The sequence below is a fragment of the Canis lupus genome, chromosome 2, assembly GCF_048164855.1.
Source record: "Canis lupus baileyi chromosome 2, mCanLup2.hap1, whole genome shotgun sequence".
NCBI lineage: Eukaryota > Metazoa > Chordata > Mammalia > Carnivora > Canidae > Canis > Canis lupus.
The window spans coordinates 41,724,765-41,793,184 of record NC_132839.1 but is presented as its reverse complement, the minus strand read 5'-3'; the positions used below and the strand labels follow the sequence as shown (position 1 = coordinate 41,793,184).

Here is a 68,420-nt window from a genome sequence, read left to right as displayed (position 1 = left end):
TCCCTTCATCCAAGAGGTCATCAAACTCTATCCCAGAATTAATTTACAAACAAGAAATATGCTGTACCAACCATGGATATTTGATGCAGAGATCTTAAAGAACTCATATTCACACTAATAGGTCCTTGGAAACTTTAACCCTTATCTCCAGGCAGAGAAAAGCATGGGCTCTGTGGGGGTATAGGAGGAAGAATCTCTGAGGAACATGTATGAGATGTCTGGGACCAGATTGAGGATATCTGGGGGTGCCTCTCCACATGTGTCCCAAATGGGGGTAGCTCTGCTGGGGAATGAAGAATGAGACATAAACTCCCGGTTTATGGGAGCCACTGGGTATCATTCTTTGGCCTGAAAAAAGATGCCGCAATTGCTTGCATTCCACTTATCAGACAGTTTCAAGAGTGATGTGTAGTTTTGTTTATAAGGAAAAACGCCAAGCCCTGAGAAAATTCCCAGAACAATGATTGTAACTCATGACAAGACGGCATGTGAAGTTTTTCTGGCGCCTTGGCGTAGGTTGTTGATGTAGAACCTTGTGGGATTTTCTTTTTCATCCTCTGAGGAAGTTATGCTTTTTCACCAACAATACTGACTTTTTAAAAAAATTAAATGTCATGGCTCTTTGGGGAGATTTCAAAGGGATCTAACCTGAGATCAGTGTTCTAAAGAACTTCCTTTGCTCCATTTCAGCTGGGCTGGAAATCAAGGCTGCCTTTGCAGTGCATTCACACTGACACTGGATTTTAGCTCGGGGGGGTGGGGGGATATGATCCCAGTTCAATAAAACTTAAAAATTTCCCAAGTTCTTCTAACACCCACAACAATATAACAGCAGAGCAAATTTTATTATGTATTTATCAAGGAACACCACCCAGAAACACATTCCAAACTTTCATCAGTTCTGAAAGTGTTTGGCCATTAGCTTTATAAATATTGACTTTGCTTTGTTCTCTTTGTACTTTCCTCTGATTAATTAAATGCATGTTTATCTTCTAATACCATGTTTCATGTCTCTTAAAGTTTCTTTTGTATTTCGCATTTTTTATGTGTCTCGGTGCTCCAATCTGAATGATTTCTACAAACTTAATTTCCAGTTCCCAAATTCTCTCTTTAGCTTTTTTCTAACCTTTTATTAAAAGGTCTGAGTTTAGAGGAGGATTCTGGGAAGATGGCAGGTAGAAAACACCAAAAATCTGTCTCCCTACAACCATTGTACTGGCAGGATATATTTGATGTAACTATTTTGGAACTCGGGAGTCTACTGAAGGCTTATGACTTCTAGGGGAAGACTTGAGCAGTAAAAATGTGGTTAATATTGGTCAATTTCAGCTCTTAGCACAGTAGCAGCTACCCATCTCCCATTTCTAGCCATGTGGCAGACAGCTGTTCATGTGTTCCTGGAGCAGCTTGCACACAGCTTACAGGAACCAGGGTGGGCAACAAAGACTCTCTCCTCCCGTTCTCCAAATACTAGGAATCTGCTCTCCATATGTGATCACTGATGGCTACTTCTGATCACAGATATGAAGTCAAAGAGGCAGGCAGCCATTGTTGTTATACCTCTCCACTTTATTGAAGGCTCCTCCCCATTTGGCTAAAGTGACATTCAGGAACTTAAAGGCCTCTGTCCTTTTACCCCTCTGCCCATTTTTTGCTTTTTCCCCTTTTGGGGGCCAGACATTTAAAGACTAGGATATTCAAAAAACAACTGCATATATGAGGAAAATGAGAAAATGACCATACATGCCCAGGGAGAGGCTCAGAAAAGACCTGAGATCTTAAGTTTATAACTCAATCTGATAACAGAGAAACAGCTTACAGCAATAAAACAAAAATACAAAAACAATAAACAAAAACCGTAATAAAAAAAAAAACAGCAAACCCTGTGAAAGGAGGAAAATCTGCTTTTCAAAGCTTAATTAAGACAATGGGAAATCATCAAAGGTTTATGAGAAAAGAGTGTGTGGGGAAATACAGGGAGCTGGAGTGAAGAAGCTGGGGAACAGGAGATCCCAGATTCAAATGAGAGAAGACTGTTAAGGCAGCTAAGAATACCTGTAAGGTCATCCTCTACCTATCCTATCAATGAAATGAGAAAGTAATTTATACATTTCACTTATGTCTTATTAGATTCAAATGTCTAGTGTTCAACAAAAAGTTTTAAGACACACAGAGACACAAGAAAGTATGGCCCATTCAAAGGAAAAACAAAATTTAACAGAATCTGTCCCTGAAAAAGGCTTACCGGCAGATATATTAGACAAAGACTTTATTTCTCTTAAGATTATTTTTCTATCTTTTTTTAAAAAGATTTTATTGTTCAGTAATCTCTACACTTAACATGGGGCTTAAACTTACAACCCTCTGAGATCAAGAGTCAAACACTCTACTGACTGGCCAACCAGACACTCCTAGACAAAAACTTTAAAATACATATGCCTTAATGATGTTCAGAGAGCTAAAGAAAGATGTGAGAAAAAATCAAGAAGATAAATGTGTGAACAAAATGGAAATATTAATAAAGATATAGAAATGTTCAAGAAATAGAAAACTAAAAAAAGAAATTCTGGAGCTGAAAAGTACAATAACTGAAATGAAAAATTCACTAGAGAGATTCACAGGCAGATTTAAATAGGCAGAAGAAAGAATCTGCAAACTTAACCATGGAATAATGGAAACTATTGAATTTGAGGAACCTGAAGAAAAGAGATTGAAGAAAAATGAACAGAGCTTAAGGGTCTGTGGAACACTATAAAATGGACTAAGATAAGCCTTGTAGAAGTCCCAAAGGGGAAGAAAGAGAATATTTTTAAAACTAATGCCTGAAAACTTCCCAAATTTAATCAAATCATGGATATAAACATCCAAGAAGCTTACCAAACCCCAAGTAAGATGAACTCAAAGAGAAACACACTGAGACATATTATAATCAATCTTTCAAAAGTCAAAGACAAACAGAATCTTAAAAGCAGCAGGAAAGATGTGAATTGTCATATATGAGGGATCCTCAATAAGATTGTCAGCAAATTTCTCATCAGAAATACTGAAGCACAGAACAGAGTAAGCTAATACATTCAACATGCTAAAAGAAAAAAAAAGTCAGCCAAAAATATTATATCCAGCAAAATTGTCCTCCAAAAGTGAAGGAGAAATTAAGACATTCCTAGATAAACAAAAGCCAAGGGCATTTGTGAGCATTAGATCTGCACTGCAAGATATGCTCAAGGAATTCCTGCAAGGTGAAATGGAAGGGCACTGGATAGTAACTTGAACAGTATGGAGAAATAAAGATCTCAATAAAGGACAATGCACCTGGAATTACAAAAGCAAATATTATTGTAACACTGGCTTGTAACTGAACTTTTTGTTTTCTATGTGATTGAAGAGTCTAATATATTTAAAGAAAAAAATATTGGTGTAAAAATGAGTACTACTGTAACCTTTGTTTGTAATTTCAAATCTTATTTTCTACATAATTTAAAAGGCTAATGCATTTAAGATTATTAGTTTATGTTTGGGGACATGCATGTATAAAGATGTAGTTTTGTGACATCAACAATCAGAAAAAGTGGGGACACAGCTGTAAAGGAACAGAATTTTTTTGTGTTATTGAAATTAAGGGGATCCCTGGGTGGCGCAGCGGTTTGGCGCCTGCCTTTGGCCCAGGGCGCGATCCTGGAGACCCGGGATCGAATCCCACATCGGGCTCCCAGTGCATGGAGCCTGCTTCTCCCTCTGCCTGTGTCTCTGCCTCATTCTCTCTGTCTCTGTGACTATCACAAATAAAAATTAAAAAAAAAAAAAGAAAAAAGCTGATATAAATTCAAATTGGAGTGTTATAACTTTAGAAGGTTAAATGCACTCTCCATGGTAACCACAAAGAAAATAGCTATAGAATATACACAAAAGGAAATGAGAATGTAATTTATACATTTCACTACTAAAAAACAAACAAACAAACAAACAAACAAACAGCTAAACACAATAAAAGAGTAATGCATGAAATGGAGACAAAAATCTATACGGCATACAGGAAACAAATAGCACATGATGGAAGTAAATTCCTCCTTATCTGAAATTACTCTAAATGTAGATTGATTAAACTCTTCGGTCAAAAGACAGAAATTGCAAAATGGATAAAAACACATGATCGAAGTTTATTCTATTTATAAGAGACTCACTTGAGATCCAAAGATACAAGCAGATTTAAAGTGAAAGGAAAAGGTATTCCATATTCCATATAAATATTAACTTAAAAAAAGAGGAAGCATGGCTACACTAATAGATAAAGTAGAATTTAAATTAAAAAAAAATTTATAAGACACAAAGAAGGACACTATATATTAGTAAAAGCTCAATATGAAAGTAGATATAACAACTATAAACATCTATGCACCTAATGTAAAAGCTCAATATGAAAGTAGATATAACAACTATAAACATCTATGCACCTAATGATGGACCATCAAAATAAGTAAAACAAGAATTGACAGAATAAAGGAAGAAGTAGATATTTCTACAGTAGTAGTTGGAGACATCAATGCTGCATTCACAATAACATATAGAAAACCTGGGCTGAAGATAAGTAAAGAAATAGAGAATTTAAACAACACATTAACCAAATTTATCTGATAGATATATATAGAACACTCTACCCAATAACAGCAGTATATATATTCTTCTCAAGTGCACAGAGGACATTTTCAGGATAGACCATATGTTAGGTCACAAATTAAGTCTCAATAAATTCTTTAAAAGACTGTAATTTTAAGTATGCAATGTATCTTCTCTGAATCACAATGAGATGAAACAACTATTAAAGATGTGAAATTAACCACAAAATGAAAACTGGAGAATTCACAAAGGTTTAGAAATTTAACAGCACACTGTTAAGCAACTAACGGATTGAAGATAAATTAAAAGGAAAATACAACATAATAAAATGGATGGGAGCATGTAAAAGTTGCTAAGGGATAAATCTATAGCTATAAACACATGAAACACAAGAACGATCTCAAATTAACAACTTAACTTTACAATTTAAGGAACTGGAAAAAGAAGAAAAATAAAGATAAAGCTAGTGGAAAGAAAGAAATAATAAAAATTAGAGAAGAAATAAATGAAATGGAGAATGGAACAATAGAGAAAAATTGATGAAACCAAAAGTTGGTTCTTAAAAAGAGATCAACAAAACTAACTGACAAAGCTTTGGCTATATGGACTAATTTAAAAAGAGACAAGGCTCAAATTACTAAAATCAGAAATGAACATGGCCATGTTCACTCAAATTACTTGTAATTCTATAGAAATTAAGAAAATACCATGAATAACTTTATGCTAACAAATTGGATAACCTAAATGCAATGGACATATTCCTAGAAACATCAAACATCCAAGACTAAAGCAGGAAGAACTAGGAAATCTGAATAGATCTAGCTAGTAAGGATATTGGATCAGTAATAAAAAAATCTCCCAACAAAGAAAAGCCATGGATCTGGTAACTTCATTTGTGGATTCTACCAAACATTCAAAGAAAAACTAATACCAATCCTTCTCAAACCTTTACAATAAATTTTGAGAGGAAGGAATACTTCCAAACCAATTCTGTGAGGCCAGCATTATTTGGTACCAAAGCCAGACAAAGATACTGCAAGAAAACTACAGACCAACATCCTTATGAACAATGATGCAAAAATCCACAACAAAATACTAGTAAACAGAATTCAGCAGTATATTAAAAGAATTATACCATGACCAAGTGGGTCATGATTCTGGAATGCAAGGATGGTTAGACATACAAAAATTGATCAATGTAATATGTCATCTCAATAGAATGAAGGAAAAAACCCATATAATTATCTCAATTGATGTAGTAAAAGCATTTGATAGAATTCAACATGCTTTCATCTTAAAACCACTCAGCAAAACTAGGAATAGAAGGACACTACTTTCACATTATAAAAGCCATATATGAAAAATCCACAGCATACATAATACTCAATGGTGAAAGACTGAAAACTTTCATTCTAAGATCAAGAATAAAGCAAGGATTCTTGCTGTCACTACTTCATTTCAGCATTGTACTGGAAGTTCTAGCCAGAACTATTAGGCAAAAAAGAAGGAAAAAAGGCATCCAAATTGGAATAGTAAAAGTAAAATTATCTCTGTTTGCAAGTGATATGATTTTACATGTAGAAAACACTAAAGATTCCAGCCACATAAAAATTGTTAGAAATAATAATTGAATTCAATGAAGTAGCAGGACACAAAATCAATACACAAAAGTCAGTTACATTTCCATACATGAACAATGAGTAATCTGAAAGAGAAATCATAAAAATAATTCCATTTACAATTGTATCAAAAAGAAGAAAATACTCAGGAATTTACCAAGGAGTTGAAAAACTTGTACAGTAAAAACTACAAAACATTGCTGAAAGAAATCAAAGATACATAAATAAATGGAAACATCATGAATGACAAGAATAATATTGCTAAAATGTCAATACTATAATCTACAGATTCAATGTTATCCCTACCAAATTCCCAATGATTTTTTGCAAAAACACAAACACCCATCCTAAAATTCATGTGGATTCTCAAGGGACCCTGAATAGCCAAAACAAGTTTTGAAAAGTAGAACAAAACCAAAGGATTCACATTTCCTAATTTCAAAAATTACTGCAAATCTCCAGTAATCGAAACAGTGTGGAATTGGCATAAAGACAGACATAGACCAATAGAATAAAATATAGAGCCCAGAAATAAATCCTTGCACATATCGTTAAATAATTTTTGACAAGATTGTCAAGATTATTCAATGGTAAAATGACAGTCTTTTTAACAAATTGTGGTGGGAAAACTGGATATGTACATGCAAAAATAATGAAGATCCTAGATCCTTACCTAATACCATATACAAATATTAACTCAAAATGGATGAAGGACCTAAGTGTAAGGTTGAAAGCAATAAAACTCTTAGAAGAAAATATAGGACAAAAGGTTCAGGCCATTGAATCTGTCAGTGATTTCTTGGATATGATAACAAAGACGTAGGCAACAAAAGAAAAATTGGACAGATTGGACTTAATGAAAATTTTAATGCATTTGTGCATCAAATGACACTCTCAATAGTGGCAAAGGGCAACCCACTGGCTGGGAGAAAATGTTTGCAAACCATATATCTAAGTGACAAGTGATTAATATCCATATATAAAATTCTTACAACTCAAAACAAAAAATAACTTGATTCAAAACTGGGCAAGAGTTAAATAGACAATTCATCAAAGATACACTAATGTATACAATATAGTGATTCAACCCTTCCATGCAACACCCTGCACTCATCACAATAAGTGCCCTCCTTTTTAAGGAAAAAAAAAAAAAGATTTTATTTATTTATTCATGAGAGACACAGAGAGGCAGAGGGAAAAGCAGGCTCCATGCAGGGAGCCTGAATGCAGGACTTGATCCTGGTACCCAGGATCATGTCCTGAGCCGAAGGCAGGTGCTTAACCACTGAGCCACCCAGGTGTCCCAATAAGTGCCCTCCTTAATCCCCGACACCTATTTAATCTATGCCTTCCCCATCTCCTCTTTGGTAACCATCAGTTTGTTCTCTATAGTTAAGAGTCTGTTTTTTGGTTTGCCTCTCTCTCTCTTTTCTTCCTCTTTGCTCATTTTTTTAAAGGTTTTATTTATTCATTCATGAGAGACAAAGAGAGAGAGACGCAGAGACACAGGCAGAGGGAGAATCAGGCTCCATGCAGGAAGCCTGAGGTGGGACTCAATCCCAGGTCTCCAGGATCACGCCCTGGGCTGAAGGTGGCACTAAACTGCCGAGCCACCGGGCTGCCCATGTTTTGTTTCTTAAATATCACAAATGAGTGAAATGATATAGTATTTGTCTTTCTCTGGCTGACTTATTTTGCTTAGCATAATGCTCTATAGATCCAACCATGTCTTTGCAAATGGCAAGTTTTCATTCTTTTTTATGGTCTGGTAATATTCCATTGTGTGTGTGTGTGTGTGTGTATTTATCACATCTTCTTTATCCATTTATTACTAATATTATACTTTATGTTAGCTAACTGGAATTTAAATGAAAACTTAAATAAGAAATTTAAAAATAAGTGATGGGAACAAAGGAGTATGCCTGTTTTAATGAGCACCCAGTGTTGTATGAAAGTGCTGAATCACTGTATTGTACACCTGAAGTTAATACTATGATGTATGCCAACCAACTGGAATTTAAATAAAAACTTAAAAAATACATAAATGGCCAACAAGCACATGAAAAGATATTCAATATCACCAATCATTAGGGAAATGCAAATTGAAACTATAATGAGCTATCACCCATTAGGATGGCTACTAGTAAAAGAACAGAAAACAACAAGTGTTGGTGTTTACAGCAGGTAGAGTTCCTGTGGCAAACAGTATAGCAGCTCCTCAAAAACCAAAAATAGGGGCAACCTGGGTGGCTCAGCGGTTTAGCACTGCCTTCAGCCCAGGTCGTGATCCTGGAGACCGGAATCGAGTCCCACGTCGGGCTCCCTGCATGGAGCCTGCTTCTCCCTCTGCCTGTGTCTCTGTATCTCTCTGTGTCTCTCATGAATGAATAAATAAAATCTTAAAAAAAAACAACCCTAAAAATAGAATTACCATATGATTTAGCAATTCCACTACTAGGTATATAACTAAAAGAGTTGAAAGTGGGGTTTCAAGAAGCTATTCATATATCCATGTTCATAGCAGCATTGTTCACAATTGCTAAAGTGTTGACGCAATTCAGGTGTCCATAGACAGATAGTAAGCAAAATGTGGTATATAAATACAATAAAATACTATCTGGCCTCAGAAAAGAAGGACATTTTTGTAATGTGACAACATGGATGATCTTGAGGATAGTATCTTAAGTGAAATATGTCACTGACAAAAAAAGACAAATACTATATGATTCCACTTGTATGAGGTACTTAGTTAAATTGATGAAGACAGAGGCAGAATGGTAGTTACTAAGGGATAGGGGAATAGGAGAATGGGGAGTTGTTTCTATATCGCAAAACTAAATACAGAGCTTTGGTTTTGTGATATAGAAAGAAATATTGAGATGGATGGTGGTAGTGGTTACACAAGAATGTGCATCTATTTAATATCCCTAAACTATAGACTTAAAAATAGTTAAGATGGTAAATTTTATGCTATGTGTAGATACCAAAATAATTTTCTAAAAAAGAAATGAAATGCTGATACACACTATAACACAAATGAAACTTGAAATCATTATGTTAAGTTAAAAAAGCCATACACAAAATGGAAAATACTGTATGATATCATCTGTATGACCTCATATAGTTGAATGGAAGATGTAGAGTTGCCAAAATCATAGATACAGAGAGTAGCATGATGGCTGCCAGAGGCTGGGGGAGGAGAGATGGGGAGTAAGTACTTAGAATGTTTAGAACTTTAGTTTGGGAAGATGAAAACGTTCTGGAGATGGCTGGTGGTGACAGCTACACAGCAATATGAATGTTCTTAATGCCACTGAATTATATACTTAAAATTCGTTAAAATGGTAAATATTATGTTATGTTTTACCACATTAAAAAATAGAAGTAAAAAAAATCTGTTTTGAATTTTGATTATTCCTTTAAAATTATTCCTAGAGGTTCTAGTTGGTTCTATTTCAAATCTTCAATGTCATTTTTATACTTTCCTATTCTCTGTAGATATTTTTCAAGCTTTAAATATCTTTTAACATCCTAAGTGTCGTTATTTTGTAACCTGTGTCTTATAAATTAATATCTGCTCCTTTTGCCAGGTATGTTTCTGCTACCCATTGTTTCTACTAGATCTCACTTGTGGTGCTTTTTTTCTTATAGTCTTGGCTATTTTTTATTGTATGCTTATCATGGTTCTTGAAAAAATATTTGTGGGATAAAGTGGGGAAGATTATCCTATTATACTGCCCCCTCACCACCAAGAGAATAATTAAAATTCAAGTTTGCCTGGATTAACAAATGCCTTCAGAGCGAAAGCAACTCCAGTACTGCTCTTAACTTCTCTAGGGTATCCTCTTTCCCTTAGATATTTGTCCTGTTTATTCTTACCATGAAGATCAAAACTTATGAAATTATTACTAATTGATCTCTTTTGACCGTCAAAAAGCAAATATAACAAATCTAATATTTAGCCAGGTTTTGGATGTTTAAAAAATGCTTCTTCTATTATATCCAGCATTTTTAATTTTTCTCAATGAGAGGGTAGGCTCAAATAATGTAGTGCCAAATTTCCAGAAATGGAGTCTATCTTTCGATTCTTCCTGCTGATGGTTGTGGGAAGACTTCCCTCTCCAAACTCAGCTCATCCACTTGTACTTTCTGGGAACATCCTCCTACATATTATCTCCTTCTCTCAGGTGACACAATTTTTCTCTTTTTCAGGTTACTCCTTGTCTTCTGCTTCTTTCTTTTTCTTTCTTTCTTTCTTTCTTTCTTTCTTTCTTTCTTTCTTTCTTTCTTTCTTTCTTTCTTTCTTTCTCTTTCTTTCTTTTCTTCTTTCTTTCTTTCTCTATGTTTCATGTTTCTCTCTTCACTGGAAAACTTCTCCAGCGTGAGAATGAACTCTTTATCAGAATCTATCTTCTATTTGGCTTTGGGGGTAAAGCAGGAAGGAGAAGACAATGAAAAACCTGAAATAAATGAAGCACAGGAAACACAGTTGTGAGGCAAAGGGCTGTTGTGAAAAGCTAATGTGAACGAAGTCCAGAATTATGGCTGTGTTGTTGGCTATCAGAGCAGCTGGTCCCCTTCAAAGCAAGAAGGCAGAGGGCCACAAAAAAGAGATCTCCAAAAAAGAAACAAAATCAGTAGACCATTGGATATGTTCAAATGTATTGAGAGAATGTGTCTAGAGCAATGCTTGTGAGTAACTAAGCAAAACAAAATAGTAACAATACACATGCACACACATGCAAAACAAAGAAACATAAAAAAAAACAAAAGCCATTAGTAACTTCAGAGAAAAGAAAAGTTGTATAGTAAAGGAAAGATAGTCATAACCATTATGTTAGATAATATTTACTATTATATATATTATAAATAATATTTACTATAGATAATATGACTATATGAATATGAAAAAAATGGCTTATTGTGGCAAAACTGTACTAGGATGATGGGAAATATACTTTGGGTGAGGGGTTGTGTAGGATATCCAAATTCTTATTTTCCTTTATATGAAGTTAAAAGATAGTATCTAAACCAAAAAATAAAAATAAAAAGATACTAATATAAGCATGACATTTGGAAGTATAAATATTATGAAAATGTTAGAAGAAACAACTATAAGAAATAAAAGCAATTGCATCTGAGGATTTGAAATCAAAAGTGAATGTGGCAAGGAACTGCTGTTTTTAATTATAAGTCTTCTAGTATATTATTTTACTTTTTAAATTATGTGCTTTTATTACTGTGATAAAAATAAAAATTGATTTAAAAATATAAACATCAGAAATAAAGATAAAATTATCTTAATATGCAGTTGTAATGGATTGGATATTTTGAAAACCCAAAAGACTAATTGCGAAATTAGTATTGATAAGAATATCTAATGCACTTCCTGGATACAAAATAAATCTATAAAAATTGATAGCCTTTCTCTGTATTAACAAATTTAGTTAGAAATTAAAATGGAAAGATCCTACTCATGTTAGTGACAAAAATTCAACAATATTCATAGGAAGAAATCTAGCAAAAATGAAATAATGCCTATCGAAGAAAAGTTTATAACTTTGTTAAATGAATTAAAACAACATTGCAACATTGGAAAGACACACCATCTTTCTAGATATAAACACAAAATTGTGTAGGAACAAAAATAAAATGCAGTTCTAAATGAAATTTCAATGGAATTATTGGAATGAAAAAAATACATTTTATAGGTAACATGGACAAGAATAAAGTCTAAGAATACTCCAGAATGTTTTATTTTAAAAAAAATGGTATGGGACGAGTGTTTTGCCTCACCAGATTATTACAATTTACTTTAAAACTGCTTTAAAAGTTGGCATAAAAATGACATAAATCAGAAACAAATGAAATGAAATAAAGTCCAGAAATATTAACATTTTCCTTATTGTCTTTGGCTTCTTTCACTTATTAAAGACATGTATTACTTCATAATTTAAAAAAAATCTAATAAAGGCAATTTAAAAACAATCTAATGAAATCTTTCTATTTATATACACTTTCCATATCTTTTTAGAAAAACAATGGTATTTTTGTCAGATGACTTTTTATTTTTCTGCATGTGTTTTTCTTCTTTTTAAGATTCCAAGGATCATTGTCAAGTATTCAATAACCCAGAAGTATATTGAGAAAAATATGTCAGTCCCTCTTCAAGACCCATTTGTAGTCTCCAGAGGAAGTTTAGAGTATATCTTCTCCATTGATTCTTAAGATCCCTTTGCGTGGTTTCAGATTACACATTTTTATGGTCCCACATTATCGTGCAAAATGAGGAATCTTGTATATGTGTTTAGGTATTTGCCTTTTAAAAACTGAAATGGAATAAGTTTGGATTTATTGTTCTTTAGTTTTTAAAATATAATCTTCTAAAAATGTCAAATCTAACAGAACCATAGATCATTAGAAGTTTTTCGTTGCAGAGCTGGTCTGCCTATCTCAACCCCAATTTCATTTCTCTTGCCAGAATAATAGATTGGTGAGGATCATTCTAGTTCTTTATTTTATAATATGCCTATATGTTTTGCTTTTGCTCAAATGGCTCATAATGAATGTATTGTTTTGAGGCTCTATTGTTTACATTTAAGAATAGATCTTTGGTCTCTTTCTCCTTCTGCACATGTAGAACCACATCATTATTGTAAAGGGCTGCATGACATTTCACAGTAGAAATACACTATTATTTATTTTTACAGTCTTATCCCACCAGACATTTGAATTTCTCCAATTTTAGCTATTGCCAGCAATGCTGCAGGGAATATTCCTGAACATGTGGGCTTGTACAAGGATTTGGATCAACTACGTTTTTAACTGTGAGATTGTTGAGTCAGAGGGTGATCAACTGATAGGCACCACTTAATGTCCTGCCCAACATGGTGCCTGTGCCACACTTCCACCAACAGTATGTGATGAGTCTCTTTTTTCCACATTCTAACCTACACGGGATATGATTAATCTTTTAAATTTTTTAAAGGTTTTATTTATTTATTTATTTATTTATTTATTTATTTATTTATTCATTCATTCATTCATTCATTCATTCATTCATGAGAGACTCACACAGAGAGGCAGAGAGATAGGCAGAGAATCAGGCTCTCCATGGGGGAGCCTGATGAGGGACTTGATCCCAGGACCTCGGGATCACCATCTGACCCAAAGTCAGATGCTCAACCACTGAGCCATCCAGGTGCTCCTCCATCTTTTTAAGTTTTTGCCAATCTGATAGATTCTAAAATGTCATCTCATTGTTTGAATTTGCCTTTTCATGTATAGTACTTCATAGTTTACCAACCATTTGTATTTCTTCTGTGAATCGTTTTTATTTTTTTGTGAATTGTTTTTAAATACTATTTGCCTATTTATCTTAGGCTGTTCTTTTTTCTTTGATCAATTTTTAGAAATTTGTTACAATTTGTAACTTGAACATAGTCTTGTGTACATATTATGAATATTTTCTCTCTAAGTCTTCCTGGTCATTAAATATTGCAGGTGATGTTATGAATATATAGAAGTTTAAAAAATTATAGATAGTTAAATCTGTTAAGTGTTTTTCTTATAGGCATTGGATTTGGTGTTCTGCTTAGAAAGGCTTTTTGCATATCAAACATGAAGTTATGTCCCTACATTTTTAAATACTATTATAATTTTATTTTTCTGCATTTGATTCTTTAATGCAGTTGCATTTTATTTCTGTATATAGTGCTGTTTTAGGAATCTAAGTATATTACTTTTTAATAGTAGTTAGTCATCCTACCTACATTTATTGAACATTCCAGTCTCTGTGGATGATGATCCTCTAGCATGTAATAAATTCCCAAATAATCATGAGACTGTTCCAAGACTTATCCTTTTCCATTCATCTATTTGTCTATTCTGGTACCAACACTACAATATTTTAATTACTGTAAATTTATACAATATCTTGATATCTAGTACATCAAGAACCTATCATTCTTCTAATTTTTCAAACACTTCTGGCTACTCTATATTTTAAATAAAATCCATTTTACACATTCCATTGGAATCCTTTAGGATTTTGCTTGGGATTTTATTCAGTTTGTGCATCATTTGGGGCAGACTCTACCCCTTTATAAAATTGAACATTTCCAGTGAATCTCATGGAGTTACTCAGGCTTTTTAAATATTGCTCAGTAAATTGGTGTATATTTTTTCATCTAGGATTTATACTCTTTTTCCTATAGGAGTTTTAAAATATTTCATTTGTTGTTTTGAATGTCATATTCCCTCATTACAATTATAAATGGTGATTGCTGCTGTATGGGAAGTCAATGCTTTTGTGTGTGGAAGGGTAGGGAGAGTAAGGTGCTAGCAGAAGAAAGGAATGGTTATGTCCTCATTTGCTTTTACAAGCATTTAGACCTCATCTTCATCACCATTTTTTTTTCCCGCAAACTCTGGTGCATCATAGGTACCACTGATAATTCTTAAGTTCTCTTATTGTTTTATTATCATTTATTAATTGATTTACAACTGAAGATGCAGTGGATATAACTAAACAGGAGGATATCTAATATACCTCATGGGCTTTAAAATGTATTAGGAAATATTTCACACAAAGAATATGTATAATGTCTATATAAAGAATAAAAAATAATATAATGAACTCTCCTCTATCCACCACTCAGCTTAATGAATAAAATATCTCAAGTCTTTGAAGGCCCTTTGAAGATCTTTCTGATCTCATTCTCTTTCTTCTCTTGAAGAAGTAAGAAATATCTTGAGCTGTTGATTGCTTTCTTGCCTTTCATCATCACTTTACTACACATATATATATTGGGGTAATTTTCCAAATTCACACACACAGACATTTTAACATGGCTTTCTTTCCACCTTGGGCCTCCCCAATAAAAATTTTTTCCATCAAGAACTACTGTTACCCTGGGAGTGTGTGGAATGCTCCAGAGATTGGGAGTTTGAAAATCATTAAACCCTTGTCACTTATTGCTTTGAATTTTATACTATATTACTGAGGCACTTGGGTTTCTTGGTAGTTTTTTTTTAAGCCCATTTCATAGGTATGTTTGTTTCTCCACCAGTATCACACTCTCTTGATGATGGTAGCTTTAAGATAGGCTTTGTTTTAATATCTGGCAATGCAGTATACTTTTTTGTTTCAAAATTTTTTCATTACTATTAGCTTTACATTCTTCAGGAGGAATTTTATATTAATGTTGTCAAGTCATTCAGAAGTTCATCTTGAGACTTCACTGAAAATACATTCCACTTGTAAATTAATTTGGGAAGAGAGTTCATCTTTACAATATTGAATTTTTCCAGTCAAGAACTTAGTATCTTTCTCCATTTGTTAAAATTTTATTTTATTTCCCTTATTAGAATTCATAGCTTGCATGCTTGCTTCAGCAGTATACTAGAATTTATAGTTTTCTCAACAGATCCTGTTTTTTCTTGGTAAGTTTGATCCTATCTGTATGTTATTTTTTTCAGAATCTAAAAATATTACTTCTCTGAGAGTCTGTAAAAAGGAATCTCTGTACATCAAAATAAAAAGCTTTTGCACAATGAAGGAAACAATCAACAAAATTAAAAGGCAACCTACTGAATGGGAAAAGATATTTGCAAATGACATATCTGATAAAGGGTTAGTATCCAAAATACATAAAGAACTTATAGAAATCAACATCCAAAAATGAAGTAATCCAATTTAAAAAATGGGCAGAAGACATGAACGGACGTTTCTCCAAAGAAGATACCCAGAAGGCCAACAGTCACATGAAAAGATGCTCAACATCACTCATCATCAGGGAAATGCAAATAAAAACTACAATGAGATATCACCTCACAGCTGTCAGAATGGCTAAAATAGAAAACACAATGAGTGTTGGTGAAGACGTGGAGAAAAAGGAATGCTCTTGCACTGTTGATAGGAATGCAAACAGGTGCAGCCACTCTGGAAGACAGTGTGGAGGTTCCTCAGAAAGTTAAAAATAGAACTATTCTATAATCCAGTAAATGAGCTACTGGGTATTTACTCCAAAAATACAAAAACATGAATTCAAAGCAATAGATGCAACCTATGTTTATAGCAGCATTGTTTGCAATAGTCAAATTAGGGAAGCAGCCCAAGTGTTCATCAATAGATAAATGGATGAAAATGTGGTATATATATATATATATATATATATATATATATATATATATATATTAATATATATATTATATATAATGGAATATTATTCAGCCGTAAAATGTAATGAAATCTTGCCATTTGCAATAATATGAATGGAGCTAGAGAGTATAGTTCTAAGTGAAATGAGTCAGTCAGAAAAAGACAAATATCCTATTATCTCATTCATATGTGGAATTTAAGAAACAAACAAAATGGGCAAATGAAAGAAAAACAAGAAGAGAGAGACAAACCAAGAAAATCCTTTTAATTCTAGAGAACACATTGATGGTTACCATAGGGGATGGGGGTGAAAATATGGGTCAAATAGATGATGGGATTAGGGAGGGCACATGTTGTGATGAGCACAGGATGCTGTATGAAAGTGGAGAATCACTATATTGTACACCTGAATCTAATATAACACTTTGCGTTAAGTATTTTGGAATTTAAAACAAAATAAAATTTTTAAAAAGGAATCTTTATTAGGATACATGTATTTATGATTTTGGAAAAATTTTATAAGTCTCATACTCACTTTGAGTGCATGCTGTATATTTCCTTTTTTCCTTGCTTTTTTAAATTGAAGTATAATCAACAGATAACATAGTAGTTTCAGGTGTATCACATGATTCTATACTTGTATATATTGCAAAATGATCACCACAGTAAATTGAGTTAACATCCATCATCATATGATCCAATATTTGTTTATATTGTGAAACGATCACCACAGTAAGTCTAGCTAATACCTGTCATCATACCTTGATAATTTTTAACAGTACGGTAAAGCAAAGCACTCTTCCATTTTGTTGTCTACAAAGAAAAGCTACTGATTTCTCTGTTGTTTTTCCCAGCTGGTTAAAAGATGTCTAGTTGAAAATGTTCACACAGAACTACTTCGTTCATGGAATAGATGAGCATCAAATGAGAGCAAGCAAAACCTCTTTCAAGCTGTAAAGTAGCATGTGACTCTGACTTATTCCTGTTATTGCTTCAATTGGTCTTAAAGTCTTTGGCCAGTTGTAGTCATCAGAGAAGGCTATGCCATCTTGTGACAATAAATTAACCCTGTAATAAACAAACGTTCATTTCTTCTCATATAAGGTTCATTGAGAGCTGGTTGTAGTTCTTGCCATCTGGTGACTCAGCGATTCAAACTCCCTCCATTTGTCTCAGCTCAGTGTAACAGGGGAAGAGATCTGTGGAGGATCTATGTTGCCTCATATTGCTTGACATGGAAGGAAAGCACCTCACTAGTGCTCACAGGCCATTGGCTAGTTAGTCATGTGACCCGACCTCATAGCAAGAGAGGCTGGGAAATGTTGGGAAGCTCATGGATGGTACGTAAGTGAGCATAAACTGTTTCAATGACACCAGCAAAGTCACAGTAAATAGATAGATGTGTGTGGTCTCGTGCCTTCGCTGAGAAGTTTCGACCACAGAGGACTGGCCTTGCAGCTGCTGACAGTGTGTGGGAAAGTGTGCTGAGCCCAAACAAGCTCCTGGGCCCTGCTCTATTTCCTGGATTTCTCATTCACACCCTTTGTTCTTTCTGACTCTACCTTCTGTGTGTAAATCTGCCTAGCTCGCTCAATCCATTGGCTTAGTCATCATCCCTAATTCCTCGTGGGGCAATGTGTGGTTTCTAGGGCAATGTCTTTAAGGCCTTTGGCCTGGTGGTGAGTCAGGCTCAGGGAGCCCACCTGGAAGTTCTGATGAGAGCAAAGGAGACCAGTTTCAGGACTCAGCTCTTGTGACAGTAAGGACAGTAAGCAACAGAAAACCACTCAAACTCAACTGTTCTCTTCTCTCACGTCCCACATCTAACGTCAGGAAGCCCTGCTGGTCCTCCCACAGGCAGAACTGCCAATGCACTCCACTTATTCTGCTCTCCTCTTTGGGCATCAGCAATTCACAGCTGAATATGGCAACAGCACCCTAGCTAGTCTCCTCTTTCTCTCCCATCTAATCTCAAAATGTGGCCAGAATGATTGTTTCGGAGCATAAGTCAGTTGGTGACATTCTTCTGCTCATGTGGCTACCGCTCGTCCCCAGTCCCCATACCCCTCCTGCCTCCTTCCCCATCTCTCCATCCTTTGCTCACTCTGCTCCATCCATCTGGTCTCTTTGCTGTTCCTTAAATATTCCAGAAGTGCTCCCATGTGGGGTTTTGGGCTCTCAGTGCCTTCTGCCAGAAGCAGCCCTCATTGTCAGTTTCATCTCCTTAACTCAATGTGGCCTCTCCTGACCACTCTAATATTGCAACTTACTCCTCCACTCCCAAGACCCCCAATATCCTCACTCCATTCTACTCTCTGCCTTCTAGCCCGTAGAATTCTCTACATACTATATCATTGACCTATTAGTTGTGCTTATTGCTTACTGTCTGTTTCCTCTTTCTAGAATGCATGCTCCATGAAAACAGGGTCTTTGTTAAACTTATTCTCTGATACATTCCAAGCACATAGAATTATGCCTGGCATCTAGTTGATGACTGATAAATGCTCTTTTGAATGAATGAATGAATGAATGAACAAATCTGGCTCAAATAAAATGCTTCCTTAAAATAAAATTACAAAGGGCTTGCTGGAATCCAAGAAGAGGTACCCTGAACTAGTTGGGTGCTACAAGAAATCAGTCCTAGAGATCAGTTCCAGACCAGGGTACCTGCCTTAAGTCTCTGGGTCAGGGATGGCAGGGTCCCTATCTCAGATTCTTGGCACATTGGGTCCTCTGCACTCCTTTTGCCCTCTCTGCTCAGTCCTTCTGACCAGTCCCCCCTCCTGCAGGCTCCTGGTCTCAGGGGACTGATGGATCAGGTTGCATTAACCTTGGGCTGCACCAAGAGATGTGGGACAACAGGGGGCACCAAAATGGAGTTTGACTCTGAAATGACGTCTTCCTGTGGCATTGGCCTCTTCCATCCCAATTCACAGGCAAAGGCAAGACTCCACCTTGGGAGTATTTCTCTCAAGTCATTCCAGAACTTTTAGACCAGCAATTACTATCTTGGTAATTTGCTTTTAGCCCAGCAATTACCATCTTGCTTCACTCCTGCTTGCTTATCTGCCCCCCAACCCCATCATCATAAATCCTCTTGTGTAGAGGCTTCTCTTGTCCCTGAATCCACAGGGCTGGCATAGCTACTGCAGGTAGCAGGCACTCAGTAGATATATGTGCATCAATGAATTAATGAATGACATTCTGCATGGATGAGAAAGAGCCCACAGGTTGGAGCAAGGCCAATTCCAACTGGACTCTGGGCAGGCCCTGACCCTTGGCTACCTGCATTTCTGCTGGCCAGCACATCAAGGCGCAAGGATTTTGCTGTTCCTATCACTGGGGCCATCCCCATCACAGAGGCACACAGTATGCTGGTAACACCTCCTACCTTTTGTCTTCTCATGAAATGTTGGTGCCTTCATCTTTATGCATTATTACCCACCCTCCTAAAACTTGGCAAGAGACCTAGGGGAAACTCAGGACTGGTTTTAAACTCTATCAATTCCAAAGAAGGGAAGGGATTTTTCCTCCCAGGACTGTTTGCAAATAGATATCCCATGAATGGGCTGGAGAAAGAGGCCTCAACACTTCTGGAAAACCATGAGAAGCCTGGCTTGCAATAGGTTTGGCAGTGTTCACTGATAGTATATCAGGTTCAAAAGCTGTGTCTGGGGTTTTTATGTTCTGTGATTTTCCCCGTAGCTCTGTGAGCCATGCCTGGAGGTCTCCCTTTTTCAGATGGAGCTAGGCCCCAGCCTCAGGGGGCTGAGGGACTTGCCATAGTCCCTTGGCTGTGGAAGGGGGTAGCCATGACATGAGCCAAGGCTCCCATTCCAGGTCTCTTGTCACTCTATGTAATGGATGCTGAGCTGGAGCTGGGGACACAGCCTTGAATAAGACAAGATTCCCCAGCCTGGAACCCACAGGCACAGTGGTTCTCAATGTAGGCCCCAAAGACCACCTGCAATAAGACCACTTGCTGTGTTTTTTTTGTCAAAATGCACATTCCTGGGCCCCCAAATCAGAATTTTGGGCATGGAGAAAGGCAACCTGCCTTTTTATGATGCTGTCTGATGATTTTGTGCACATTGGAGTTTGGAAACCTCTGGGACGTTTATGGGAGACTAATAGGAAGACAGTCATAATATGGAGTGACAAATGCAACAGTGGGTGTGTGTCCAACCTATTCTGGAAGGAGAGATGAATGAGTGGGGTGATCAGGGCCGACTCACAGAGGATGAGTTGGCATTGCATTTCACAGTATCAGTAGCAGTGTTTCCAGCCGGAGAAAGGGGGAAAGAAGGCCCTGTAGCAAGGGAGCAGCATGGGGAAGGGCATAGTAGGAATGGTACAGCATAGTCTGAGATGAGACAGTGGATTGGTGTGGCTGAGGCAGAAAGTGAGGGGCATGGGAAAATGACCAGACAGGTGGAGGCCAGACAATGTCTATCTGAACAAATGCATGATCAGACATGGGGTTTCGGGCTCTCCTGAGGCACTGGAGGCAGAGGTTGGATGCATAGGATGGAGAGAGACCACTGGAGTATAGGTGTCATTAAGTTGGAGGCAAAACAAGTACAGGCCTGATCTGAGAGGCTTCCTGCCTGCTCTGGAAGGAAGTGAAATTCCTTCCATTCAAAAGTATTTTCCTGGTAAGTGCCTGGGTGGCTCAGTTGTTTAAATGTCCTACTTTTCATTTCAGCTCAGGTCATGGTCTCAGAGTCCTAGGATTGAGCTGCACGTAAGGATCTGTGCTCTGCAGGGGGTCTGCTTGAGGATTCTCTCTCCCTTGCCCCACTAGCTCTCTCTCAAATAAATAAATAAACTTTTTTTAAAAAAGTATTTTCCTGGGCCAGGCAGGGTCTGAGGTCTTCATTACACTGGCTACTTAGACTGTCCACATGCCATCAAACACAGTGACCCCTACCCAATCCCTGTCAGTCTGTCGAGGGCTCTTCTACAGACCCCATGAACAGGCTCCTTTATGGGTTGAATTGTATCCCTCCAAAGCTGAAGTTGATGTTTTAACCCCTCAGTACTTTAGAATGTAACTTTATTTGGAGATAGGATTGTTACAGATGAAAGGAATTAAGATGAAATCATGCTAGAGTAGGGTGGGCCTTAATCTTATAAGACTGATAACTTTTTAAAGTAGGAAATCTGGACACACACACACACACACACACACACACACACACAGTCCTGAAGATGAGGGCAGAGGTGGTGGTAATGCTTTTGTAAATCAAGGAATGCCTTAGACCACCAGCAGGTAGGAGAGAGGCCTGGAGCAGATTCTCCCTCATGGCCTCAGAAGGAACCAGCCCTGCCAGCACCTTGATCCAGACTTCTGGCCTCCAGAACTGTGAGGCAGTACATTTCTGTGGCTCAAACCCCCTGAGTCTGTGCTACTCTGTCATGGTCTCCCTAGGAGACTACTTAATACCGTCTTCATTCTGTGTGATGTGAGGGAGATGTCTAAGAGCACTGAACCCTCAGGAAGGAAGAATAGAGGTTTTTGTTCCTCTGCTGAGAGGAAAGACTGCTGACATTCCCTGAGCTCCTTCTTTGTCCCAGGCCCTACGTACAGTCATCCTTCTTTTACCAGTATGGAAACTGAGTCACAAAGTCTCAATGCTGGTGAGAGGTAGAGCCATATTTGACTCCAAATTTTTTGTATTTATTTATTTATTTATTTATTTATTTATTTATTTATTTATTTATTCTTATTTGAGAAAAAAGAGAGCACATGGGGACCCAGGGAGGTGGGAGGGTCAGAGAAAGAGAAAGAAAGAGAGAAAGAAAAAAATCTAGAGCAGACTCTGCACTGAGTATAGAGCCTGACGTGGGGCTTGATCCCAGGACCCCAAGATCATGACCGGAGTTGAAACCAAGAGTTGAGTTTAACCAGCTGAGCTACCCAGGTGCCCCTCAAAATCTTTGCTTTTAATGTTAGAAAAGATGCCTTTGAATAAGCAAAGCTCACCAGACATTAAATTCAAGAAGTGTTGGCTGGATCCACTTGTGTGTCAAGCTCTTTCTAGGCCCAGGGGAACAAAATGAGAGCAATGGATTTAATTACTGTCCCAGTGAGTCTATGAAGAACCACTGGTGTCACAAGAATGTGTATATGGAAGGATCAGAGTAAGGTGTTTGTCATGAAGTGATATTTGAACTGAACTCCAAAGGACTTGTGGGAGCTAGATGGAGGAATTTGGGTAAGTGACACAGGAAAGGGGAGGGTGGGAAGAGTGAACCACAAAAGCTGGTGTGGCTGACCTGTGGGAAGCCAGAGATGCAGCTGGGAACATACTGATGAGGTGGACAGTCTACACTAGGGATGTTGGCTTTATCCCAAGAGTTCATGGAGGAAATTCATTGGAGGGGTTTGGTTTCACTGAGAGAATGGTTTGGATTTGGAAAGATCTTTCTGCTTGTATAGAACATGGGTGAAGGTGCAGATGGGCAAAGGGAGGCCCATCTGGAAGCTCCTGTAAGAATCTGAGCAATAGAGGATGGTGTCTAGATTGGGTGGCAGCGGTGGGGGCCAAGAGAAAAAGGGGGAACTAAAAAAGAATGCCCAGTGTCATGGATCATCAGAGAAATGCAAATCCAAAACACTATGAGATATCACCTCATACATGTCAGGATGAAAAAAGAGAAAATGATGGCCAGGATGTGGAGATATAGAAACCCTTATTCACTGTGGCTACTGTAGAAAACAAGTATGGCAGTTCCCTGCAAAGTTAAAATTCAAAATACCATATGATCCAACCATCCTTCTTCTGGGCATATACCCAAAAGGATTGATATCAGGATCTCGAAGAGATAGTAGCATCCCCAAGTTTATTCTAGCACTATTCACAATAGCGAAGTTGTGGAAACAACCCCAGGGTCCAGCAGTAGAGGAATGATCAAAGATATGGTCTATGCATACATGGACTATTATTCAGCCTTAAGAAAGAAGGAAATCCTGCAATATGTGACAACATGGATGACCTTGAGGACATCATGCTAAGTAGAACAAGCCAGTCACAGAAGAGGAAAATCTGATGATTTCACTTATACAAGGTATTTGAAATTGTCAAACTCATAGAAGCAAAGAGTAGAATGGTGGCTACCAGAGGCTGGAGGGAGACCTGGGGGATGGAATCAAAAGGCATAAAGCCTCAATTACACAAGATAAAGAATTTCTAGAGGTCTTCTGAACGATATTGTGCCTCTAGGTAACAATACTGCACTGTGCACTCAAAAAATTGTTAAGAGGGTGGATGCCATGTTAAATGTTATCACAGTAAAATAAAAAAAAAATTTAATGACTAAAAAGAGACACATTTGGGAGATTAACTGTTGGCAAAGCTAGAGAGGTGAGGGAGTGGGTGGTTGACCGTGGAAGGTGGTGGATCCACACATGGATGTGGGGGAAAAAATGGAGGTAGATGAGTTTTGAGCCAGCAGATCAAGGGTTAATAGTTTGGCTCTCCAGAATCTGAGGCCCCAGTGAGATGTCAAAGTGTATTTGTCCAGTAAGCAGTTGGTGGAATCAGACTGGAAGCTCAGAGGAGAGGACTGAGGTAGGCACACCAGGAGGGAATTACCAGAGGATGCAGCTTGGCAAAAGCCACGGGAACAGCTGCAAAGGGAACCCACTAAGGAAGAGTCCAGGGCAGGAGAAGAGAGCCAGGCCACCCTGACGAGGAGCCATGCCAGCACTGACCGGAAGGGTAGACAAGGCTGGACTAGAAAGGAGACCAAGACAGAGTGGCCAAGTGGGGCTGTGTGTGAGAGGCTTAAGAAAACAGAGGGGCAGTTGTGTAGACTCCTGCTCAGAGGTTGAGACCATTGAAAAACTGCAACACACCAGGGTAAGCTTAGTGATTTGAGTCACTGGCCAAATGAGGAAGAGCTATATTGGTGGGGGTGCTAAAGCAGGGTCCAGGGGCCAGTGGGTTGAGGAGTGGGAGACAGAGAGGGAGTGAGATGCAGAGGGTGGGTGAGTCACATAAGACACTATTTAGTCTGCTTCAACTTTTCTTGCCCAGACCAGTAAGCATTCCACAGTTTGCCACAAACACTGGGCACCACCATTTCTCAGGTGCCGCGCTGGCTCAGGGGATCCCCATTATTCCCTGCCCATGGGGAACTCCTAGAACAGTGGGGAAATCAGAAATTAAGACAATTATAATATCAGAAAGAGTGTAAGGTCGAATGTGTGGGGGGAGGTGGTTACGTTGACCTTGGAGGTTGTGAAGGAGAGAAAGGACCTTTGTTCAGACCTAACAGCAGGGAGGGATTTGTGAAAAGAGGAAGCCAAAGCCAAAAAAAACAGGTGCCTTGGTTTTGTTTCCCCTGCCCTGAGAAACTTCAGCAAAACTTATGTGATTAAAGAAATTCAGAAAATCACACCTGCTTTCTTACCCTGAAGTGTCTCCACCCTATTCATCTCAAAGATGCTGCTGATAAATCTTACAACAAAGAAAAGCACTAAACATTCTAATCCAGTATTTCCCATATTTGATCGAAACTTTCTTTTTTTTAAAGGAACATTTGAGGAAGTCTGGGAGCATGTGGTAGGGAGCCATTGCAGGACTGAGTACACTAGAAATGCTCCTCTAACAGCTATATGTAGGCAGCTATATGGGAGGAGGAGATGAACAATGGAGAGCTGGTTGTAGCAAGACTAATATAGACTTTTCCCAACTCAGGCAGCATTTGGGTAGAAGCAATAAAGGGGAAGATTCCAAGAAATATAGGAGAAAGAATTGCTGGAACTGCTGGGTAAATCTTTAGGGTTATGCATGCATGCACGATGGAAGTGGCAGTTTTGGTGCAGTTAGAAGTGGACATGGAAGTGGTGGTCAAGCTGGAGGTGGTGGTGATGGTCATGGTGGAAGTGGGAGAAGCAGAAATTTCTGCCCTTGCGTCTAGATGAATTTTAGCAAGATAGAAAATGTAGAAAGAAGAAAGATTTGGGGCAGGGATGGAATGTGGGAAAATAGCTCATCATGGACAGTGAGTTTGAGGGATCTACAGAACAGACACAGGATGTCCCAAAGAATTGCTGGTTTACCAGCTGGAACTCAGGAGGGGACTCTGGGCTGTAAATGCAGATAAGGGTTGACAGCCACAGAAGTGGATGGAACCACAGGAAAAGCAAGCAGAAAGGAAGACAAGGGGACTGGTTGTTGACTGGCTTGGGTCATAGTCTCCTAGATACGTTCCGGTGGGCAGCTATGACTCTTGAGTGCTACATCTACCAGAAAACTCCTGAGTGTAAGACTTAGGGTCCAATGCAGGTCCTGCTCTTATAGGCAAAAGTGTCAAACCCAGATCCATCAGGACCAGGATGGGCCTCCCTTGTTCTGCCCTGCTTGTCATGGATCTAAGGGACTATGCCTGTGTTTTGGGTTCAGTTACTCAGAGGCAGCCAATTGGTGGGGAAGAATTTGTGTGCCATTTGGAAGTAACAGCCCTACATCTCCATTCCTTGGCTAGACTCTGGTTGGCAGATTAAAGGAGCCAGGCTTGGCACGGGAGTGAACAGTGGCTCTGCAAATGGATGTCTTATTTGCATACCAACAAGGCGTGTGCTCAGATCACATAGATTCCTTTCCTCTAAGCCCCAAAGGACCTCAGCATGGTGTCAGTGGCCTCCACCATCTTGGATTGTTTGGACAAATGCTTTGGCAAATCTAGTGGAGCTGAAGGCCAGAGGCCCCAGCAGGATGCCTGGTTCCTATTTGGCTTCTTCAAACTTTGATAACATGCCCACATTTCATCGTAACTGGGTGCCAGTGTCAGAAGGGAAGGTTGAGAATGGGTAGGGGATATCCTTATTGTGGGTTTGCATTTGACTTGAAAGTTTGGGTACACGTTCTGGGAGGCATCATAGGAAACAAGCCCCCAGGTATACAGACAGATACACAGATGCTATTACACAGATATTTCATTGAAATATGCATCGAAATCAAGACATTTCATCGAGGTTTTTACATGTTGAGGTCAAAGCCAGTTTTAACCTAAAGCAGTTCTAATTTGTATGTAAGATGTCAGGGGTTTAAGGAAACCACAGGACTTGACAATAAATATGGGAAGCAGCCTTGTGGCCTAGTTTAGGGCTTATGTCATCTTCTGGTATTGGGGAAAGGCAAGGCCTGCTAGTGGTGTCTATGGCGAAAGCCCTTGTATCCAGCCTGCTGCCAGCTCCACTCAGGACCTCCTGTAGGAAGGATCTTCCCAGACAGCCTGTTTAGAAATCGCTTTTCCAGACCTGCAGACTCCCAGGCCGACTTGGTCTCTTCCCTGAAATGCATCCCCCTCTGAAAGCTTTCACAATGGTGCTGGCTGTGTTGGGGAAGGGAAAGAAAGATGGCTGTTTGGTGTTTATGCAAAGCAAAACAAAACGAAAAACAAAAACAAGCAAACCAAGCTCCCTCCTAGCTGGCATTAGTAGAGCTAAAATGTGCCCTTCTAAACTTGTTGGTGTAGACGGGGCTTGGCCTGCTTCGGCCGTGCCTGAGGGAACAAACATGATTTTCCCAGCCTCTGTCCCCAGCAGACCCAGGAGTCTGCAGCTAGCCGGGAAGAAGCTTTTCCAGGCTCTGGTGAGGTCCCAGGTACCTTGGGAATGTGCCTGGTCCTGCATGTCGGCCCGAGGCCCACGGAAGTAGGTCGAGTCTCAATCTGATCGTGGTCTCCTGAGGACTCTGATGTCCACCTAGCCAGGCCCAGCCTCACTCCATCCCAGGGTGTATGGGACAAGCAAGTGTGAGTATGGTGGTATGGGCCACGGAATTGCTGGAATGTTCTTCAGAACTCTGGCAGGGATAGAGACCTGGCCGTCATTGGCAAATGGATTCTGGGTGACCTTGTAGCTGAGAACAGACTTTTGCTTAGCCCCTTTTGGAAGACTTTTCTAGTTCTGGCTTTTATTTAATGTTTTTTTTAAGGGAAATAAAGATGAAAAAAGCTTAATAGATTCATTCCTGCATAACTGGATTTCAACCACTTCTCCCCTTGAGTGGCATTTCCCACAGCCAGAGCTAAACTCAAGTTTCAGTGGAGTCTTTGGCTGGCGGGACTGTTAGTTAGCCCTGGAAGTCAGAGGACACAACTTAGTCATTTTGAGGCTCCTGGGAACCCCATAGTCAGGCTGAAGAGCAGAGGCCTCACTGTAGACAGTCCTGGGTTCTAATAGTGACTCAGCTGTGGGCCTGGGAAGGAAACCCCTCCAACCTGTTGATCCATCACTAAATCAGGATAAGCATACTTACCTTGCCGGTTGGTGTGCTGACTCATTAAATGCTCTAGTATAGACGTGTATTTACAGCCCCAGCACGCTCCCGGGCACCTAGTGCCTTCACAATGCTGGAGTCTGGCGCAGAAGGGGGCTCAGGAGCTGTCTGTAGAGTCTCATTCCTCAAAGGGATTATTCACGGGTTAGTAACAGCCTATCGGGAAGGACAATGGTCCCTTGTTGTTCTCCTTCCCATCATTGCTAGCCAGGCCTATTTATAAGCTAGAGGATTCCTCAAGAGTGACTCACCTGCCACACAGCTATTCCAGGGAGACCTTATCACATGCTTCCTGCCTTGCCAGCTGGCTTCTGCCCTGGGCTCTCCTGGTCTCATCTCAGCTAGCCCAGCCCAGAGATGTCTGTCGGTGCCCTCAGCTCAGGTATGACAGGACTTTGCCAGCTAGCAAGGCAGATAGATGCCAGGGGTCAGAAACAGAGGGTAGGGGGGGACCGGATCCCATGGGGAGGCCCAAGTCGAGGAGGGGGCCACCATTCAGATGGTGATGTCAGTCCCAAGTCATGCAGGGCAGAGTGGGGGAGGGCTGGCATGAGACAATTGGATGGAAGGTCCAGTCAGCACAAGTGGACACCGGTCTGGATTCAGGAACAAGGGTTTAAAGCCAGGTCCAACCCAGCCATCCTGGGATCACATGTGGGGGCTACTCCAGGGCTTCAGGGGCTATGTGGAGAAAGGCCCTTAGTGGGGCTTCCTTCACCCCAGTAATGGGCAGGGGGTGGGCACCACGATGGCCACAGGGAGGAGGGCTCTGGGGGCACTTGGTGCAGAGCCAGCCCCCTTCTCAAGTCCCTTAGTCAGAGTTTAGGGTGACAATTTCCAGTGGAAAATGGTGCCCGGGGGTCCTCCCCCAAACCTTATCACCTCCTTCCAGTCACCTCTAGACTTGAGACGTCAGCTCTGGGACCCTTGACGGTTTTCTTCCTTCCATCACAAAAATGCCCAAGAAAAAGCAGCAAGAAAGCTCGCGTTCTAGGAGAAATAAGCATTTTTAAGCCTTGCCTTCTCCCGGCAGCACTTGGTTTTCTTTCCTGCTAAAGGTGAAGATTCTGTTCTAGGGAGAGGGAGCTTTGGTATCTACCCCAGGGTCAAGGGCAAGGGTGTCCTGGGGATCCTCCTTGGTGCTCCTCTGAGCCTGCCTGTGATCGGTTGAAGTCTGCCATCAGCTTCTTCCACGTCTCTGCCTTCCTGCTATTTTCATTAACAATCTACCTTTAGGAGCGCCTGGGTGGCTCAGTAGTTGAGCGTCTGCCTTCAGTTCAGGTGGTGATCCCAGAGTCCTGGGATTGAGTTCCGCATTGGGCTCCCCGCAGGAGGCCTGCTTCTCCCTCTGCCTGTGTTTCTGTCTCTCTCTATGTGTCTCTCGTGAATACATAAATAAAATCTTATTTTTTTAAATACCTTTAAGAAAATCACGCATAAACATGAAGATGAACTTGAATGGCTATTTTCTCAAGAATGTCACACTTCTTTAGAGGAGTTGGGGAGTGTTCATCCGAGGGACAGCAGGAATAGTCCCTGGGACAGTCCCTTTACAGTAAACCTGTATCTGTTAGGATGGTGAGGCTGGCAGATTCTGCCTCCCATGTGTTCTTCATCTTACCAGAAAAATGTGGAAGAAAGGACACTAGTATTTGTCAGGCACCTACTCAACATTTTTCAGTGATTCGACTATTTAATTCTTTAAGTAACCCTGTGAGTAGGAATAATAACCGTAGCTAGCAATAACTAACCTATAACTAACTAGAAATAACTAAGTGCTCGCTGTTAGTTCAGATCTGTTTTAAGCACTGTTAAGCTCTCTTTGTGGGAATTCACTCACCCAGTTCCCCTGACAACCCCCTGTAGCAGTGATCCCCACTTTATGAGTGAGGAAATTGAGGTACAAAAATGGTAAGTGACATAACATGACACAGCCAGTACTTGGCACTGCTGATATTTGGCCTCAAGCAGTCTGGCTCAGCATCTAAGCTCTCAACCCCTTTACATCATCCTTCTGAAGTGGCCAGGTCAGGATTTGAACCCAGATCTTTCTGAGGTAAAGACCACCTTCTCTATCCTGTCATGCTGCCTCTCAGGCTCAAGAAGGAACTTGGTTCTCCTCACAGCCTCCCCCTGTCTGCTGGGGAAGTGACAGATCTTAGCTCACAGCATCAAGATTCCTGCTACAAGAAACAACGGTGTGTGGAAGGGGGGCAGGAAGAGGACATTTAGTGGGGAGCGGGCTTCCGTGCTGGTGCTGCCCCTTGGTTCAATTCTAATTCCTCAGGTGCTGGACACTGTGCTGACCCCCAGGCTTTCCTTTGCTTGTTCACCCAGGGGCATCTGAAAGGATGTTCTGTCCTGATGCAAGAAATGGGTTGGGCAAGGCAGGGGCAAAGGCAGTTCTCCCACAGCTTCTAGTGGTGCAGTGTGGAAGAGAGGCCACCAGGTTCTTAGCCTGCCCTCTTCTTCCCTGTCCATTCACTCTCTACTGCCCCTGTGAGCTGTTGTTCAGGCGTCTGTCTCCAGTTAACAGGAAACATGGCCTGGTTCTATCTCGAGTGCTGGCGCAGGGCCTGGCAATCAATAAACATTTGCTGAAAGAATTAATCAAACTTGGAACATTTACTGGACAGAGGCCATTAACCTCTGGTTCAGGTCCATCAGCCTGACCTCTGTCTTCAAGTGGTCTGATTAGTCCTTCTGAGGAGACCTAGTGGCCCTTGGCACTGAATCTATGTTTTCCTGCTGGTCAGTGACAGAGCTGACCTGGCCAATGGCCACTGGCTCTGGGAGCAGGAGGCTGAGGAGCAGGGGTGTTACTTTCCCATTGCTGTCTCAGTAGTGCCCCTGCCAAGCTTCCAGTCAGTCTGGTGTCTCCTCTGGGCTGGATCCCTGATTCCCAGCTCATTTCTCCAGGCATGTGGACACTAGCTGTGGACGCTAGCATCAGATAGGAAGAGTTGAGAAAGACAGGTTGGAGAGAAAGGCACCATGCTCCCTGGGAAAGTAGTTGGTCCAATTTGCTGCTTGATGCCCGGGCCACTGTTTGTTACTCTCTGCAAGGCTATAAGTACAGATGTTGAGAGTAAGAAATTTTAAAGCATTGCTGCAAGGGCCAAACAAGTAATCTATAGACTTGTCTTCTTGAACCACTCAGACATATATGTGTGGGTTCAAGCTGGTCCTTCACCATAGATGGTGGGAGAGGTTCTGGGTGGGAAAAGATAGCTTCAGAAATGCATGATCCTTGCAAGTCTCCTCTGCCTCTTCTCACTGAAGAGGTGTTAATCTCCTGCCCATGAAATCCCAGTGTGAATTGGGAGAGTTCTAAGTTCTTATTCTGGCTCCATCACCTATTGGCTATGTGACACTGGGTAAGCTCTGGGGCGCTTCAACTTCTCACCTGTTGGTTTTTGTGGGCATTAGAAGAATTAGCATAGAACTGGGTCTGGCAAATACTAGACACTGTAGAAGTGTCAGTTCTTGTCATTGGTGAGCATATCTAGCTCTGTCTCAGGCTCTTAAGAACCTGAAAGGAGCAGGAAACCCCGACCCAGCCTTCATGTTGGTCTTTAGGAGATCAGACACATAGGCAGGGAGGCTAGTCTCCAGCAGATGATGTGGCCCTGGAGCTGCTGCTAAAGGATCCAGTGCCTGAGCCAGTCATATGGACAACTCCTCAGGGGGGCCATGACTGGGAGATGGATCTTAAAGATGTATCACATAGAGACAGTGCCAAGAAAAGGTTGAAAGTGGAATAAATACAGCTTTTTAAGGGGATTATAATTGGTCTCATTGGTGTGGTGGGCTCATTTAAGGAGAGTCTTGAGAAATGAGATCATATGGGGCCCAATTATGGATTATAAATACCAAGCTTGATCCCATTGGCAATGGGTTGGGGAGAGGGGAGCATTTGTGGTTTCGGTGACATGATGTAGACAAGTCACTAGTAAATTGATTAATGCCTAGTACCTAGTATGTATGTATATACATATATACACATTTACGTGAGTAAATGAATGAATTGGTGCAATAATTAGAGCTCTTTGGGTTGTGAATAAAATCATCCCAACTCAAACTGACTTAAGTAAAAATAAAACTGGAGCATTTACTGGCTGCCATAACTGACAGATTTAGAAGTAACTTGGGGCCTGCCTGGTTCCAGGGGTTCAAAAGTTATCAGCACTCTTTTAACTGGGCAGCTTTATTTTTCAGTAACTCCAAAGTTCTGGAATTTGGTCTTTTTGCCCAGCCTGGGCCATGCTTCCAAGGAAATGGAATAGATTGATTGATCATACTTTGGTCACCTGCCCATTGACAGGGAACCAGGGACTAGAGTTACCCTAAGGTGAGACAGGCACACTGAGTTTGGAGGAGAGGTGAGCTCCCCCATAGGGAAATGGGGGTGCTAGTAACAGAGAAAAGTGGAGGGTTTCAGGGCAGGCAAGGATACCAGTTCTGCATAGCAGTGGATGGTAACCAGAGGCCAGCCCAGAGATGTTGAAGTCTTGGATGACAGTAAAACTGTCAAAGGGCATAATGGCTTGAGAACAGTGTGACTCAGGCTACTGGGCTGAGTATTCAGGGCTGTCTTCTTGGCTGCAGGCACCTCTGAACACTCAGGTATGAGATGAATTATAGAAGGCAAGAAAATAAATGTGCTTATTTGTTTTGCTTTTTGTTTATTTGTTTTCACAGAGGGAAGAGGGCATTAGCAGCTCCATATTGGCCATCACTCCATTTGAGATGCCTCCTAGACACCCAAGAGGAAATTCCAAGGAGGCACCCAGATATAAGAACATGAGGATCAGGGGCAAGGGCTAGAGAGGTCTTCTTGGAGTCTTCAGCATATAGAAGGTATTTAAAGCCATGAGACCAGATGTGATCATGTAGGAAGAGCGTGCAGATGGAGAAGATGTCCCAGCACCACGCCTGGGCTGTCATATTGAGTATTGGTCAGTGAAGGAAAAGCCAGGAAACATGGGTGGGAAATGTAGCAGGAGGAAATCAGGTTGGGGAGAGGCCCAAGAAATTGAAAGAGGAGTGTGTTTCAATTAGTAGGGAATGGACAAATGTGAGCACTGCTAAGGAGAGAAGGAAGTGTCTATTGGACTCTTTTTCACAAGGAGATATATTGGTGGCCCTGCTAAGAGCAGGCTCAGTGAGACGAGGGGACAATAGTCAGATTGGAGAGAGTTGAAGAGGTATAGATTGCAGGGGTGTGGACACGGAGACAGAGAGTAGAGACAGCATTTGGAGGTGTTCTGCTGTGGAAGAAACCAGAGAGATGACACGAAGGGTCTCAGAATCCTGGGAAAGTATTCTTTCAGGTCAGAGGATGCCAGAGTATGTTTGTATGCTGCAGGGAAAAATCCAGTGGTGAGATGGAAGGCAACAGTGAGGAAGAGGGTGGAGAAGAAAGATGCCATGCAAGGGTGAGGAGGGGAATGGGAGAGGACCAGGAGATGGGAACTATGCAGGTGCACATTGTTATGGAGTGGTGGGAAGTTGAGGGATAGCCTCTCTCTAATGGCTTCAGTTTTTCACACAGGAAATATGAGGCAATGCACCCCTGAAAATGGGGTGTGGGGTTGGAAAGAGCATGAAATCATCTCAAAGGGTAGCCCAAAAATCAACCCCAAGGGAAGGAGTCTGGGTGCTGAGTGGTGTTGAGTACCTCTGAGGCTTGTCCAAATAGGACTGAGATGGAATTTCTCCAATTAGTTGACAGACTTTCTGTGGCAATGAAAAATATGTGGAGAAGGCAAACTGTTGAGTTCATTTAAGATTGGGGCTTCAACCAGGTGGATTGATGGATGACAGCAGCAAGAACAGGAAGCCAGTAGAGTAGGAAGGAAAAGAAAGTGGTATGGAAGCAGCAGTGGAAGCTTCTTGCCTTCTGATCTTCCCCCACCTTTCTCTTACAGTTGCCTCCTTCCACTCCCCTAAAGGCAGCAGGGAAACTATAGTCCTCTGAGGAGGGGCAGCCCCATTCCAGTTAAGGCAAAAAGTTAAGGAAAAGTTTAGAGAACAAGTGAGGAGGTGGAAATTTCCAGAGAGCCTGGTGAAGGGTTTGGGGTGGGGAGGAAATGGGAAGTCAGGTCAGATTAAGGAATGAATGAATTTCAAATGAATGAATCCAGGAGTGACACCACACTGGTTAGCTGGAAGTAGGGCACATCAATGATATCTTGTCAATGGCACCACACTGTGCACATTCTTCTCCATTGTTCATTGTTGATATTGCTGGTGGAGGTGGACTGGTGGGTGGATGCAGTGACAGGTGGTATGTGCCATGTGTGGCGTGATGTGTCTCAGTGATGTATGTTTCAGTGATCTTGTTTTGAGTCTCATAGAATCTATTTCCTCAAGCTGTTTCTATCCTTATTTATATAGGTGACTAATCCTTTCATGGGTAGAGCCAAGTTTTCTGTCTCAGTTACATAGAGATACTGAGACAAATTACTCATGAACCTTCCAGAAGAGATGAGTATCTACAAGTTATTGAGAGTGTTTCAATATGTAAATAGTATTCTGGAAAGCCTCACAACTATCCAGATTAGATTAGACACAGAAAGTGGGTAATTCCAGACCAGTTATCTCCTTCACATATGGCATAGTGCCCCACTACTTTGCAGCTCTTCTGCCTGTCACATGTCTGAGTGGCAAAGATGCCTCCAGAGACAGCTGTGGAAAAGAAGGAGGGCCGCAAGCTATGTCCCGAAGACTGAAAATTTAACATCATTGCTCTGGATATGTTATAGCTTGTTGGTAGAACATTGTCCATTTAAAGGAAGGTGTCTCTTGAATTTACTTTGTGGGTATTTTTGCAATACTCCTATGAAGAGCTAATTGGCCCTCATAAACCTTGCAGAAGAAAGGCCCTGGCTAAGTGGGGAGACCCATTTGCAGTCAAGAGTCAAGCCAGGTGTAGCATTGATGAATGCAGAGAATAAGGAGCAATGCTAATGTCAAGGGTTGTCCCACTCCTCACATTGACCTAAACAAAACCCTGAGCACAGCCCAGGATTAGCTGACATTCACTCCTAAAGTGCCTGGTGACTCTTAATTCTGAAAAGAAAACAAAATGAATTTTATGTAAGTGGAGAGATCCATGTTCTATTTCAAAATCCATGAATGTGCTGTTTGAATGAATCATCACTTCCAACTACTGGGTTTTGATTTTTGAATCCTAATTGCAGACAAAGCACCAAGACTTTACTATAAAATTCAAAAGTACTTCTGAAAGTCAAGAAGATTTTTAATTTATCTTGACTAGTTAAATCCAGGTAAGTCATCCTAATAATTCTTGTCTGCACATGTAGCTATCCCTGCAAAAAGAAATGCAAGTAGAAGTCTAGTAAGTTTCCAACCTCCCCACCTCCCTGCCCCCATTGGAGACACCTGCCAAGGGTTCCCCAAGGGGTGTGATGAGACAGCCAGCAGGACTTAGACTCTCAATGTCAGTCATCCGCTTCAAAGTCACCACCCTGTTCCTGGATGTAGTGACCATTTCCAGATTTTTGCCTCTAAAGTTGGCTTCCTTGAGAGGTTAGGCATGACTCAAGGGACAACACCAAAGCAGTCTCAAAACACATTGTTGGCATTGGCTTCTAGGACTATATATGGATAATCAGTCATGTAGAAAACCTCTGACGATGGCAAGTTTGGGTCCACTGAGGGTGAATTTGGTTTGTGAAAATAAAGCCATTGAAAATCAAGCTAAAAGCAAATTGTGATTCTAACTCCTAGATTGTGAATTTTTTAAAATATCCTCTAGAACTGGCCCTATAAAGACTCTTTAAAACAGGTAATTCTATTTTAATCAATTATTCATCTATTATTGGTGGCATAGAAAAAAAAACTGTCATAACCAGAAACACTTGATTTCAGATTCCAACTCTAGCACTTACTAGCTGTGTGACTTTGGGCAAATTACCTAACCATTGAGCTTTTGCTGAAAGATTTCCCTAAAGGAAAAATATCCTTCTCCTAAGGCTATTTGACTCCTTTTTTGCTTCTCTTTCCCCTCTGAATGGAGACTCTTTTCCTGCTGGGACACTGTCTTCATTCCAGACTCTTCATTCCTGTAGTCCCTCTACTCAGCAGTGTATTGGTAAATTAGATCTCCAATAAATAATCACAAAGTCTTGATCTGTAGCTTCTGCCGATTTCTGTGGTACAAATACTTCTTCCATTGCAGAGTTTAGATATTCAAGAGTTTATCAACAGGCTTCCAAAGTTACTAAGTATTTAATACTTGGCTGTCATGGATACTAGGAGCTGTCTACATCACATCTCTGCCACCTTCTCTCTCCTTTCTTCTGGGTACTTTCCTGATAGACCTTGGATGTTGCAAGATAGAATTTCCATCTGTGTCTCTGAGTTGTACATTTAACCACTTCCAAAAGTATTTTCCTTCCTTCCATTCTCACCAGCTCATCTGCTAGATAGAGTTCAGGTGGTCTAACCATTGCCTCCCCATCTTCTTGAATATTCCTTGGCCCTCTCATCAGTAGGAATTTTCAAAGGAGACAGTAGGCTCTTGGTTTTCTGTAGGGATCTGCCAATTTGGAGTTGGGTGTCCTCACTCTACTGGTGTTGAGGACTGATCTATTGCCAGTAGAGTTCCCCACTGCAGAAGTGCTCAGGCTCCCCCTGACTAACCCCAAATGATTCTGGACCCAATTTCCACTTGAGTGTGTGTTGGGGGATGGAGTCTCACATTTATCAAGCAATTCTGACACCAGCTGAGTATCCTACAATTCAGTGCAATTCTGACACTATCTACCTAGAGATAGCATCAGATCCCATAGGTTAAGGGTTCAGTCCTACAAGACTGTCCTGCCACACACACATAGACTTCAGATGCCAGTCATAAGCCCATATTATCACCTGGGCTTCGGATCAACTGTCAGAGGTTCCCATGACCCCCTTCTTGGGTTCTCTTAACTTGCTAGAGTGGCTCACAAAACTCAGAGAAACATTTTACTTACTAGTTCACTGGTTGATTATAAAAGAATGTAACTCAGGAACAGCCAGATAGAAGAGAGATGCTTAGGGCAAGGTATGGGGAAAGGGTGTGAGCTTCCATGCCTTCTGAGGTGGGCCGATTTCCCCAAATCTCCATATATTCACCAACTCAGAAACTCTGAATCCCATCCCTTTGGGCTTTTATGGAGGCTTCATTTCATGACCATGACTGATTAAATCATTGGCCATTGGTAACTGATTGGACCTCCAGTTCCTTTTCCTTCTCCCCAGATTGGGGGATGAGACTGAAAATTTCAACACTAATCACATGGCTGGTTCTTCAGGCAACCAGTCCCCTCCCCCTTTAGATGGCATCTAAAAGTCACCCAGTTAACATAACAAGAGACAGCTTTACTCCTCTCATTTCAGGAAATACCAACGGTTTTAGGAGCTCTGCATCAGAAACAGAGTGGAAGACCAAATATATATTTCAAATTAGAAGTCACAATACCAGGGCACCTGGGTCTCAGTGGTTGAGCATCTGCCTTTGGCTCAGGTTGTGGTCCGGAGGTCCTAGGATTGAGTCCCCACATCGGGGTCCCCACAGGGAATTCTCTTTTTCCTCTGCCTATGTCTCTGCCTTTCTCTGTGTCTCTCATGAATAAATAAAATCTTAAAAATAAAAAAAAGAAGCCACAATATCATGCCATCTGATTGCATTGTACTTACAGCAGAGTCCGGAGGAGCTATGGAAACCTAGAGAATGGAGAAACGTACAGGAGTTCTGGCACTCTGTCACAGGGCTATGTGACAGCATCTACCCAAAGGTAGATACCTACTCTCTCAATTACAGGCCATATACATAGATTATTTCACATCAGTGCTACCACAATCTTAGGAGGGTGGGACTCTTACCCTGATTTTACAAGTAAGGGTGCATCACATACCCAGGGTTGCCAAGGGAGTAGGAAATGGTCCTACTCATAAACCTACATGGGGGTGTAGATTAGCATAATCCTCCAAAAGCCAATTTTACCTTTTACCTCATCTTCAAAGGATTCATTCTATCTCTTTAGAAATGTCCTTTTAGTTGTATCAGCCAGGAAAAGCTAACTTTTGTAACAAACAGCCCCCAGATCCTAGTAGGGAAAGCAGGAGTTGACAAACCATTTCTATAGACTGGATAGTAAATATTTTAGGTTTTGCAGGCCATATAGTCTCTGTTGCAACTCCTTATCTGTGTCCTTGTGAAAGAGGTCACAGATGATATGTGAATGATTGGCATGGCTGTGCTCCAATCAAACTTTATTTATGGACACTGAAATTTGAATTTCATGTCATTTTCCTGGGTCACACAATTTTATTTTATTTTTTTAAAGATTTTGTTTATTTATTCAAGAGAGACACAGAGAGAGGCAGAGACATAGGCAGAGGGAGAAGCAGGCTGCCTGTGGAGAACCCAATGTGGGACTTGATCCCAGGATCCTGGGATCACAACCTGAGCCTAACTGAGCCACCCAGGTGTCCCACACAATTCTACTCTTTAAATCGTTTTTACAAATGTGAAAACTACGTGGAGCTCACAGGCCATAGAAAAGCAGGCAGTGGGCTGGATTTGGCCTGCCTCTCCACTGTGGGCTGTCCCTGGCCTGAAGCTCTGGAAGTTTCCTCTCACTAAGGCAGGGATCCAACATGGGGGTTCCTGGCTGGAAGGCCCTCCTCGGTGGCTCTTTGCCAGTGGCTGCTTCTGGACCTGGGAGCCTTCCATCCTGTCCACCGCCCTTTCTAGTCCTTCAAGCCTTCTCTCTTCCCTCACTGGTAGAGAAAGAGAACAGAGAGGATTTGCAGGCATTTTTCCTGGGCAGCCCCAAGGTGCTCACATTACTACCTCCCACATTCCATTGGTCACAAGTCAACATGTTCCAAATGGCAGGAGGGACAGGGAAGTAGCCTAGTTGTGGTTCCCAGGGGAAAATGGACAGGGGCTTGGAGACACAGAGCAACATGTTCATGAATCAAATAACACACCATGTTCACACATGTGTCCACATTGCAGCATGACTTGAGAGGTGCAAGACTGGAAATAAGCCTGGTTAGGGGGAGACTTTGGAACAACAGTTGAGCCTGTGAGTACATTCCATGACCTGGGCACCCTGCATCTTGTGGCCCTAAAGCCTGTCCTTGGCCTGAACCCTCAAGGTCATTGCTGAAGTGACCTTTGCACAGTGTTATCGTCTCCTATCACATGACAGAGCCACAGCCATGGAGGCCAGGCTGTGGGGAGTCCGACTGGAGGGAGTGACTAACGGAGGGCAGGCAGAGATTGCATTGAAGCACCCGTGGATGCTCCCACAAATCATCAAGCATTTTTCTGACCAGCCCTTTCCAGGTGATGCTTGGAGAAAAGGGGAGAGCAGGAGGGGCCAGAGGTCGCCTGGGACCAGTGCCTTCTGTGGGCTATGGACCTCAAGAGGGGAGGAAACTTAACTCCCTAAGCCAGGCCAGTCCAGGATAGATCAGAGGTCCCGGATTTCTTGAAGAAACTCAATCCTTTCTTTCTTTTTTTTTTTTTTTTAGGATTTTATTCATTTATTCATGAGAGACATAGAGAGAGGCAGAGACACAGGCAAAGGGAGAAACAGACTCCCTGCGGGGAACCCTGTACGGGACACGATCGCAGGACCCCAGGATCACAACCTGAGCTGAAGGCAGACACTCAATCACTCTGCCACCCAAGTGTGCCACTGAAGCAATTCAATTTCTTGAATCTCTGGAGACAGTTTGGGGTCAGCAGCTCCTCATGGATTGCTCTGCTTTGGGCCAGATTCTTGTCTCCAGGTTCCTGGCTATTTGAAGCCCTGGAGACCTGGCAGGGTCAGTAGAGTCCAGGCACTCCCTCCTCTGTGTGTGGTCTACACAGATCACTGTGTCATCAGGACCCTCACCTGTGCCTCCAGGCTCCTGTGTGTCATCACCACTGGGTGGTCCTGGCTGTGCACTGAGAAGAGACTCACCAGCAACCTGCACATTCTTGGCCTGGGGTAGGGGATGGTTTAATGCCCCCTCCTTAGGTGATGCTGCGGCTCTCATACTGTGGGACCCAGAAGTCTCAGGACACCAGCACTCCAGTTTCCCACTCATCACTGATTTACCATGTGGCCTAGGCACCTTACTGAACTTCCGTAGGCATCAGTTTGCTCGTCTTTGAAATGGGGGAAGAATATCTCATCACTGCGCATGTGTCCTATGCCCAGCCCGAGTCTAACAAATAGCAGGACTGCTTGAGCAGGAGTGGGCCTGTGAGGTGGCTGCCAGGGGTTGGGGCCCTGTGGCCCCTGTGACCCCAGGCTTGGGGCTGAGTGCTGAGGAGAGTTGGGTTGGGCTGGGCTTCCTGCAAACCATTTCCTTTGCTTGGGCTCCAATTCTTGTTCCACTGCTATTCCCTGGGAAGATGTGGAGGGATGGCATGTCCCGGTGTGCGGGTGAGCGGAGTAGCACCAGTTCCAGAAATGTGGACATGCTGGGCCCTGTGCCCAACTGACTTGTGTCACCCCCACAACAACTGATGGAGAACGAGCTCTGACCATTCCCGTTTTAAAGACAACAAAATGGAAGAACCTGATAATGCCTCATGTGATAATGCCTCGGCCCAGAGCCGAGGAAGCCAATTCTGGAGAGATGAAATTACTTTCTCAAGGTTATATCGTATTAACCATAACGATATTCTCCCATTTAATTAGTGCCTGGTATGTGTTAGGGGCTAGGCTTAAATTAGATCTAATTTTCCTAACAACCAGGTAAGAGAGGTGGCCTTATGCTTATTTTTCAAGAGTCCCTGCAAGGACTCTTGGTCAAGGTCGGGTAAGTAAGCAGAGTCACGCTGTGCCCACTCTTTCTGAAGCCACTATGCCCAGATGCTTCCCAGCAACCAGGTCCCAAATGTTCTGAGTCAGATTCCCTGCTCTCCAGGTGCCTTGGGGCCTAGGGCTTTCCCTGGCTTCAGTAGACCTGCCCCAGCATTGCTCCATGAAGAAATGTTTCACCACGTGGCAGGAAGGAGAGGTCTCAGCTCCTGCTGCTATGGGAGATGGGTAGACCAGGCTCCCTTCCAGAGTTTCTCAGAGTTTCTCCTTCCAGGAGGAGAGATGTTGGGGTGACAGAGAGTGGAGGTAGGGGAAGAGGGGGTGATGTGGGGGTTTTGTCTACAAATTGCATTTAAATTCAGACTCCAAGCAGGGTGTGTGTCTGTCAGGGGAAATCAAGTGGAACAGGAGAAAGCACATGTTGAAATGCATCGTGTGACCTCGAGGCATCTGAGACTCCCCGTTCTGGTCCCTTCTCGGCAGGACCTTCCAAGATGTGTTTCCAAGGCAAGGCTCACCAGTTAAATGGCTCTACCAGGTCAGATACCCAAATGCGCAGGCCAATGTTCTGGGGGGTTTGCATGGTGGCTGCCAGGCCCTCCCATGAGGATTTCTCCCTAAGTGGATGTCACTGCCATTATGCCTCCCTTGGTACCTTCCCTGTGATAGGCAGGTTTGGAGCTGTGATGTAGGCCCCTGGGAGCCCAGAAAATCTCCCCAATGGGGCTTGGAACTTAGAAAGGAAGTGTGTGCTCCAAGAAGTCTGTTCTCATCCACCAAGGTAAGCCCCACAGGAGCCTGGCAGTAACCAGACAGACTGTGTCACACATCTGGAAAGGTCTTGTCCCTATTATGCTCTCGATCCCCACCAGATGACATTCTCATTCACTTCATTCACCAGCAAACACTTGCAACAGGTGTGAACTAACAAACACAGGGGTGCAGCGCGGGGACACTGTGCGTCTGCCTGATTGGCTGGAGGGAGGCCAGGGCAGGCTCTATGGGGCAAAACTCCCTTCTTGTGCCCTGGAGCACCCCTGAGGTTTGAGGGCACCTAACGGTGCTTGATTGTTCTTCTTCCTACTTGCATAATGTGACATTATTTTATGTATTTATTGGGCTGTTGGCTTTTTCCTGCCTCCTGCCCTAGAAAGTAGGGTCTACAAGGCAGGTACTCACTGTTTTCTTCTTTACTCCCTGTAACAGGCTGAATAATCTCTGTCCCCTAACAATAGTAAATCCTAATCCCTGGAACCTATAAATGCTACCTTATAAGGTAAAAGATTCTTTGCAGGTATGACTAAAGATCTGAAGATGGGGAGATCATCCTGCATTATCCAAGTGAGTCTCAAACCAAATCTCAAGAATCCTTCTAAGAGATAGAAAGTGCTATGTGACCACCAAGGCAAGCATGGGAGTGACAGGGCCACAAGTTAGAATGTCAGCAGCCACCAGCAACTGGAAGAGGCGAACAGATTCACTCCCCGGAGTCCCCCGAGGGAGCACAGCCCCGCCACACCTGGATTCCAGCCCAGTGATACTGGTTTCTGACTTCTGGTCTTCAGAATGGTGAGAATACATTTCAGCTGTCTTAGCCACCAAGTCTGTGGTGATTTGTTATGACAGCCCCAGAAAGTAAATACACTACCATATCCCAGTGCCAGGTGAGTGGCCGAGAGTCAGCAGATATTTGATGGAAGAATAAATGCATGCTCCTAGCCAAGGATGCTCCCTAGGCCAGCGTGGGCTGACCCAAGGCTAAGGCTGCCCCCACCCCCCACGGCCTGAGACCTCGGCCTGTGTCCCAGACAATTCTGCCTCCAAGGGCCTCCAGCCTGGGCCTGTGAGGCTGTCCACCAGAGGGCTCGTGTCTGACTGAGCTCTGCTTGCTCCTTGCAGAGTCATTGTCTCCTAGACATCGCTGAACGCCAGCCTGAGGACCACATCCGGTCAGTAGATAGATTTGTCTGGCCAGCATGGAATATTGTTTGTAATTAAATGAGTCTCGAACATTTTGTTGAAAATTGGAAGACTTCACATAAAATTAGGATTTTCCATTTCTGTGGCAAAATCAGATGTTCTTTTCAGCCCTGAGATCGCATTCCCATGTGGCTCTACAGGTTTGACCATCCCCAACCACCAGGGACCCTTAGTCACCATCTGCATACCTGTCCCCCACATTTGAGAGATGATTCAGATTTTCTCAAACTTGCATGAAGTACAGACCATCTCAACCTTTTAGCCTTTCTGTCCTATCCAACTTAACTGCCACCCAGATCTTCCTTTGTAAGGATACTAAAGGGGCCACCCCCTGCCCTGCTTGGTGGTGGTAGAGGTAGAGCAGAGCTGCTTTCAGGCACCCAGCCTCTGTAGCCCCTGGAAGTCACCCTGTTGTTTCTGGGGGTCTTCACTCTCCTGGTCAGCAGGACGACAAACTTCCCAGAGCCACCCAGGATGAACTTCCCATATTCCAGGAGGGTGGTGGGACAGCAGAACTGCATCTGCTTTCCCAAGGACTCCCTGGCCGAGTCAGACAGTGGCTCCAATGGAAACCAAAAGCACTAATGAAGGAAAGGAATGTAAGTGAAACACTTGGGAAGGTCCCACGAGGAGGACTCTTGGCTCACTTGGAGGACATGGGGTCCTCGATGTCTCCACAATGATGCCCAAGTCTGCAGCTCAAGTGTGCATAAGACTCTGCATCTGTCTTTAAACATGCGGATCCCAGGACTGACATTAGCAGGCTCTGATTCGGCACAGCCCAGGAGGGCAGAGGGGGACCTAAAGAACCGCATGTAGAGCAAGTGCTCCTGGTGGTTCTGACTTGGGGGTCTGGGATTGTACTTGGCTTGGGTGGGGGGAGCAGAAGAGGAAGGCCCTCGGAAGCACAGCCCTCTCCTCCTCTCCAGGCAATGGCCAAGCAGCACAGGGGATCCATCTGATGAGGAGAGTCACTGAGTAGGGCCCCAAGGATGTGACCTGTGTCCACAGCTGCTGTCTACTCAGCTGCCTTAGCAAGTCTTCCCCTGGGCTTGGGAAAATGAAATTTAAAACATGTGTTAGGGCCTTAATAGGACTCATAAACTCCTCAGAGTCCAGCTCTGGCTAACGTTTTGAATTCTGTGAGCCCTTCTGACTAGAGGTCTCGAGCCCTGGGGAACAGATGAAGTGAGATGAGGAATAAATGCACAGAATCAGCAGGTGCTGTGTAAGTGCAGGCAAGTTGCTGAGCCTCTCTGAGCTTCAGTGTTTTTACTTATAAACCGGGAACAGTAACTGCTTCAAAGGGATATTGTAACAATGACTTGAGATGAGGAGCATGTACGTCTGTCTGGCCGTTACTAGGTAGTCCTGCGAGTTTCCATGTCTACATCCCATATTTTTAATCCTAAGGTTGGGGAATTATGTCTGCTATTGTGGCTTCCACATCTTTCTCTCCTGCACTGCTAAGGGTGAGGAGTGAGGGGTCAAGTCGGCAGCTCTGTCAGTCATGGCTTTCAGTGACCATTAGCAGAAACCCACTTAAATAGGCAAAAAAAGAAAAAAGCAAATGTTGTGCAAATGAGGTGCATTTATTATAGGGCACAGGAACCCCCAAAACACATGGGCTCAGGAAGACTTGCCCAGGAATGCGAAAGCCACGGAGAATCCTCTCTTTCCTTCTGGGCTCCCTTCTCTAATTGTCTTCTGCTCCACATGGCCTTTTGAGCAGATTTGTGGCCATGGGAGAAGGCAGCTGAACTTGAGCTTCCTTGCTGATGTGTCTTCAATTCAGGTGAGCAACAGGGATCATGGGGTGTCTCCAAATCCCACCTCCAGTCCCCAGGCCCAGTGTGGAGGTCCAGACCAATCAGCTTTGAGGCGGTGGGGGGGGGCGGGGGGGAGGTCCCAGCTCAGCCTTGTCATGCTGTGTCAGCCACCCTTCCCAGATGAGATTGTCTTTGGTATAGCAGGATGAGGGCATCCAGAACATTCCTAAGGTTGTCTATGCAGGTGTCCAACCATGGTGCATAACATCTCCTTGGAGGCTTGTATCCTCCTAGCCTGCTTGGATGCATCTGGGGATGTGGGAGCAAGCTTAGCATCCATATGACTTCTCCACAGAGCAGTGATGAGCCCTACCATGTAAAAAAGGGCAGGGACGCCTGGGTGGCTCAGTGTTTGAGCATCTGCCTTTGGCTCAGGTCATGATCCCGGGGTCCCAGGATCGAGTCCTGCATCAAGATCCCTGCAGGGAACCTGCTTCGCCCTCTGCTTGTGTCTCTGCCTTTGTGTGTGTGCATGTGTGTTTCTCATGAATAAATGAATAAAATCTTTTAAAAAGGGTGGGAGGGGGGTGCAGAAAACTACCCTTCTGAGAGTGTTTGCTTTGCTTCTGCCAGCCAGGCTTTGGCTAATCCTGGTGTTACATGGAAGATTCTCCATCAACGGGATATCCTGTGGAAAGGCAGGGATAGAACCCTTACAGCCACAGGTATCTGACTTGCACGTCCCTGCTCTGTTCAAAAAATCTTTGGGCAGATACCTGCTTGAGCCCTCACAAAACTATGTGTCACAGAGCTAAGTGGAGCCACCACAGACATAACCTGGGGTGTCCACATTGTACAACTTGGGGCCTTCACACATACATCCACACTGATTTAAGTGAGTGGCACCTCCTGGAGTTGCACAGTGCACTATCTGGGCAGCTGTACATAGTGGCCAGCAAATCATTAGCAGAGCCAGGCATTGGCTTCTAATACCATTTTCTGGAATGAGTAAATGCCGTATTTCAGAAAATATGACCCTGACCAGGGTCTTAGTGAGAACGTGAGAAATGAAGTAGCTGTTCCTACTGCTGCTACTGTCATAGTAATCATTAATCATTGCATTACAAGTAGCTGTGCCTGCTATAATTATGATCCTCTTTCCAACACAGCCACACCTCCCCCTCAGGGTGGTGAGGGTTTAAGGCTCCTAGCACCATATCTGCACAGACTAGGTATCCCCTCTGTCTTCCTTTTTCTTTCCTAAAGTGGAGACGGTCCATATCATACCCGGGGAGCTAACAAAGAAGGAACCCCCATCCACTGAGGCAGGAGAAGCCAGCTGGTAGGTACATGAGTAAAGTGGTTCAGAGCTCCTGGCATCCCCGGCCCTTCCTTCTCCCCACTGTGTCACACGGGTGTTGATGGGCACGCCTTGCTTCCTCTATTAGACCGAGCAGGCACTGAGCGCCCGTCCCACCTGTGCCTGGAGCAGGGCTTGGTATCTATGTGCCCCATATAGTAAATGAATGGATGAAGGAATAAATGAGCAAATGAGAGGATGACCCCATCACCAACAGCAGCATCCAGGATGGTTTCGTTGCTTTTCCTCCAGCAAACACTAAGGTGTATCTGCTCTGTGAAATGCGCAGTGCCAGGTTGGGGCACTGCGACAAATCCCACATGCCCATGACCTTGGCAGCTTAAGCAGGAAGAGTGCTGGGCACGCTCCGCTCCCTCCTCCAAGACCCTGGGTAGATTCTTCACCCAGATTCCCTAAGGCAGCTATGAGTCCAGGCAACTGGGGGCTTGTGGGGAGGGGGTGGGCTGTGGGCAGGCGGAGGACATGACAGCCATTAGCTGTCCTTCCTGGTCTGTGTCCACCTTTCCCTCTGCTCCAGCCCCTCTTTGTTGTGGCCCTGAGTGTGCCCAGGCTCCCCCGGGGCCTGGAGGAGCCAAGGGGTTCTCCTTGCCCCGGGTGGTAGGGAGAGAAGCTGTCTTCTGCAGTAGAGACAGGGTGAGGCCCCAGAAAAACACACAAACCAGGACAAATGCCAGAAACATATAAACACACATCACCACTTGTGGCTGTCTGAGCCATATCCGCCAGGGCAACAAGGGGCCCAGGATGGCTCAGGTGACTAGATCCAGGGTCCTCTCCTCCCAACTCCCTTCACCTGCCTCTCTTCAGGTCCTCTTGGGTCTTCATTCTCCAGTCTTAGGTGCTGTCCTGTGACTCTTGGCTTTATGGGCTGGCCGGGAGGCTCTCACTTCTCCCCACTGCCCTCTCCTGTGTGTGCAGGACACCTTGCCTTGCAGCCAACTGTTCCTACTGCTAGTCTGCCAGGGAATGTCCACAATGCCAAACACGAAAGCAGCAAGAAGCCAGAGGTCACAGACGCAGAGGCCAACCGACCGGCATGTAACATAACTGGGTGAGGTGCTCTGGGAAGAGGCAGCAGGGTGTGGTGGGGATTGTGGGAGATGGGGAGCCCAGGCTCTATCTGGGTAGTCCTCACTCTAGCAGGGATCAGAATCCCCTGGAGGGTTGTCAGGACGCAGACTCCTGGCCCCCCTCCTGCATTTCCGATGCAGCAGGTCTGGGTTTGAAAACATGCATTTCTAGGGAGTGCCCCGGGAGAGCTGGGGCTGCTGATGGGGACCGTGCTTTGAGGACCACTGCCATACCTGAAGGGGGCACTGGTTCCCTGGTGCCAGCCTGCAGGTGCCTTGGGGATTGCCACCTAATGCCGCCAGATCTCCTGATTTTTCAGAGGAAGCCAGAAGATTTTAATGTAAAATTTAAAGTAAAACGCATATCTAAATTTTTTTAAAGTGAAACTCTGTTGGGGGAATTAAATAAAATGTACCCACAGGTGGAGCTGGATTCATGGCTTTCCCCTCTGCGAGCTGTGTGTTTGCACTTATCCGTGGTCTGAGACCCCTTAATTCCTAGATGATATTTGCGCCCACTGGCTCCTGACTATTGCCACATGCTTCCCGGGAGCTAAGAGCTTCCTTGAAACCTTTGTGCGGCCCTCGTCCTGGCTGCCTTTGAAACAATGAAGACTGGTTGGTTGGTTGGTTGGTTAGTCTGTCTTCCAGGCCTCTGCCATGAGAGAGAACAGAGAGGCCACCCCTCCTCAGAGGATTCTTAGGACTTCTCAGACCACAAATAATTACCAGTGGAGCAGACCACTGCGGCGCTGGGCTTAGCAAGAAGCCAGGAGTGCTCTGTCAAGTGGGAGACTGACAGGCCTCTCCGGAACCATGGCCCCAGTAAAGTGACAGCTCAGCTTTCAGGCTCAGAGGACATACGATGATCTGCACGCAGGACAGGATAAAAGTGTCTCCCTCCCCAGGCATGGCATCGCAGAGCAGCAGCACACACCTCCAACAGCACATCTGACTCTGAAAGGCGGCCCCCAGGCAGCCATGCAGGCTGCTTCTTGAGCCCGGGCACCGCCTTTTCCCACCATTCCCCTACCTACTCTCTTATCCTACAATAGAACAGCAGCAGCAAGAAAACCATTCATAGCTCTGAGCATCTAGCATCTCGAGACTTTTGAGGTCTTCAAGCTGTACTTCCCATTGAGTGGTGATTACCTGGGGAAGGAAACACACAAAATATGCCAATTGTAGTTTACCTCCCCATCCCCATCAAAAACACAACCAGCCAGCGTGATGCTGGGACAGCTTACTGCCTGGGCTGAATAGACCTCGAGATCCATCACATATGCTATGTGTAAGTCAATCATTAAACCAGTTTACAAAACCACTTAATTAAAGCACCCTCATATTCCAGGGTTGGTTTTTGTTTTTGTTTTTGTTTTGCCTTGGTTCATTTGATTTTCAGAATGAAGTGTTTCTCTAGCTCATTTTGAAAGGTCATAGTGGACCACTGTAGAATGTTTCTAGGCCTGGAGACTGAGGTTGCTATGGTGCAAGTTAATGTAAAGAAGCAGAGGGAAACTTTCATTCTTAAACATGCCTGTAGTTGCGGTATGGCATACCTATACCACCATCACTCTGTGCCCAGAAGATTAGCTCCTCCCTGGATGGGGACCATCAAAAGGAATGCAAGAAATTGACCATGGGTTTATTCTAGACATTGTCACACCCTCATGCTACCAAAGATGGTCTTAGGGGAGCTAGAATATATGTCCTTAAAACAGGACAGCAGAGCTGTGTGAACATTTGAGATTTTAAGCAGAGCTCCTGTCTGGTGTGTCTCAGGGGGACCTGCAGTCAGAGAGTTTGAGGCGTGGTGAAAACACACAGCACGCTGATGGAAGATGGTCACAGTGACACTTTGAAAGGACACATTTTAGTAGGTACTACCAGAGGGTATTAGTCAGGGTTTTCCAGAGGAACAGAACCAATGGGATGTGCATATCTCTCTCTCTCTCTCTCTCTCTCTCTCTGTCTGTCTCTCTAGGAATTGGCTGACATGACTGTGGAAGCTGACAAGTCCAAAATCTGCAGGGCGGGCCAGCAGGCTGGAGACCCAGGGGAGAAATGATATTTTAGCTTGAATCCAAAGGTCATCTGAAGGCAGAATTTCTCTTCTTCGGGACAGGTCAGTCATTTTTCTCCCAAGGCCTTCAACTGGTTGGATGGGGCCCAGCCACATCATAGAGGGAAATCTATTTTACTCAAAGTCTACTGATCAAAATGTTAATCTCATCTAAAGAATACCTTCACAGACACATCTAGAATGTTTGGCCAAATATCTGAGTGCTATGGCCTAGTTGAGTTGACACATATAATTGACCATCACAGGTATGAACTGGCTGATGTTTGTGGAGTGGGTCCCCCAGGAGACTGGTAAGTGAAGATGGTGTGTCCTGGCCCAGGGAAAATTCTTGCCAGAACCTGGGAGGTCCTGAAAGTGGGGGAGCCTTCACCTATCTTCCTCGATATTTCAGTCCATCAAGTTGTAATGCCAGATCTCACACCTAGGTTTGGTGGCATGTTTTGTCCCATAGCCAGAACCATCTTGCTGATGATGGCTCAGTGCCCAGGCAGTACACAGACAGGCACAGCATAACCTCCCAAGAAAACCAGGCTGTGGACCGTGGTTTTCTGCATGGCCTGGAGGCCTGGTGGAGCGCTTACTTCTGAGGCAGAAATGCTGAGGGGGGAACAGATCTGTCTGCCATGAGAGGATGGCCAAGGGTTATCGCTGATCAAAACCCACTAGAGCAGCCATGGAAATGTCCAGAATGCTTGTCCTGCCAGTTTCAAGGCTTATGTCCACCCTGCAGTTCACCTCTGCCTTGCTAACATTCTGGGTTGGGCCTACATCCACTATAATGTGCTCCGGTCACAATTTCTTGAGTGATGTCATTATTCCTGAGTGGCATTTACCAATGCTTTATTTTGGTTTCCCTTCAGTGCCTTTTCTGTCTGATGATCCTGTTTACACTCTACCTTGGCCTCTACCACCTTAGGGAAGGTACCATGGATCAGAAACAAAGTCTATCCTTTGAGCACCCCAGCTGAGGCCCAGCGTGAAGGACATGAGTGTATCAGGCCCAATTTTTCCCACCATCCAAACTGGGTAAAAGGCCTATGGGCTGGAGGGAGGATAGTTGGTGGGGAGAGGAAGAGCCTCACCTCTGGGCCTCGGTGTCTAAGGAGAGGGTGAGAAGTAAAGAGTAGGACAGTTTTGGGGGCACTGAGCTCAATGGGACTCTGGGACTCTCACTACCGATGAAGCCCAGAGGGCACAGAGCCTTGAAGAGAATTCCTCCAAGCCAGGATGGAGAGGTAGCAAGAAGGTAAAAATAGCAGCCTGGCTTTGGGGCCTCCACCACCAACCAGCTGAGTTTCCAGGCACCCCCCTTCAAAGGCTCTGACATCATGCACCCTGTCTTGTTCACTCTCACTTAACACACTATTACTTATACACACTCTAGGCCTCAGTAACCAGTTGTTGATAAAGGGTGCTGGGTGAATAAAAACACATTTGTTCAGTGAGCCTGGTCCCACAGAGAACCCACTCTGGGCTGAGGGGTGGCAGCAGTAATGTTCTAGAGGCAGCTGCTCTTTATTACCTGGTAGGCATAACGTCCTTGCTTCCAAACGACCATGGTATAAGCTACCTTCTGTCAGGTGCAGACATCCTTGGCCAGCCTCTTGCCAGCCAAATACTCATGGACCTCAGGGAAGTTTGACTGATTCCTACCTATGAGTTCAACCTTATAGAGTCTGTGGTGGGTGGGTGAGTGGGGTGCAAGAGAGATTCCTCCTCGTACCTCCTTGCCCCCTATGTAGGAGCAAGGTTTTTGACTATATCTCGTGGCAAGGTGTCCTTGTGGCCTGACTTAGAACCACCTGGAAATCTCACAAAAGCCCAGGGCCTGGGTGCCATGTCTGAAAGTTGGGAGAAGCTGGACAAAGCTTTGTTCTCCAAACTTGCCAATGCTGAGTCCTTTCCTAGGATGGGCTGTTTCCTGACTGAGAGACATGAGCCTGACTTTTCCAGCCTTTTCACCAGCAAGTTCCATCCATCACAGAAAGTTCCTGTGTGAGAAAGAATCCAAAAACCCACAAGTCACAGTTTTTCCAAGCTCTTGGTCTGTCCCACAGCCAGCTGGAAGGGAAGAGAAAGTGTAGCCAAGCAGAGTGGGAAAACTGAGAGGCCACCAGCTGTGGCCTTGGGCAGGTTCCTGGACCAGGCTGGGCCTCAGCTATCTGGTCTGGGAAGTGGGAATTCTGTGCAGGGCACTGCCTATGCTAGTACGGGACACACAAGAACATAAGGAAGATCTCAGCCTCAGGAAGCCTACATGACACTCATTAAATCCAGGGTGTTGAAGGAGCACAAGGAGTTCTGGTCAACCGGGATCTCACTGTCCTTTCACTGGTCTGTTTGTTAAGTTCAACAAGATGTTTACTTAGCTCCTATCATGTCTTAGGTCCTTTATCAGATGCTGGCAAGATCAAGGTGAAAATATGGGATCCTGCCCAGGAGCAGTAATCCTCAATTTTTTTTTATTTCAGAATCCCTTTGCTCTCTAAATGTATTCTCCAGATCAGAAAACAATAACAACAAGAAAAAGTTAATGAGAAGAGTAACATGGTTGTACATGCTTACTAACGCGAAATAAATTACACAAGTCTTTTTCAATGTCGAATTTAATAGAAGGCAGCTGGATTCTTGTATCTGCTTCTGTGTCCAGTGTGCTGTGATAAATCACATCACAGAGCTTTTAGAAGAAATAAGAGAAAGGGAAATAACAACTTGGTGTTAATTATGAAATGATTTTGACCTAGTGGGGGGCCACCAGGGTTCAAGAGACATTTTTGAGAACCACTCAAAATGAGCAATGGGCATTAACGTTAGGAAAATGTACTGCTCCTTGGAGATGTCTTTGGTTGTCATATTAGTTGGAGGGCACTGTTAACTGAGCCACGATTCTAACCCCCTTTTATGTATAAACACAAAGTAATGCTTGCATAGTTTTAATATACTCGGTATTTTCCAAGAATTCAACTACCATGTCAATTGAGAGAAAATGGAATATTATTTTGTTCAGAACTTTACTAAGAGTTGTTAATCCTTTGGGAAAACACTTTATTAATGGCACTGTTGTTCATGGTATTTGAATTACCAGCACAAGCTCCTGAATTAGCCTGAATTTGAGTCTGTTGCTGTCAACCTGACTGTCCCATAGATGTAAAAACCTCATCCGCTATTGTAGCTTCTGTATTTTTAATTAAAAATATTTAATTAATATTATTAATATTATTATTAATTAATTAATATTAATAAATATTTTAATTAAATTATTTCGAGAAAGTTATAGATTCACATGCAACTGTAAAAAGTAATACAAAGAAATCCCATGTACTGTTTCCCCAGTTTCCCCTAATGGTAGCCTTCTCCAAAACTATAGCACAGGACATTGACAATGACACAACTGAGACACAGAACATTTCCATCATCAGAAAAGTTCCTCACATTGCTCTTTGGTAGCCATGCCCCAACCCTCCTGCTCCCCACTCCCTTCTTAACCCCTGACAAACACTAACATACATTTTCCATTTTAATAATTTTATCATTTAAAGAATAGTATGTAAATGAACTCATGAAATATGTAGCCTTTAGGTATTGGCTTTTCTCAGTGTAATGCTTTGGCGATTCATTTGGGGTGCTGTGTAAATCAATAGTCTGTTCCTTTTTTTTTTTTTTTTTTAAAGATTTATGTATTTGACAGAAAGAGAGAGAGAGAGAAGGAGAAAGAGAAAGAGAAAGAGGAGGAGGGGCAGATGGAGAGAAAGAGAGAGAACCCCAACCAGACTCTGCGAGGGGAACAGAGCTGACTCAGGGCTGGATCCCAGGACCCTGAGATCATGAACTCAGCTGAGATCAAGAGTTGTCAGCTTAATGGACTAAGCCACCCAGGTACCCCAATAGTCTTTTCCTTTTTATTTCTCAGTAGTATTCCATGGAATGGATATGCCATCGTTTGTTCCATTATCCACCCACTAAAGGACATCTGGCTTGCTTCTAGTTTTTTGGTTGTTGCAAATAAAGTCACTATAAATAACCATGTGCAGTTTTTTTTGTCTGAACACAAATCTTCAATTCTCTGGGATAAATGTCCAGAAGTGCAGCGCCAGTTGCATGTTTAGGTTTAAAAAAACTGCCAAATGCTTTCCAATGTGACTATCATTTAATATTCCCATCAGAAATATATAAGTAATCCAGTTTCTCAGCATCCTCACCAGTATTTGGTGTTGCCACTAATTTTTATTTTAGCCACTCTGATAGGTATGTAGTGATAACTTTGTATGGTTTTAATCTGCATTTCTCTAATGGCTAATTATCTTTTAAATATCTTTTCATGTGCTTATTTGCCATCCACATATCTAATTTGGTGAAATGTCTAGTCTCTGTTCATGGCTTTTGCCCAATTTCTAAGGATTTGTTTGCTTTTTTTATTGCTTAGTTTTGAGAGTTTTAAAAAAACCTTTAAATATTAGCGTTTTATCATAGATGCGGTTTACAAATATTTTCTTCCACTCTGTAGCTTGTCTTTTCATCCTCTTAACAGGGTCTTATGCAGAACCAAAGTTTTAAATTTTGATGAGATTTAATTGATCAGTTCTTCCTTTTATACATCATGTTGTTAGTATCAATGCTAAGAACTTCACATCTGCTCCTAGACCCAAATACTTGCCCTCATTTTTTTCTAAAAGTTTTATAATTTTACATGTCACACTTATGCCCATGATTCATTTTGAGTTAATTTTTGTGTACTAGGACAAGTTTCATGTTTTTGCCTATGGATATCCAGTTGCTTGGTACCATTTGTTGTAAACGTTATCTTTACTCAACTGAATTTCTTTTGCTGCTATGTGAAAAATCATATTTGTATGGGTTTATTTCTGGGTTTTCTATTTCATTTTGTATTGGCCTACATCTGTCCTTCTACAAATGCTACACAGTCTTAATTGCTATACACATATGGGAAATCTTGAAATTGCAGAGCCTGATTCCTTCCACTGCAACCTAAAGTTTTTCAGAACTTTAGTTATTCTACTTTGTTTTTCCATAAGTTTTAGAATAATTTTGTTCATATATATAAAAGATCTTGCTGGGATTTTGACAGTAGTTGCTTCAACCCTATGCATAAATTTGGAAGAATTGACATATTTACTATGTTGAGATTTTCAATACACAAACATGATATGCATCTCCATTTATTTGTACCTTCTTTGGTTTCTTTCATCAGCATTGTGTAGTTTTCAGCTTACAAAGTCCTGTAAACAATTTGTTAAATATTTTATTTTTTTAAAAGATTATAAATGGTGTTGCATTTTCATTTCTATGCCTCTGTGTTCATTGCTAGTCTATGCATACAGAGAACTACCATTGATTTTTGTATATTTATATTGTATCCTGCAACCTTGCTGAACTAAGTTTTAGAAGTTACTTTTTAATATTTCTTGAATTTTCTGTGTGGATAATATGTCATCTGAAATTAGAATTTTATTTTTTCTTTTTATTACTTTTCTTGCATTCTTGCACTAATTAGAACTTCCAGTCGTGTTGAATAAGAGTGGTAAGAGCAGACATACTTGTCTTGTTCCTAACGTTAGTGGGAAAGCATCCAATTTTAAAATCAATCACCATTAAGTACAATTTTCATTGTATGTTTTTTGGAGATACTCTTTATCAAGTTGAGCAACTACCCCTCTATCTATTTTTTTTCTGAGAATTTTTAACATGAATGGGCGTTGGATTTTGTGAAATTATTTTTCTGTATTGGTCCAGAGGATCATGTGATTTTTCTTCTTTAGGCTGTTAATATGAAGGTTGACATTGGTCAGTTTTCTTATACTGAATCATCCTTACACATATAGAGAGACTAAACCCTACATTGCATCTTCATCTGGCTTTGGTATCAGGATAATGCTAAGCTCATAAATGAATTTGGAGGTGTTCTCACCACTTATATTTTCTGAAAGTGTTTGTGTGTAATTAGTCTCAATTCTTCTTTAAGAGAAAAATTTTCTCAATGAAATTCTCTAGTGAAATCATTTGGACCTGGAAATTTCTTTTGGGAGAACTTTCAAGTTATAAATTATATTTTCTTAAGACTTTAATTATCTATTTCATATTGCATGAACTGTGATAGTTTACATATTTTAAGATAGTGGTCAACTTCATCTCAGTTGTAAAAGGTATTGCATGTGAGTTCTTCCTGGTATTCTTTTATCATCCTTTTGATGTCTGTAGGGTCTGTAGTGATATTTCTGTTTCATCCCTGATATTGGTAATTTGAATCATCTCTATTTTTTTTCAGCCTTCCTAGAAATTTTTCAGTTATGTTGATCTTTTTAAAGAACTAGTTCCTTGTTTTGGTGATTTATGTCTTGATTTTTCTTTTCCATTTTCAGTTTTAGTGAAGTCCATTCTTATTTATATTATTTCCTTCCTTCTGCTTTTGCTCTCCTTTTTCTAGATTCTTGAGGTAGGGGCTTAGATTAGTGATTTGAGACTTTTTTTCTTTCCTAATGCATGCACTTAGTATTATAACATTCCCTCTCATCACTACATGCTGTGACCCCTAAATTTTGATATGTTGTATTTTTATTTTTATTCATTTCAATATATTTTTAAATTTTTCCCTGAGACTTCACATATGACCCATATATTATTTAGTATGTTTACTTTCTGGAGAATTTCCTGTTATTTTTATTCTATTTCTAGTTGAATTCCACTCTTTTCAGAGAACACACTATATGACTCTAGTTCTTTTAAATTTGTTGATTTTTCTCTTTTTAAGGCCTATGTTATAGTCTATCTTGGCACATGTTTCATGGATACTTGAAAAGAAGGTAAGTTCTGCTGTTTGGTGAAGTGTTTTATGAATGTCATTTAGATCCTGTTGTTTGATAGTACTGTAGAGTTTTTTTCCTTCATTCTTGCTGACTTTCTGTCTCATTTATCTATTAGTTGCTGAGAGAGGGGTATTGATGTCTCTGACTATAATTGTGGATTTGTCTATTTCTCCTCTCATTTTTATTAGTTTTTGATTCACATATTTTGTGGCTCCACCATTTGGTGCATGCACATTTAGGATTATTGTCTTCTTGGTTCATTGGCCCTTTTATTATTATATATTTATTGTCTCTGTCTCTGGCCATTTTCTTTGCTTTGATCTTACTTTGTCTTATATTTATACAGGATTACTGCTTTTCTTTAACTAATGTTTGCATGATATATCTTTTTCTATTCATCTTCTTTAATCTACCTATATTGTTATATTTAAAGTGAATTTATTTTAGGCAACATAGAGTTGGATTATTTTTTAATAGGCTCTGCCAATCTCTGTCTTATAATTAGTGTGTTTAGATTGTTTACATTGAATAGAATTATTGCTATGTTAAGGCTTAAGTCTGCCATTTTGTTACATGATTTCTGTTTGCTCTTGGTTTTTGTTTCTCTGTTTCTTTTCTTGCCTTCCCATGAGTTTTGTGAACATTTTTTGAGTTCCAGTACGACTTATCTATAGTATTTTTGAGTCCGTCTTTTTGATTAGCTTTTAAATAGTTGCTTTAAGTAGTGCATTACATATAATAACTTATCACAGTCTACTGGTGTTGTCATTTTACCAGCTTTTTGAAACATGGAAACCTTGCCTTTCTTTATATCCCTTTACCCTTTCCATTTATAATTGTATTAAAATTTTCTCCACATGCATTTAGGACCACATCAGGCAGTGTCATAATTTTTGCTTCTATCATTAAACATAATTTAGAATACTCAAGAAAAGAAAGAAAGACTTTTTTTTACCCATATTTTTGCTTTTCCTTCCTTCCAGGTATTCCAAGGTTTCTTCTTTTATTATTTAATTCCTATATGAAGATTTTTCTTTAGCTATTATTTTAGGGTAAATCTGCTGGTGATAATTCTTAGTTTTCTTTCATCTGAAAATGTCTTGATTTCCCCTTCAATCCTGATGGATATCTTTATTGGGTAGAGGATTCTGGATTGACAGTTCTTTACTTTCAGTTCTTGAAAATATGCCTCTTTTTTCTGGCCTCCGTGCTTTCTGATGAGAAATCTGCTGTCATTCAAATTGTTTTTCTCCTATAAGTCAGGTGTTTTTTTCCTCTGGCATTTTCAAGATTTTTTTTTTTTTTTTAATGTCTTTAGTTTTCAGAAGTTCTACTTTGGTGTATCTTGGCATATATTTCTTTGGGTTTATCATCCTTGGGATTTTCTCCACTTCTTGAATCTATTGCCAAATAGATAAATCTGTTGCCACATTTGAAAAATTTTGAGCCTTATTTATTCAAGTATTTTTTCATACTTTTTCATCCCTGTTCTCTTCCTTGTGGAACTTTGATGACCTTTTATTATAATTCCTTGGGTCTCTGAGGGTCTGTTCATTTTGCTCCTAGTCTATTTTCTTTTTTTGTTCAGATTGGATTATTCCTATTTTTCTGTCTTCAAGTTTAATTGATTCCTTCCTTTGGACCCACCATTCTGTTATTGAACCCATCCACCAACCTGTTTGCTTCAGTTATTGTATTTTTCAGTTTTTAAAATTTTTACTTAGTTCTTTGCATATTATATTTCTCTGCTGAGGCTTTTAAATTTTCCACATTTGTTTCAAGTATGACCATGATTGCTACTGAAGCATTTTTATTGTGGCTTTTTAAAAATCTTTTTCAGATAATTTCAATACCTCTTTCAACATCAAGTTGGCATGATTGTTTTTAAAATTTTTTTTATTGGGATCCCTGGGTGGCGCAGCGGTTTAGCGCCTGCCTTTGGCCCAGGGCGCGGTCCTGGAGACCCGGGATCGAATCCCACGTCGGGCTCCTGGTGCATGGAGCCTGCTTCTCCCTCTGCCTGTGTCTCTGCCTCTCTCTCTCTCTGTGACTATCATAAATAAATAAAAATTAAAAAAAAAAAAAAGATTTAAAAATTTTTTTATTGAAGTTTATAATTAATATTCAGTGTAATATTAGTTTCAGGTGTTACAATATAATGATTCAACAATTTTATATATTCTCTGCTCATCATAAGTGTACTCTTAATCCTCTTTATCTATTTCACTCATCCTCCCACCCACTCCCCTCTGGCAACCACCAGTTTGTTCTCCATATTTAAGAATTTTTTTTTGTTTATCTCTTTTCTCATGACATATATATACATATATATATATGTGTGTGTGTGTGTGTGTATGTATAACATGTTATATATACAACATATATATAACATATATATATAACAGATCTTACATATATAACATTTAATGGTGTGTCCAGTTCCCACTCCTCATTAGGACTTCAGTGAGGCTGCTATCCAAGAGCCTATTCACTTCTCTTTTGTTAGTGGTTCTTGATCATGAGCCTCTCTTTTGTTCCATAGCTAGCCTTTCCTTTATGGTTATCATTTATTGACTCCCTACTTTTGTAACTTACATCTAATTTGCATTGTCTCTATCTCTAAGTCTAACAGAGTAAGGTAGATATCAGTGTTGTTCTTCTAACTGTCAAATATCTTTTGGGCTCACTCTATGCGCTAGGGTTTTGTTTGTTTGTTTGTTTTCCATCTACCTCATTTAATTTTAATTCTAGAGCTCTTACTTCCTAGTATATAAAACACTACACAGATCCATTCAATTCTAGCCATAACCTAAGTTGCTAGTCAAAAAGATGATTGATATAGCAACTTGCGGGTGATTTCTTTTTTTTTTTTTTTTTTTACTTTTTTTTTGTGGGTGATTTCTAATTTACTTTTGAATACAGCATGGCAGTTTATGGATAAGGGTAATGAATTTAGGTTTCTGTGGGTACTATGACTTTTGGTAGAAAAATAATGACCTTAAAGTTAAAAGTTACAGAAAAATTTCCCTCCCAGTCTTCAAAAGTTTTATTCTGGTTACTTTCCATTATACTATTGTATTTCACCCTTAATATTACCTAGGGTTTTAGCTGCTGGAGTCCTTTACCCAAACTATACCATCCTCACTTCTATATCATATAGATGTTTCTTCTATTTTTGGTAGTCCTGACCATGAGGATCTGGCATGGAGAATAGAGGGCAGGTGACCAGATGGCTTGAGTGCTTTCTATAGGCCATAACCAGTGCTATAAGCAGATGGGGACTCTGTGGCTTCCCCATCTGGGCATAGCTGAGACAGCAAGTACAACTTTATTTTGTTAGTAAAATCTTGGACATACTTAAATATACACACAAAGTATAACGAACACCCCTTATTGAATCTCAATAATCAATATCTCATCAACAATCTTGTTTCATCTTTCCTTCCTTCCTTTGAGTGGATTTGTCTGAAGCAAATCCCAGACTCAGGTCTTTTAATCAGTAAATGCTTCAGTGTGTATATCTAAAATATGAGGCTTTAAAAATAACCATACTATTACTATCAAACCTAAAAATATTAACTATAATGTCATATTATTATCAGTGGTTTTATTTTCTCCAAAACTTCATAATTCTTTTACAGTTGGTTTGTTTGAATCAGTATCCAAATAAAGTCCACACTTTGTATTGGTTGATGAGTCTCCTAGGCCTCTTTTAATGTATAATCTTTCCCTTACCCTTAATTTATCTGTTGAATATATCTGAATTATTCACCCTATAGAGTTAGTCATATTTTAGATTTTGCTGATTGCTTCCCCATGATGTCATTTAACATGCTCTTCCATCTGAAGTCTTCCCTGTAACATGGTAGATCTGATGACTCGATTATAAATATATTGGCTTTTGCGGGCAAGAATATTTCATGGGTGGTGCAGTGTACATAATGTCTGGTTCTCTTTTTCTGTACTACTGGAATTGATCAATGGGGTTTCAGATATTGTTAGCCTGACCCATTCATTTTAAAGTTCCCCATCAGCTTTTCACCATGGTTTTATCAGACATTGATGATCATCGGAGTTTGCAAAATGGTGATCTTCTACTTCTATCATTCACTTTTCACTTATTAGCTGGAATATATCTACAAAGAGAAATTTCCTTTTATCAACAACTTGACTACTCTAAGGTACATTTCATATAGGACACAGATGATAAATGTTTGATTCTTTCCCTTCGTTTACCAGTTTCAGAATAATGAATTGGCATTTTATCAGGCTGTAAAGGGAAAAGAGGTTTGGAGTTCTGTCTTGTTTTGTTTGTCTGCTTAGCATGATGAACTCATGGATTAAACATGTTTGATGTCACACTGATGTTTGTAACCACTAATTTTTTTTTGATGCTCATTTTGTACCATCTTTGGCCAATAGGAGCCTTCTTAATTTGGCTCCTGAATCCTTTTAGCCCAACCCTAATAGTCCACAGTCACTTCCTTGTTCTCAGACTTGACAAACTGCTCTAAGTTCCTTTCACACATTTCTTGTACCAGACTAGAATTCAGTCTTTTCTTCAAGGAGCCTGGTTTCTTCTGGTGGAAAATGAAATTCAGAGACCAAAATATGGGCATCAGTGGTGTTCATTGCTCCTTAGTTGGCCATTGTTTCTAGGCCTTTGCTAGTGAACAGAACTAGGAAATACCTTTTAAAAAGTATCATGGTTTATGCTATTTTCAAATCCAAGTTTAGGATTAAAAAAATTTTACCTTAAATCTTGATTCTTGACAAGATTAGCATAAAATTACTTATTTACTTCATCCAAATATATATATTAGGCTCAGAATATCAGTTCCAAAATATTTATAATATCATGATTAGTAGCAGTTAAGATTTCTTTGTAGTTATTTTTGTCCTTGGGATATATCCCAAAAGAAATGTTCAATCAACTTACTGTGTTTTAAAACCATTTGCAGTTATCTCCTTCTATGAATGGGCCACCAGCCCAAAACAAAGATTTATTTGTTCCAATTTGCTTTTCTATTTTTATAAATTACTTCATAAATGTTACTTTCACTCCATTTTATGCTTATGTAAAACATTTACATGGCTGCACAATCAAATATTAGAAACAGGGTACATTCAGAGAAGTCTAGTTATATATTAGCTGTAAAATTTTATTCATTTTTTAATATAATAATATATTCTGGAGATTATATGTAGCAATGTATAGAGACATTTCTCAACATTTACATAGTACTTTATTGAATGGAAGTACTACAGTTTATGCACTTAATTTATACAATCCCATTGGTGGACATTTGGGTTGTTTCCTGTCTTTTGCTATGAATAGCCTTGAATATATATATAAATTCTATATATTCAAGGCTATGTATTTTCATATTTTGGCACTATGTTTTTAGTATAGATTTATACAGAAGAGATTTCTGTGTCAAATGCTTACGTAATTTTGCTAATCTTTCCAAATTTCTTTCCATAGAGTTGTAGCACTTTTTTACTCTAACCAGCAATAAGTTTATTAGCACATTTTTGGATATTTGTCCCATAATAGGTAAGAAGTGATACTTGGTATAGTTTTCATTTACATTTGTCTTATTATTAAAGTCTGAGGGCCATTTGCATTTATTCTCTGACCTACTTGTTTATAGGTCTTGCCTGTTTTTGTATGAGATTGTTGGATTTTTTTTCTTCTTCTCTTTTTAGAATCTGATTTTCAGTTTGTCATTTTCCACATATTTATGGTGTTTTTGTTTAGTTTGTTTTGTTACATAGAAATTTTATTTACTTGCTGTTAGATTTATTAGACTTTTCCTTATTGCTTTTGGTTTTCAAGTCATAGTTTAGTAGTTTTCCCTATTTTCTGAATTTTCAGGAATTCATCCATTTTTTCTATTTTTTATATGATTTATTCTATTATTATTCCATATTATTAAATATCTCATTTAATTTCTGAACTATTGGAATGTTTCTTGGTATACACAGTGAGAGATAAATTCAGTTTTCTTTTTCCCTACAGCTGTGTAGCCACCCAACACCACTTATCTTAAAAGTCTATCTTTTGGGGATCCCTGGATGGCTCAGTGGTTTAGCACCTGCCTTCAGCCCAGGGCATGATCCTGGAGACCCGGGATCGAGTCCCACATCGGGCCCCCAGCATGGAGCCTGCTTCTCTCTCTGCCTGTGTCTCTGCCTCTCTCTCTCTGTGTGTGTGTCTCTCATGAATAAGTAAATAAAATCTTTAAATAAAAAAAAAAGTCTATCTTTTGAGGTGCCTCCTTTGGTATATACTAAATTTCTATAAGTAATTGAGCCTACTATTGGATTTTTTATTCAGTTCTATCACTCTATCAATTTACTTATTCTACATTTTTTTTCAAGTGATAAAGACTTTGTAATACATTTTAATATTGGGTAAAGCTAGTTTCTCCACATTACTTTTTTCAAGGTTATCCTGGCTATTTCTGCTTGAACTTTTGAGTCAACTTGTCTAGCTTCAGAAAAAAATTAGAATTATGTTAAATTCATAAATTATGTTCAGGTGAACTGAACTGATATCTTTTGATGTTCAGTCTATCTATGAATGTGGTCTATCTCCCCATTTCTTTTGTGTCTCTCACAAAAATTTTATATTTTTCGTGAGGACATCTGGACATTTCTCATGAAGTTCATTGTGGCAGTTTTCTTTTACTCTTTATCATGAATGAAATCTCTTTCATTGTGCCTTTCAAATGGCTTTTCTTTCTAGATATGTAGGCCATTGCTCTTGCTTATTGATTTTACTTTTGAATTTTGTTATTGTTTATGTTAGTTTTTCCATAGATTCTTTTGGGTCTTCCCAGTGTATTATCATATTATCTATAAACAGTTACCTTTTTTGTTATTGTTTCTTTTCAAATTATTCTGCTTCTAAATATTTCCTTATTTCATTGTTTTCACAAACATATAGTATTGGTGGTTGTGGACATCTTTGTCTTGGCTCTGACTTCAATGAGAAAGTATTTTTAGTATGAATGAGTGCTGCATTTCTCAAATGTCTTTTCTGCATCTTTGGAGACTATCACATGATTTTTATCCTTAGCTCTATGAATATGATAGATTAGATAGAATTCCTGGATTTCCTGTATTGAACCACACTGACATTCCTGGAATAAACTCTATTTGCTCATTATGTACTACCTTTGGATTCTGTTTGCTTAGATTTTTCTTTAACATTTTCATATCAATATTAGTGAGATTGGTTTGTAGTTTTAATTTTTTATAAAATCTTATCAGATTTTCAAATTGATGATATTCTTGGCAATAATTGGAACTCTTCCCTCTATTTCTATGCTATAAAATAGTTTAAGTAACACAGGAAATATCTGATTTTTAAAGGTTTGCTAGAATTGTCCTGAGAAATGATTTGGGCTTAATGCTGTTTTTTGGGTGCTGAGGGAGGGCTCTAACTGCTTTCTCTATTACTTCTATGATAATTGGTCTATTCCAACTTTCTGAAGAAAAGGGGCCATTTCTAGTGAGTTATGACCTGCAGAAATTGAAGAAAGAAATGCAAATATTCTTTGTAGCTCAGGGACCGTGGATACTGGTCTTACTGGCATATTACTTTGTTTCTATGATTTAAATACTTAAAAAGAAGAAATAGTTCTCCCAACTTGCATTAAATCTTTTTGGAGTCTGAATGTCATTGATATGTTGTGAAACAGGTAGCATTCTCTAAAATCTTTCTTTCCTTGGAACAAAATTTTGTATGAATACATTGGTATGTACACATCACAGTAGAGCTGGGGACTCCAAGCCACCAACTGCATATTTAAATTTCATGTCAATGCAGAAGTTAGGTAAATATGTAAAGGTTCAATTTGGGTCACTAAAAATGACTTGTTTTGGACTCTGCTTGGCATTTGCCAAGTGGGGATGGATTAATTTAATTTGGGGTTCGTAATTTTGTACTGAGAGGAACTTCAGAGATTTTAACTGCCATCTCTCTGTTTCACTCTTAAGAAATCATAATTCTCCACTCTTATTCCTCTTTTGCTTTTTCTCTAGATAATATTTTCCACTAGAACTTTGGGGAACGAAGCAGATGCATTTGGATTCTTTTGTCCAAACTAATGACTTGTTTCTGGACAGAAAAATGTTACCATCAACAGGATTTTTTAAAAAATATTATACAGTGTTTGGTTCAGGCCAGCAGTGTGGGATGGGGATTTAGTCTCTGGGTTTGCCAAGATGTTTATGCAGCGGGAATGTTACTTATGTAAGCCTGGAAGTGCTCTTCATGTACTCGCCTCCCTCTCCCATTTCAGCTTTTTTTCATTAAGAAGTTGATCTTCCTTTCATGATACCACATTAAATGGCTAAAAAGAAAAGAAAAGAAATTGTTTACTGTACAAAATAACCTAAGTGTCCACAAAACATCCATTTAGTTAAAGGAACCACAAGAATATCTGGAAAACTGGGCTGTGAATTTTTTTTTATCCTTTTGGTTTGGCCCCTCACTCACTTCCTGCTGCTCCCCAGAAGTGATCAAACTCAGATTTGGGGAAAGAAATAAAATATTTTTTAAAATGAGTGAATAAACAAACAAATGAAATACATTCTTTTACATTTTTCTGGGACTGAAGATAAATTTCCATGTAACAGAGAAGTGAAAAAGTGAGGGGAAATCATAAATGCTAGATGTCAATAACACATATTATAAATAAAACCTGTACTTAACAATTGTGAGAAACTAATGCAGTGTAGGATTAGAACTAATGTTGACACAGGTAAGTAAATATCTACATGCTTATATAAGCAACCAATAGAACTTATTGAAAGCAAATAGGACATTTGGGGGTGAAAACAGAGATGACCGTGAAAAGTCATGAGGCAATACTCCCAACCCTCCCTGCTTACCTCATCCTCTCGCTTTTCTGTGTATGCTGCCCTATGAGTCAGTCGAGATGATAAACTTAAATGATTTTAAGCAGATGTGTGTCAACATTCCTCGATAAAAGCATGCCAGAATCCCATACCAGTCTGTACCAGCACCCAACCCTCAGCAAAACAACGGTCCCTCAACCAAAGTGGTAACAATTCCAGGTTACACTCACCAGGGGGACCTCTGTGACATCAATAGCTCAGGGTGGGGATATTCTTCACAGAGGAGTCTCTGAGCCTGGGTTTTGAAGCATGGGTTGGAGTTTACTTTCTGTCTATGGCTTTGTGAACTTCCTGGGTAAGTGTTGGAGCCATGGCTCTACACCAACATGGTTTTCATATGGAGAGCAATGAGGCTGAGGCCACCGTTCTGAGATGTGACCAGTCTTTCAGTGCTAATTGTTGAAGAAGAGATGGAGCCTTCACCTGGAAATATCAAGGTGGCAGGGATGGAGATCGTTGCTACTGTCTTTTCATAAATTCCTCCAACTAATATATGTAGAACAGCCAGATATTGGCAGAGCTGCCACATACAGCTAAGAAGGTTGCACACTACACAAGCATGACCTATCCAAGGAGCACCATTCTCATTGTAGATATCATAGATTGTCATGTTTCTTGTGCCAATTTTCTAGAGAATAATATGAAAGTATCTTGAGTAAGGGATGCATTTTTTCCAAGTTACACAAAAGTGTTATCTGTGCTTAAGGAACTGAGAAGATGGTTCTAGATGGTGAGAATCCAAAGCTGCAAGGGACAGCATGATTCTAGGTTTTGCTGTATGTGTACTAGAGTGGAGGAGGCTAAAATGGTGAGGACCTAGGAAAGATAAAGGTTCTAGCACTTAGGAGCATGACCCTAAAGCAAGCCTTAGCATATTGGCCATACTGGCTACAGAGATGTGGTCCAACACAAACACAATTGTGGCTCTATTATGAGCCACAAATGTAAGCTACGTGTCTCATTTCAAATTTTCTAGTAGCTACATTTTAAAAAGTAAAAAGAAACAGGTAAGATTAATTTTAATAACTTATTAATCTAATATATCTAAAGTATTATCATTCAATATATATCATCAATATAAAAATGATTAATGAAGTATTTTATGTTCTTTTATTGTACTCAGTCTTTGAAAGCCACTGCAGATTTTATACTTTCAGCACATCTCAATTAGGAATAACCACATTTCATTTCAAAGACTCAGTAGCTTCCTGTGGCTAGTGGCTCCCATATTGGACAGGAAAGCTCTAGAATCTTGCCGGTTATCATTTGGATTCTCTGAGCTGAGAGTAAGGCCTCCCTCTGGAGCAGCTGAGCCTGGGCTTGGGTCTCTGAAGGAACAGAAGGAACAGACAGGCTTTGGGGGTTCCAGGGCAGCAGCACAAGTGGGCAGGAGCCCATGCCCACCCCAGCACCACTCTCCCCACCACTCTTCCCTCAACTCAGAGTCTTGGGTATATTGGAGTCAGTATTCTGGTGAGACATAGGCGGATAGACCCGGGGTTGTTCCCATTTGAGGAAGGAACTACTACAGATCATTCTGCAGGGAGCCACATAAGTGAGCAAGTTCAGAGAGGCGGGAAGCCGCAGGACTGGGTGGCCTCCCTCCAAAACACTAATGATGATTGTGGTCACAGTCACCACGACCATGTCCCAGGCGTGGTGCTTGCGCTGGATCTGATCTCCACAGCGTGCACCCGCTCTGTGGGAGGTAGGGATTAACACCCCATTTCGTAAGGAAGAAACTGAGACTCAGAAATGCTAGTGCCTTGCCTGGCACCTCATGGCCCGGGCAGCGAAGCCATTGATGCCTCCACAAAGCCTTCTGCTTCTTCCCGGTTACCAGCTACTTGACGCAGATGGCATTGCCATCTACAGTGTCCAAAACTTTGACCAAATCTGCCAGTCAGGCTCACTTCAGTGACTGTCATCCCACAGAGCCTAGCCTCATTACCAATAGCCTGCAAAGATAAACTAGCACCTAGGCTTAGATTGTGGCTGTTTCCCTCTTCATCCCCACCTTTATCATGATAGCCTGAAAGAGAAGAGCACTTGGAATCTGTTTCCATTCATCACAGGGTTCTCTTGGGTCACCTGGGGCAGCAGTGAAGTAGAAGGTACTTTGGCCCCCACCAGGTGTGGGTCAGATGAAGGAAGAAGAGAGGAAGGTATGGGGGGCGGTGCGTGCATGGGAGAAAGAGAGAGAGACAGTCAGTGTCTGAGTCTGTGCATGGTGACAACTTGGCCAGGGCCACATGGACTGGGGCTTCAAGGAGATGCTTGATGGAATGGGTTTCTGATTTCAGCAAGAGATCAAGAAAAAAAAGACAATGCAGGAAAGCCATAGTTACCCTGGAAAGCTCTGCTATGTCTTTTCTTGGATTTAAATGATAATAAAAGAAAGATCTGCATGACGAAAATTACGAACTACTGATCAAAGAAGACATAAATAAATGGAGAAACATCTGTGTTCATGGATTGGAAGGCTCTGCATAGTAAAGATGTCATTTTTTACCCAAACTGATAACCATTTCAGCAGGATGCCAATCAAAATCACCACAGGTTTTTTGCAGACCCAGAGAAGCTGGTTCTAAAATTCACATGGAAAGGGAGACTCTAGGGATCCCTGGGTGGCGCAGCGGTTTGGCGCTGCCTTTGGCCCAGGGCGCGATCCTGAGGACCCGGGATCGAGTCCCACGTCGGGCTCCCGGTGCATGGAGCCTGCTTCTCCCTCTGCCTGTGTCTCTGCCTCTCTCTCTCTCTCTTTGTGTGTGTGTGACTATCAGAAATAAATAAAAATTAAAAAGGAAAGGGAGACTCTAGAATAAACAATCTTGACAAAGAAGAATGACATGAGTGACATCACATGCCTGATACTAAGGTTTTGCATAGAATGACTAAAATCAAGACAGTATGGTATTGGCCAAGGGAATGACATGTAGACCCTAGAACAGAATGGAGGCCCCAAGGCTTGGAATCCCATGAGTTCTAGAGTCTCTCCTCTCTCCTTCTTCCTGGGGAGGTCTAACGCTGGTATGGGGCAGGGGTCATCTGGATGGCATGCCGGCTTCCCTATGCACATCCTCTCTGAGTTGTGACACTCCTCTCTCCCTCGTTGGGCCTAAGCCTCTATCCACCCTGCAAAAGGGCCAGGCCTATCTCCTCTCTCTTGACCTCTTAGCCACCTCCACACCCTTCTGGGGAGTCTTGGGAAATCTGGTGCTGCTCCCAGGGCTGCTCTGGCTCTGGAGAGGGCAGATACCCCTGTCCCAACCTCCTCCACCACTATGTCCCTCTAGATGGCCATCAGAGGGGCCTCATTCCACCAGCCAGGCCAAGAATGAAAGCTGTGGTGCTCAGAGCCCCAGATAGGAGGTGGGGCAAAGCGCTCTGACTTGACACCCTTCAACCCCATGAGAGGTGTCTTTCCCTGAATCCAGGAGAATGGGGTGAGTCTTCCCACAATCTAGGGATGTTCCTGAGGCCATTCAGCCAGTGGGAAGCCCCTGTGATGTCATCCTACAACTCCCTCCTCTTCTGGGGTAAAACCTATACATCGAGTCTTTCTTGAGCAGCCCTGCATACCTTTGTGCTCTTAAAGTTACTGCTCTGCATGTGCCTCTTGAGATCAGAGTTTGCACAGTGAAACCTCCACTCCTGAGTCTCAGAATATGTTTCCAGGTCCTTCTTCCCTGGCACAATCAGCCTCAGCCTTGAGGTCAGGCTTGAAGGAGCAAAGAGGAATGGCAGAGGAAGAGAACCACCTGCCATGTCTGCTCATTCTCTTCTGATTTGGTAGGTGACCCTTCCCTGCACCTCCCTGAGAACAGGAGGACAAGTTCAGCTCCAGAAAAGGGACA

At 41.4% G+C, this 68,420-nt stretch overlaps 4 long non-coding RNA genes across 4 annotated transcripts; 1 reads left to right on the top strand and 3 right to left on the bottom strand.

Annotated features, from left to right (window-relative positions):
- Positions 1–26,326: 26,326 nt before the first annotated feature.
- Positions 26,327–27,880, bottom strand: LOC140616172 (uncharacterized). The gene is made up of 2 exons (XR_012016703.1): positions 27,669–27,880; positions 26,327–26,739 (listed from the first exon to the last, which is right to left on the bottom strand). It is a non-coding gene; the product is annotated as an uncharacterized lncRNA (long non-coding RNA).
- A 16,199-nt stretch (positions 27,881–44,079) lies between these two features.
- On the bottom strand, positions 44,080–46,622 carry LOC140610134 (uncharacterized). The gene is made up of 2 exons (XR_012011910.1): positions 46,456–46,622; positions 44,080–44,586 (listed from the first exon to the last, which is right to left on the bottom strand). It is a non-coding gene; the product is annotated as an uncharacterized lncRNA (long non-coding RNA).
- Positions 46,623–48,675: 2,053 nt separating this feature from the next.
- On the top strand, positions 48,676–52,832 carry LOC140616167 (uncharacterized). Its single transcript, XR_012016698.1, has 2 exons — positions 48,676–48,853; positions 52,483–52,832. It is a non-coding gene; the product is annotated as an uncharacterized lncRNA (long non-coding RNA).
- Positions 52,833–61,950: 9,118 nt separating this feature from the next.
- On the bottom strand, positions 61,951–64,716 carry LOC140616159 (uncharacterized). Its single transcript, XR_012016691.1, has 2 exons — positions 64,537–64,716; positions 61,951–63,995 (listed from the first exon to the last, which is right to left on the bottom strand). It is a non-coding gene; the product is annotated as an uncharacterized lncRNA (long non-coding RNA).
- Positions 64,717–68,420: the final 3,704 nt, after the last annotated feature.